A 72,089-nucleotide genomic window follows, 5' to 3' on the forward strand; every position below is an offset into this window, starting at 1 on the left:
TATATTTGTTAATAGTTAATGAACTTATACTAGTTGAGACTGAGTCTAACAGCTGTTGTTCATGTTCAATTTTGCTAAAAAGAGGGGCTGGCGAGAAGGGTTTCAGTTTTCTAAGCCTATTTCACGAGATCAAATGCATTTCTTATGAGTCATGCCACGAGTCGCACCTGCATGATTTTGATACTACGATTTATGATATATTCTATAGAGCATACTCATTTAGGGTGCATTTTGTTATTGTTTGACTCGAAATTTAAAGCCTTTTGCAAGTAACCCTCTCGCCTTGTTTTTTTGAGAAATAGATGTTGGATGAAAAGTTTATTTATTATATATGTTTAGTCTCACATTAAACATTTTTGAGAAATAGATTGGGTTTAAAATGTGTAGAGTTCGCTTATAGGTTTGGGCCCTTGGGTCAACTACCAAAATGGTTTAAAAATGTAAAGTTTGAAATTTGGATTTGGCTTTGGATCTTGATCTTGGTTTGACTTTGATAAATCCTTTTATCACTTTTTAGATAATTTTATACTTCATAAAATCTCTTAAAGGCTTTTCTTTTTACTTAACTGTTTTGGAGGTTGGGTGGTTGGCCAATTTTGTAAAACATCATTTTTGACTTTTTTGAGGAGTGGCACTTAGCCTTAATAGCTAACCTCAACGTCTTTGACATATTGGAATAGGGAAGCAGATCAGGTCATGCTGAAAATGAGCGTTTTTTCTCATGTTGACATCGTGGCCATCCTATTTGCATTTTAAAAAGCTCAAAAGTCAACAAAACCACGTGGCATTCATCCAAAATGCAAACAGACGGCCACGATGTCCGCATGAGCAAAAACGCTCATTTTCAGCATGACCTGATCTGCTACGTTGGGATAGAGTTAGCGCATGCAGCCCATTGTGGGTGGTTGTTTGAGTCTTAAATAGGTGCTAGATACTTGTTTGGACTTTAAATGGGTGCATGCCGCCTATTTGGTCTTTATGGGCTCATGTGAATAGTCCTCTAAATTGTATTCACACCAACTGCCTCAAGTCAATCCATCAACAAACTTAGCCCTTCTCCTCTATCTTCTTTGTGCACTCTCGCTCCCACTCTTTCTGTTTTACCATCATTTTCTTGAAGTTGTTCAGGGTGACTATGTCATGACGGTCTACACAGTGGTAGGAGTAACTGGTATTGCACATTGAGTGAGGTGTAGGCTTGGTTGTATCTTAAAAGTGAGGTGGTATCCTAATGCAAATGGGACCAACAACCACTCTCCTTGAATGTAAGGGGGGCTCCAACGTGCAAAACAGGGGCTGCTTTTTGCAACGAAAGTTTATCCCATGTTTGCATTTGCGTGGTGGGGCCATCGAAAATGGCATTATTGCTCATGCATTTATGTGGAAGCTGCCCATTATTCACTTAGTGCAAATGTTCCCTTGGGAAAAAAAATACTGCATATGTACCATTTAGGTTGGTCTTTAAGATCACGGCTAGGGGTATCCACGGGTCGAGTTTACCTAGACCCAACCCAAACCAAACCCTTTAGGGTTTGGGTATGGTTACAAATAAGAAGACCGGATTAAGATCCGGAAGGTCCGATTAATACATGGAACTGGGTATATTTTGTGAGATTTTATGCCAGACCTGAACCCGACCTGAGTTTCGATTAAGGCCTGCAATTTTTCAATGTAAAAATGATAAAAAAAAATATTACTTTACCGGGTCTGGTTTATGTATTTCTTATCTGGGCCAGGTATGGTTTCTCTTATAGTAGACCCGATACCCAAAAATCTAGTTGAAGTATGGTTTCACCTGAGTCCAAACCAAACCCTAATCACTACCCTTGACGAAAAAGAACTAATCCCAGATTGAAGGAGAGAGTGGTGGGGTTAAATTATTGCTCCCTCAAATTATTAAAATAATCGCCATTCTTGGTCGTTTCTTACAGCTTTGGTTCTAATTATTTTTGTTGCACGAGACACTAATGAGTGATTTTTGAAAAGGAAAGACTAAGGAAAGTTGTGGAAGATGACCATACAACACGGTGCCAAACCTGAAGGTCTTCCAAGGAAGCTTCTCACTTCCTTTTTTTTTTTTTTGTAGAATGAATTCCATGACGGCATTAGTCAGCGGCCCTGTTTGGAGGGCGTAGCTTTGACTGAGACGTATTGCTCCTCATTGCTTTCTGACTATTCCAACCCAATCTTTTAGATTTTTGGAAGGGAACCCACTCATCCCTAAATCATCCTTATGGTCGGTCATAACCCTTGAGATCATTTTTTTTTTTTTGGCAAGCTGAGGTTAGGCCGACCCCCACCAGTTATACAACCATACCATTGGGATTTGAGCTTGCGACGTCCCAACACAAGGTGGTGTGCACTCACTGCTCATACCAGACAAGTGGAGACCCCGTTGGTATAACCCTTGAGATCATTGTTGCAAGTTGTTTTGAACAGATCTAAATGAAAGATGTGATTTTTAGTAAACCAGTGTTTGGCTCATTGGAATCTTAATTGTTTGCAGAATTTTTTGTTATTTAAAAATAATAGCCTTAATTAATCAGGAACTAGCCATGTTTCTATATTTGCTTTTATCTCGGCCAAAACAAGGAATGGTGCCAAAAGTGAATGTCATCTATGTCTTTGTCCGTTTAAAAAAAAATGAAAATAAACCAATATTATACTGAAAAATATAATAATTGCAAAACATAGCGTATTTTGAAAATACTGTGTTTTTTTCTTTTTGTTTTTGAAAGGTAAGCTGAGGTTAGGCGGACTCCTACCAGAACAACAGCCGCCCCAGAGGGATTCGATCCTGGGCCTTCAGCTTGACACAGGACCCTGCTTACCCTATGGGATACCACCTTAGTGGTAAAGTATCGTGTTTTTTACTTGATATTAAAGCAATAAAACAATTTTGCCATGTTTTTTTATATTATTTATGTATTTATATACCAGTATTTTTGTGAATTTTTTGAGAAAAGCTAGGCTTTTCGAAATACTTCAAGTGTTTTTTTCGTCAAAAAAGATATTTCAACGAGAAACGGAATTGGGTTTTGAACCTTAAACGTCCCAACACAAGGTGACGTGCACTGCCTGCTACTACCAGACAAGAGCAGCCCCAGAATTGTATGGTTTTTGGATGACCACCAAAACTGAAAATTTTCCTTTATTTTGAAATTTCTAGTGCCATAGGAGCTCCAAAGTGATTAACGGACGTCCATTTTAAGAACCACATAAGATGTTCAGCAGTGGGAAATTTAAGAAATCCAGGGAATTCTTGATCCTTGATTTTTGGGAAAATTTGAGTCTATGATGATAGAGATGATGAAACCTGAAAATGAATCTGGGCCCAAATAGATTACATTTTATCAGCCATAGTTTAAAAGCTCTTAGTGATTGGGTTGACTCAGCTCGGATCGCCTAGTCACTGGGTCAAAAAACTAGTTGAACTGGGTCTTTTCAAAACTTGGTGAGTCATATATATATATATATATATATATATATATATATATTATGTGTATTATATATAAAAATATGGTTATGTATGTATTAATAAAAATATATTATAAAAATATCATATAATGCATATTATATATAATATATTAGTAAAATACTATAGAATATAGATAGTATCTACAGATATTTATATATTTTATATTAAAACATAAAGTGAACCAGGACGAGCCAACCATGTTAGCAACACAGCTGCAGGCCGAGTTACTCCCACTTTTGACCAAATCAACCACCCACTTGCCCAACCAGAGATACACTGTCCACATCACATCTCAGCCGTCCATTCCACAAGTCAATAGTCCATCTCCAACCTGTGAGGTCAAAAAAACGGTTGACTTTTTGGCTTTGACCAAATGTGTATGTGTATTTTGGGTAATTCGAGCTGTGATGTTTTCAAAAGAGAAGATGTGTGAAACGGTTCAATGAATGAATGAAGGATGGTTGTCTACTAAAACTCCTCAAGTAGGAAATGGGAACACGGTTTCCACGTTGTTGTGATGTGGACTTCACAGTGTCCCCTTATCTCCATGTGGTGGTGGCCCACTCACCCTGTTGAGTGATCGGTCAAAGTTGAGCTAAGTGATCGTCCAGCCGTTTTGCTTCTAGCTGAGCCGGCTACTAATGAATTGGGTTGGAGGCAGCTGCATCAAATATTCAACCCAGCATGAATGTGAAATTTCTGGATATTATGCCCACCTGATTAATACTAAACCAATAATTTGAATGATATTTGGGTTTGGTTTGAGCTATTATTTTTATGAAATATTTGGGTCCATGCATTATTTTACATGTAAAGTTGAAGTAAAAAATGCATATCTTGAACGCGTTTTAAATGTCCCACGGCTGAGCTGAAGCCAATCACCGCGGCTCGAACGCGCAGCGCGCTCCCACCTCGTTCCACTTCCACCAGCCAGCAGCCCTCCTTCCTTCCTAACCTGCTGCCGCTTCCAAAGACGCAGTCTCTCTCTCTCTCCCCCCATTTCCACGAAGACTCTCTCTCTCTCTCTCTCTCTCTCTCTGTGTACCCACTCCCTATAAAAAGTACCAAGCAAACAAAACAGCCAAGAAAGAAGAAGGCAAGAACGACTCCCCAACCCAACAAAGGCAGGCAAACAACAGCAGCAGAAATGGCGATGCCGGCCATAGACGAGCCACCAACGAAGGCCATCAAGGTGCGCGAGGTGTGGGCGCACAACCTCGAGTACGAGTTCGAGCTTATCCGCGAGGTGGTGGACCGCTTCCCCTTCGTGGCCATGGACACCGAGTTCCCCGGCGTCGTCCTCCGCCCCTCCGGCAACACCACCTACCGCCACCGGTCCGACCACCTCTACTCGACTCTGAAAGCCAACGTGGACGCCCTCAACCTGATCCAGGTGGGGCTCACGCTGTCAGACGAGCGCGGCCTCCTCCCCGACCTGGGCGACCCCTCCGCCTCTTTCATCTGGCAGTTCAACTTCCGAGACTTCGATCCCTCACGCGACATCTACGCCCCGGACTCCCTCGCCGTCCTCGAGAGCAGCGGCATCGACTTCGCCCGCAACCGCTCCGACGGCGTCGACTCCGGCCGCTTCGCCGAGCTCCTCATGTCCTCCGGCCTCGTCTGCAACGAGTCCGTCTTCTGGGTCACATTCCACAGCGCATATGACTTCGGCTACCTACTGAAGCTACTCACCTCCCAGGCACTCCCGCCCACCCGCCCCGACTTCCTCCGCCTCATGCGCGTCTACTTCTGCAACGTCTACGACCTCAAGCACCTCATGCGCTACACCTCCACCCTCCACGGCGGCCTCAACCGGCTCGCCGAGTCGCTCCGGATCGAGCGGCGCGTCGGCAAGTGCCACCAGGCCGGCTCCGACAGCCTGCTCACCTGGGAGGCCTTCCTCCGGATGAAGGACGACATCTTCCGCGGGGCCACGGAGAAGTATGCCGGCGTGCTCTATGGACTAGAGGGCGTCTGCTATTGATAAATTAAGGGGACAAAACAAAGGGAAAAATCTACCCTTCCTTTTATGTATTCTTCTTCTTCTTGTGTACCTCTCTTTGTTGTGATTTTCTTGTTGTTCGCTTGATCGAACTATTGAGTGAACAAATTGTATAGAGAAATTCTTTTTAGATAGATTGTGTTTCATTTTTTCAATTTGAATCCTTTTATAATGGATCGAATTTTGGTACCTTCATCCTTCTACTGCGTGAATTGTGCTTCTGGTTGGTGTTATTGGGGAACTTGGTTGCCGAAGAAGAAGGGGGGAAATGGATTTTTGCATATCATACCATGATAATTTCTCAGTGTCTCATGGATCAGAAATTGTTGAATTATTTGAGTACATCTGCACCACATTGCATTAGCCCAATCTATTGTCGAATTTCATTATTGCAATTGAGAATTCCAGGGAATTCTTCGACTTCTAAGCGTTTGATTTGTTGTTCAAGTAAAGTTAGAGATCAATGTTGAAGGATTCCTAAACACTATAGACATGAAAATTGCTTGTAGATCTCAGACTCATCGGAAGCTGCTGGGGATTCCTCAATGTCAAAGTCCTAGCATAAAGAAGGACCATTACCATTTTCTCTGTACTGATAGCATTCTTCTGTAAAATTCGGATGCTTGTTGGGTTTTCATGAGTACCCGTCAATTGCTTAAGCATATGGTAAAATTGGACGCTATAATCCTGTCTAATGGTAAAGATAAAATGAGAGACTGGACAGCTTTTTTCAAAGTACTCGAGTCACTGCATGTGAGGTTTAACTTCGTTGTCATGATGCTGTTAGTGGATGAAGGACACAAAATCCCCTTTTATTTGATTGATTTTCCTGTACAGGTTAACATGCAACAATGCAAGTGATTGTGAGATTGGATTTTGCGTTTTTGCCAAAAACTCGTAAAGAAAAAAAATGGATGGCTCCTGGTAAGTTCTGTGTAGCCATTGTGTGAAATTCTGTACAGGTTAACAATGCGACAATGCAAGTGATTGTGAGATTGGATTTTGCGTTTTTGCCAAAAACTAGTAAAGAAAATGGATGGCTCCTGGTAAGTTCTGTGTAGCCATTGTATGAAATTCTGTTTTTCTTTTTTTCTCATTTCTATTAAAGAATATGGTGTTTCTAGCAGCATGAAAAATAGCCATTAACCAGGCACATTTACATCTTCTACATACTTGAGCTATATGTTATCCTCGATACCATAGATCCTCCCTTTTGACACAGTTTGAGTGTCTAAGCCAGTTTCAGGACAAGGCTTAAGGGTGATTGTCATGGTAGTTGTCAATACAGCAATATTTTTCTCTTGGTTGTAAAAATGATTTCTAGTGTTTCAATATATCTCTGAAGTTGTAGCTCACCGTTACAATACTCCTGGTAGTGTTGACGTAATCTCTATTAAGTCTGGCTAAGTTATTGAGATCCATTTTTTTAGCAACAGTAACATGGTACCCAGGATTCATTGAGTTTTTCAGATGCTGTCCGGTGCCTTGATACTTCAGACAAGCTAATTAAGAATTTCAATAATTGCAGGGTCTTCAAGGATATGCCAGATGTGATCGTGATTAGTGCTAGCAGAAATATCATGCTGTTGTGCCGGAACCATTGCATATACAGGATTACATTTTCAGTAAGTAGCATTTAAGGCTTGCCTAAGCAGTGATTTTTAATGATCTCTCAAGTTGCCCTTCGTAGTCGGTGCACATGAAGCATCAATTTTGACAGTTAAGAGGCTATCTTTCAAGATATGGTGAGAGCATTAGAGTGATCTGTTCATCATCAATTGAAGGATTATGCTTGTATATTTTGAGCAATGGTTGTTCATGTTAGCAGGTTCATGATTGTGTACTTGCACCTTGGTTTCCCATAGATCACACAAGTAACCAAATTCTACCCTCAACCTTTCAACCTGCCAATATAATGTAGCTAGGAATCAATATTGCCCAAGCATGTTGTGAATAATGACAACTAGCTAAAGTGTCAGCCATAATAAGTTGGTGTTCGGCAAAACTGTAATGATGGAAGATGCCCAGTGGGCACGCAAAATCAGGCCATTGTGCCGGATTCTCCTGACATTTCTGGCGTAGAAAATCCACCTAATAGCACGATGAAGTTATTTAATGTTCCTTTAACTTTGCTTTTGTCTCCGGAAAACCTTCCTGCCTGCATATCTGCATTTCTTTAAGCAAGAGTCAATACATTGGGAACCTTTTCCAAGTGCCACGCAAGGAGATGAATCACTTCCTCACACAGAAAGATGCTCTTATTTTTTTTTTCATTAGGTCCCATTAAGACCCTTTAAAAATCATACTTTTCAAAATTTTTTTTCGATCCGAACCATTGGATATGTTTATCATTATTTTTATTAAAAAATAAGTTTTTTCAAATTAATTTGATGTAAAAATATAAATATTTTATCATCAAATTTTAGTATAATATCAACCATTGAATTTTTTTCTCTCTTTAAAATACACATTTGAGTATAAAAAATCTTAATTAAATACATGCTCCCTAATAAGTAAACAATGATAAATACATTTAACAGTATAGATCAAGCAAAAATACTTGATAGTATGATTTTTATGAAGGTCCTAACAGGACCTAAGCAAAAAAGAGGTAGAACCATTCATCTCTCTCACACATATGGGAAAAGAATATATGGTAATTCTGAACCATGATACCTTATGGTGGTAGACACTCTTCTTTGCATAGATATAGTCATCAAATGGTGGATCTAACCATACAAATGTGTTTAGAATGATTTATTAGAACGTTTTATCATATCTAATATACCATAAGATCCTATTTTTGAGACAGTGAAAATCAAGGCCCCATAAGTCACAGAAATAAGAGTGGTCTAAAAATGGTATAAAACATCATAATTCAATCAATAACACATGAAAATAGTGAATACAACATGTTAAGCATGATCCAAATGTTAGATTTTGCATTTGGAACGTAGATCTATTTAAATCAAGGTTGTCAAACTAGAAAGCAGAAGCAAAAAATGATATGAGAAGCGAGTCATTTTAAAATTTATAGGAAGAGGCAAGCGAAGTATCAATTTAAAAGTGAAATATGAATAAAAAATAAAGCAATATGGTAACTGAATAGGAATCGAATAAGAAACAAATAAAAACTAAAATAAAATTGATCATTCTTATATTTCATGATTTTTCAGTAAAAGAGTTAAATTTTTGTTAAAATCTAACAATAATAGTTACCAATTTAAAAAAAGTACATGAAAAGTAAGTGAAAGTGAGAGAAAATACATGAAAAATGTGAGATAAGCATATAGGAAGCATAAATCATGCATGTAGAAAGCATAGAAGAAGTGTGGGGGGAATTGAGATTCTTATAAAATTTTGAAAGCGAGGAGTATCGCGCTTCTAAAGCTAGTTTATGGGAAGTGAGCTTCCCACCTACCTAAAAGGCTTCCTGTAACTCTGATTTAAATCAAGTGTGTACCAGGTAGTACCACGCCGTTCTTCTTCTTCCTTGAAAAAAGGTGTCCAACCTAGACATCCATTTATGAGGTAAGAAGTGATTTGTATATATATATATATATTGATGTTCTTTTTATTAGCACCCGTAATATTAAATCTAATGGAAAAAGAATAAAAATAAAGTCTTATAAATGTATTAGCCATTGTTTGCACTTTGTGTTTGTGCAGTGCTTTAGTACTTTTGTATTGTCCCTTGTAGGACTTATACCTGTGCTTAATCTACTTTGTGGTTTGATTTCATTACCCTCGTATCTATACCATAATAACATTAGAAATGAAGATTCTTAGAGACTAGAAAATGTTTTTCAAAGAAAATGTACGGAAAATTATGGCATTTTTAAATAAATAAAACCTCAAAAAGAGTGAAAATCAATCTGAAAGTTGTGAGGGAAGTCTCCAACTTTTATTTGCGTTGAACTTTCAGTAGATGCGGCCATCTGGCCTGTTGCAACAAAGTTTGAAGATGATATAACTCTTTTATGGGTCAGGTATGCAAATAATTGTGGTTCTTGATGCATTGTTTATGCAGTGCGTTCTTGATGCTCTATTTCCTTTATTACTTGGTGATATTATTACTAGTGCTTCACCTGGTGTATTTGGATGTGGAAAGAAAGTTATTTGCTTTGTTCTTTTGAAGCTAAATTCATATTTTAGCATGTTGAATCTTTTATGGCATAAAGACATTAAAAATATTGGCAGTTTAGCTTTGCTGTGGCAGAATTTAAATTCAGACATTGTCGTCCATGTCGGTTGTGGAGAGAGGAAACAAAATGGCTGAGTTTCAACATTTTTGCATTTTGTTTCCTGATTTATTTGTTGTGAAAGAAAATTGAATGTGGTAGTATTCATTGATAATGACATTGTTTGTGTCTACTTTCATGCCATGTGTGAAAAGGTATTTATTTTCTTATGGATCTTTTAATGATCTCAATTGTTTATGGTTTTTGAAAAAAAAAATTCTAATTTTTCTTTAATTTGTGTTTTATTTGGTGTGAGTGCGCATGTTTTGGCTTGTTTGGTATATAGCTATTATATTGATTTTTTTTTTCAAATGTTTCCTTTTATTGGACTTGGTACGCGTTAATGTTGATTTAATTCTTGGGTTTGGTAGTCATCCAAAAGTTTTCGGGTTCCCAAACTCCACTACAATGAGACCTCAGCCACGGGGCTAGGTTCACTAGTTCCCCTTTGCCCTAAAGCGTCCTGCACTTCACCTGGTGGAGTATGCTTTGTGGTTCTCCAGTCGTCGTCTCCCGTTTCGACCCAAGAGTTATACAACAGGGGATGGTGTACGCTAGGTCTCTACACGCAACCACGACCTTGCAGCAAGAGACATCAATCACCATGAGTTTTTGAACCATGGTCATCCCATGTCACTGGACAAACCCCGATTGCCTGTAGCCAAGAAGACTAAGCCCATGTGAGCGCATATGTACTAGGTTTGATTGATAAAAAGAACTAAAAACTATGGAAAATCTTGGTCTCTCTGCTAAGTGGGTGGTGCGCCTAGGGCAGGGTTACCAGAAATGCTATAAGAGAGTGGGAAACGCGTTTCCCGAAAACCATTTTGAGAACGGGAAACACTATGCTTTCTAAACGTTTGGGAAACACCAAAAAAAAATCATGAAAAATGTTTTTCTCTCGTAAGATACATATTTTTATTTTTTGTTGTATTAATTTATTATATTAGTTTTTGTTAAACGTTTTCCAGTTATTTCCCGTTTCATTTCCCAAATTGTTTTTTGTTTCTCGCTTCACATACGTCATTTCCGGTTTTCGTTTCCCAAAACGTTTCTCGTTTCCGTTTCCGTTTCCGTTTCCGTTTCCGTTTCCGTTTCCCTTTCTAGCAACATTGGCCTAGAGTACCCTATTATATCCTGCTTGGGTGATTGCTTCCATCATGCATTTCTATGACTTGATATGTAATTATTTGAGTTGATCCCTGGTGATACAAAGACTACTTGCAGGCAGTCTTATTTTCAAAATAAATCCCTCTTTTTAGGGCATGTTTGTATGCCAAGGAAAGTTGAGGGTTTCCACGGAAAAGGTGGTGTGTTTCTGCAGGCCCCCACAAACTCCCATTGAAACACGGGATTCTCTTTCTGATATGAAAGAGACCTGTTTTCAACCGGAGCACCCCCCACCTCCCTTCAGTGGGAACAAAGAGAGAGAAGGGCGGGGGGTTGGGGGGCAGAGACTCAAAAACCATGTAAACTACATAAGCAATCTACATGAATGTAAGGTAGAAGAGATGCATCATCTCAAACGAGGCCATCGTTCAAATTCCACTAACGTTTAGGCCCCGTTGGACATCACTCAGAGAGAGAGAGAGAGTTCTGATTGAATTTCTATTAAATCATTTATTTACCGTTAGTATGATTGCAAAATAAGTCCTTGAGAGCTGGTTCAGCTGGCTTTGCCACACAACATAATCAAACTTTCCAGTCAGAATCACAAGTTTTAAGTTAATCACTGACCTAAGTTTGTACACCTGGCAACATGAAACAATGAAGACTTGACTCTCGGGTTCCATTTGGATCTCCGTGTTATTGCATTTTATTACAGTTAAATCTTTTTTACCTTTTTCTTTAAAAACAAAAACTGTCCCCCGTGCCTGTCAGGAATACACATCCATGGTATCAAATTCATGAGATCCATTCAATTTGGTGATGCCCACAAGTTGGCCCTATGAGATAAGTGATCTTTGTATGCATTTTATTACAGTTCAACCTTTCTGTTTTCAATGAATGAAAACCATTTTTTTTTTCTCTCGTTCCTATTTGCGAATGTCTCCATATTAATGCTTGCAAGCCTCGAGCATCTGCTTTTTGTGAATATCCATAGCATGGTCTACAACTCATTGTTTTTAACATCACTCTTGTGGGGTCGAATGAAATAGCTGGATGATCAGGTCACACTATCATAACCAAGTGGTTCATGGCTATTTCAATCAAAGAACCTTTTAGGATAACACAAAATACTACAAGCTTCCACAGGCAACCATTGATTGCTTAATAGCGTCAAAACTTGAGCAAAAAGTTTTACCCTTTAAATGCCAGAAAAGACAGCCAGTAATCACAATTATTTACACTGATAGGACAAACAGAGAAATTCAAGTTTGAGTTTTGTTCTTTCTAGATGTTCCAAACCATGACACACGCAGTTCTTCAACAAGAAGCATAGCCCCTTGCAATGAAGTTCAATGAGAAACACAAGGAGTAGACAACCAAGAGCTTGTCAGTGTTCTTAGACATGGACGCTCATGCAGATGACAATGACAGTACATTTGGATAGTAGCTTGTTTCTAAAAGAAGGTTCCTTCGGGAGGCTGAACCAACTTACGGTTATGAGGAGCTGCCATCTCTTTCTTCAGTTGTACCAGTATGTCCTCCATCATGTACTCCCGCTGCCAATTTGCCAGTATTCCAAATTTCTTTGGATCCACCTGCATCCCCAAAAACTTGCTATCAAATGAACTTGAAAACATCGTATGGCATGAGATGCTTAGCAGGCAAGCCTGAGCAAATATAAACATTGACCACATAACCTTATAAATGTTCCAATCACTAAATCATGCAGAATAAGCTTCAGTCCTATCAACCGAAAGGCCTCAACATTAAAATACAATATTGCATGCAAAGATATGGATGTCATCTTGAAACTGCAACACTCAGGGAAGCCACACACTTGCAAATATCTATCGCAACTTGAAGAACATGCATGGATATGCATCAAAATGGTAGGTCACGAAGATTCAAAAAGTTCACTAAAAAATTCAAAATGGAAAACTGAAAGCATCTGAAAATTTTTACACTAACAGGCCGCCTGGCAATTGTATTTTCAAGAGACGGAGCAAGAGGTATGCATACCTTTATTACATAGCTATTACATAGTTATTACATAGGCCAGGCATCCAAACAGTGGCCTGCAAAGGGCCAGATTCTGCCCAATGTTCAAGCCCAAGCCCAAAAAAACTCTCAACATTCAGAATATCTCTTGAAAAACATTGTTACTGGCCAACTCCTTAGCATGCCAAACGGCATTGAACCTAGCATCATCCTTACATTGGCTCAAACAGTGATCAGGATCTCTGATCGACCATAATCAAGATATACAAGAGCTTGTGGTGATTGTTCTGGGCCAAAAATTAAAAAAAAAAAAAAGTGGCAACAGCACAGAAAACATGTGAACACTTTTAGGTTATAGCTACCAAACTCTCTACTTCAAGGCCCCTTCTGCAATCGAACAAAACCTAGCATGAGTGGCTCCAAATAGTTCAAATGATACTACCATAATATATAGTCAAAACATCTACAACTTCCCACTTGGGAACCACTAGCTAAGCTAACACAAGCACAGTAACCTACTAAGTAGGACCGCCTTTTCCACAAGCAAGATGATAGAAGAATCCTTTTCCCCACAAGCAAGAACATAATAGAAGTAAGAGTTCCATCAGAAAAAGAAATATTATATGCATACAGTTAGCAGGAAGGAAGCTTTTGAACTTAAAGGTCACCTAGCAAATGATTTACTATTCCTAGATCTTACACGTTACAATGTGTCAACCACCTATAACCCAGAGTTACCGGAAACGCCTATGTATAAGGGGAAGCGCGCTTCCCCGAGACGCGTTTCGGAAGCGCGAAACGCGGCGCTTCCGAAATGCACAGGGAAGCGCACGTAAAAAAGAAGAAGCGCGTCCCCCTTTAAAGGGACGCGTTTCCCTTTAAAGGAAAATGCGTCCCCTTTAAAGGGAATCGCGTCCCCCTTTAAAGGGAATCGCGTCCCCCTTTAAAAGGGGACGCGTTTGCGAAATACCAATTTTACCCTTTTTCAAAACGAAAATGACATGTGAAAAACAAGAAACTAAAAAAAAATTCTGAAAAAGGGCAAAACAGACATTTTAAAAAAATCGTGAAAACTTAAGAACGAAGTTTTGCTTTTTCACCCGACTCCTCTCTCTCTCTCTCTCTCTCTCTCTCTCTCTCTCTCTCTCTCTCTCACTTTCGGCCACCGGCGACCTCCAACGACCGGCGACCTCCGACGATCTGCGACCTCCGACGATCTTCTACCTCCGCCGATCGGCTACCTCCGACGATCGGCGACCTCTGACGATCGGCGACCTCCTCCTTTGTTGACATCCGAAGACCTCGATCAACGTTGGCAATGTCTCTGTTCAAGTATGTTCCTCTCTCTTCCACTGAGGTTCAGCTCGAGGTCATCCAAAATTTGTTGTGAGAGGAACTGAGGCGTACGCCTCAAGTACTGAGGCGTACGCCTCTCACAACAAATGCGATGAGGCGAAGCGAGGCGTTGAGCCTGCGCTTCGCCTCTGAGGCGTACGCCTCAGGTACTGCACAACACTGGTTCGGGGGCAGCGTCCCCGATTTTTTTTTTTTTGACATAAAATAAAAAATGGCTACAATTATTAATAAAAAAACTATTTCATATGGACAAATCGAACTATTTGTTGCAGTCAGGGCTGGGTAGGACTGGGCTGGGCTACAAAAATAGATAAAAATCTATTTCATATGGAATCAGGGCTGGGCTAGCCGGCTAGGACTGGGCTTTTAAAAAAAACTAACTGTTACGGTAGCCTCCCGAAACAGTTATTTATTTTTTATTTTTTAAAAGCCCAATCCTAGCCCAACCCTGATTCCATATGAAATAGATTTTTATCCATTTTTTGTAGCCCAGCCCAGTACCCAGCGTCGTTTTTTTTTTTTGAGATAAAATAAAAATGGCTACAATTATTAATAAAAATCTATTTCATATGGACAAATCAAACTATTTGCTGTAGTCAGGGTTGGGCTACAAAAATGGATAAAAATCTATTTCATATGGAATCGAAGTTGGGCTAGGAATGAGCTTTTAAATTTTTTTTTTAACTGGACTGGGAGGCCCATATTTTGCTTTGATGAAGGGTTTTCGAGTGATATAGGGCTGGTGTCTGACTTGTGTGGTGTGAGGTTCAGCTCGTGAGTAGAGGTTTGATTCCTTCATTCTCTCTGGAAAGTACATTTAGGGAACAGGGGATTGTTAGAGACTATTTGTTTCATTTTCCCGTTGCAATAACATGATGGTCTTTTTCTTTTGTGTTATCAATATGATGATCATTTATATTCTTATTTGAGTCCCATGAATGAACAGTATATTAGTTGAGAAACATTTCACATTTTGTGGTTTAACTGAGTTTATTTGGTTGTCTTTTTTAGAAATAAGGGTTAATGCAATATTTTTTTATCATTCTTGTAGGTTTTAACTTTTAAGTCATTTTGACGATTGCTTGAATCTTGATTCCTGATCAGATTGACTGGATCACTTTTATTATTCTTTTACTGTTGGATATATATGGATTATTGATTTATTGTTTTCAATTTCAAAGTCAATGAAAAACATGTTCTGCCTCCACAAGTTGTCTTATGGTTTCATTATGGTGTTTGATCTTGCAGACTTCTAGAATCTATTCTCTCCTTGATCTCTTGAAGTGATTTTGCTTTATGTGAATTCTGAACTTACATGTTGATCAAGTGAACCAAGCATGATAAAAGAAACAAAACAAAAGAGATACTTATAAGTATCCTATAATATATAAAAAATATATTATAGGAAAATTCTTGAATTCATATTATAAAAACATATTATACAAAATGTATACCAAGCATGATTGAGCTTATCATCCCTATTAAGTATGAATTCTTTGATATACCGAGCGTGGGCACACCCAGGCTCGGCACATTTACTCTATCAGAAGAGTGGGGCAACTAGTATGTTGCAGCTAGTTGTTTAAAATTTTAAATAAATATCATTATTGTTAGTAACAGTCGGCCAATATGAATTTTGTTTTTCTTCGTTGTTATGTTATCTTATTTTGGCATTTTTTCATAAATGCAAACTTTTGAAAGAACTTTTTTTTTTGTTTGCTTTATCATAGTATATTATAGAATCATAGATCTTTCACCTCCTTAAATGATGTTTATTTATTTGTTTTAGTAATTGGTAAATTATGAGTAATGATTTGTGTTCTTCACTCTCCATCATTTACTATTAATAATAGCTTTTTTAAAGTGTTTTAGGTTGATTCTGATACTTTTATGATGCAGATATATTTGCATGTTCTTTGCTTCATTGATGACCATCTCAAGCTATGATCACGATAATTCTGATGACGATGACGATTCTTTGTACAATTTGGAGCATGAATCATCTAGTGGTGTTGGGAAGGGCAAGAAGAGGTCTTCTACTTGTCCATATCAGTTTAAGGACCGAAACGAAAATTGTTTTGATGAGGAAGATGAAGAAGAATATGACTTGGATCACTACTATTCTTAAGATGACCAAGATGATGAACCACCTAGCATGCATAAAACAACAGTGCTATGGCGCCATGTATTGAAACAAAAGAAGAGTGGCCAAGGAAAGCAAGGTGGAACCCAAGTTTTTATGTGCAGGCACTGCAAAAATATTTATCATGGGTCATATACTCGAGTTTTTGCACATCTCATGGGATCTCCAAAGGGACAAAGTGTTGGGATTGCCTTTTGCCCTGTAGTTGCAAAAAATGCAGAATTGGCAAAAAAAAATTAAGAGGCAAGTTCGTCGAGTGGAGGTTTCATCAAGTGCATTTGAGTTGAGGAGATCAAGAATTGATACTCCAAAGAAGCCTATAAGTATGACTACATCATCTAGTGGAAGCCGAAAAACAGTTGATATTCGTGATACCTTTAAAAAGGTAGAAAGAGATGATGTAGATCACAAAATTATCAGATTTTTGTGTGCAAATGGCATACCTTTCAATGTGCTTCAATCACCATATTGGGAAGAGATGATATCTGCAGTTAGTAAAGTGCCCGGATATAAACCCCCATCATATGAAAAAGCGCGAACAATGTTGCTTGACAGTGAAAAAGAGTGTGTTCACAGGGAGTTAAATGAATTTCGAGAAAAGTTTGAGGAGTTTGGAGTTTCCATTGTCTCAGACGATTGGACAAATATCAAGAACAAACACTTGATAAATATACTTGCCTCAAACTGTTTTGGCTCGATGTTCTTATATGCAAGCGATTTTTCTAATGTGCAACAGTCAGCTGCAAACATTGCCGAGTTTTTGAAGACGGGATTTAAACTTGTGGGGCCTTCTAATGTAGTGCAAGTGATTACAGACAATGCAGCAAATTGCAAGTTAGCAAGTGAAGAATTAAAACAAACGTACAAGTATATTTTTTGGTCACCTTGTGTTGTGCACACACTTAATTTGATCTTCAAGGATTTGGCACATGAGTTTCATTGGTTGGGAGTAACATATTTGCAGAGTAAAAAAATTGTGAAGTATATCACAAATCATTCAAAAGCACTAGCAATCTTTAGAAGCAATGAAAAATTAGAATTAATAAAGATTGCAAAAACAAGGTTTGCTTCACATTATACTACTTTAAAACGCTTGCTTGATATGAGGGAGAGCTTAAAGCTCATAGTAATTTCAGATAGATGGAGCGATTGGAAGCAATCATGCACGGATGAAATTATGAAAAAAAAGGCTCTTACAACATAAACAACTGTTCTTGATGAAGAATATTGGAATTCTGTACGTTTAGCATTATTGATTACAAAACCCATCTATAAGATGATTAAATTTTGTGATCAGGAAGGCCCTATAATTGGTGAAGTGTATGAAGGCATGGACAACATGTTAGGGGAAATCAAAGACAATCTAAAAGGACAACCAGATTTATATGAAAAGATTCATAAGATTGTCTCAAATAGATGTGATAGAATGAATGTGCCTCTCCATAGTCTAGCCCACATGCTTACTCCAAAATATTACGAGTCGGAGTATCTCAAAATCCCAGTAGCAGGAGGGGTCAAACGAGTTTCTCCTGGTAAAAATTTAATTCTATCTATTTAATAGAGTTTAAAGTTAAATGATTTAATTATTTTATTATTTCATTTGCATTTTCTTGTTATAGTTACTAAGCATTTTTTTTTGTAGAAAAGGATAATGATATCTTAGACGGTGCAATACTCGCGCTTGAAGTCATATCTTCTGAAAATGAAGAGTTATCTACACTTTATAGGTCACAACTTGTGGCTTTTGCATCAAGAAGTAGAAGATTTAGCTGAAATGCAGCACGAATAGATGCACTGAATCCTACAATGTCAGTTCTTAATTGGTGGCGTTTTTATGGTGGTGATACACCGGAGTTGAGAGCATTAGCCATTAAGGTTTTATCTCAACCTATTAGCACATCTTCTGCAGAAAGAGTGTGGAGCACCTATAGTTACATTCACAATGTTAAAAGAAATAGGGTCAATGAAGATCGTGCTGATACCTTAGTGTATATTCATTCCAATCTTCGATTGATTGACAGGTATAATTAAACTGTGTTGTACTTTTGTTTTGGTATTTTTTTTCTCTTTTTTTATCATTGATTGTTTATTAGCATTCATATTTTATATTCTTGTTATAAAAGGTGCAACAATCGCTATAAAGAAAGGCCTAGTCGAAAATGAGATATCAATCCAGAACTTCCTATTGTAGAAGAAAATACGTTGAGATTAGAGGATATGCGATGGAGAGATTTGGATGATAGTGCACAACAATCAAGCACTATTTCCAAATTCAAACATAAAGATGCACAACCAAGAGCTCCATTACCTCCAATAATTATACGTACAAATGAAGTTGAAGAGGATACAAATCAATCCATCAGAGCTAGTAGAACTGCAGATATACAAGAGCGACCATCAGTTCCTCAAGGTCGGATTGATCGTTTCTTTAGCCGGAGACCTAGGCAAGGTATGTTGATATTGTGTTTTTTATATTTTAAATTATAGTTTTTGAACATTTTAATTTTTTAACGTATTTATTATAGGAAATGAAGGAAGGAGCAGAAGACATGGTCGTGGAGGACAAGATGCACGTGATGATGCAGAAAGTTCGCGATCTATTGCTGACTTGAAGGGGAAGAGAAAGATGACAGATTAATGAACTCTTGAATTATTATTTTTTTTTTTATGATGTAGTTGGAGTAGTCCAACTTAAAAACTTTTATATACAACAAGAATGTGAATTATGATCTTCTTTAGATGTATAATTTTTTAAATGCTTGACAGTTGCAATATGATGCATTTGTTAGATAATTACAACTTATATTATTTATTGTCTATATACATGTTTTATTTTGTCAATGATGACATAAATCTTAGTTTTTGATAAAATAAAAATATATAATTACATTTTCGCTTCCCTTTCGATTCTTATTCGCTTCCCTTTCGATTCTTATTCGCTTCCCTTTCGCTTCTCACTCGAATCCTATGTCGCTTCCTTCTTCACTTCTTAGGTCGCTTCCGGTTCGCTCCCTAGGTCGCTTCCGAGAGGCTTCCTAGGTCGCTTCCGAGACGCTTCCTCATTCGCTCCTAAGTCGTCTCGCGCTTCCCGCTTCCTAAAATTTTAGAAGTGTCTCGCTTCCCTCTTTCGCTTCCCGTATCGCTTCCCGCTTCCGCTTCACGTATCGCTTCCCGCTTCCTCGACTGGCAACTCTGCTATAACCTTCCAAAACTCATGCTCCACTCAACCAAGTCAATCAAACTCTCCATTAAACTGACACATCCACTCCTGTACATTGAGAAAGGAATTAGCTCTTGTTCTTTGAGAAAGGAATTATCATCTATTTAGATCACTCATAAATCCCTCCCCTTGAAGCTTCATATACCCGAAAAACATTGTTAAATCCAGTAATCCAAGGGATTGAAGCTAACTCACAGGGATTCGGACAACTGGGTGTTGCACCCACGTCGACGCGACGCAGGTGCATGTGCGGGTGCGGCACCCAGTGCGGTCAACCAGACCCTGGGTGCGATCAACGCACCCAAGGTCATTTATATCCAATTTTTGGACCAAAAAAAAATACCCGATGAAAAGGGCTGAGGGGAGGAGGATTAGGGCAAATTCTTTTTGCCCTAATCCTCCCGAGTTTGCTTCCTGTAGCCGACGCCCCGCCTTCGCCAATGCCGATGCCAACTCCTTCCGACCGCTCCTCAGTTATCAGGTACGTCTCTCTATCTCACTCTCACTCGCTCTCTCTCTCTCACAAGCTCTTCCTCACTCTCACAGACTCTCTTCTCTCACTCTCAGTCGCTCTCTCTCTCTCACTGTCTCTCTTCTCTCTGTCAGTCGCTCTCTGTCTCAGTCGCTCGCTCTCTCTCACTGTCTCTCTTCTCTCTGTCAGACGCTCTCTGTCTCAGTCACTCTCTTTCTCACAACCCGCCACCAACCTCCCTGTGCCTCTGTGTCTTGTACGCATTGTCGAAGGCCACCCTATGCCCAGGGTACCCCCGGTTCGACTGGGACTGAGCTCGACTCAGTCGAGCCCTCCTACCACAGACCCCCCCCCCCTCTCTCTTTGCACATTTTTTCGAAAACGGGGCAGGTTGGAGGCTCGCCTCCCCCGTCTTCTCCTTCACCCGCACCCATGTGACATAGGATTGAAGATATTTAAATCAACCATAAGAGTGATATAGAGTCCAATCTCACTATTACATGTAATGAAATAAGCGGAAGAAGCCAAGAATGCTAAAGCATTCACTATGTCCCACACGGACAAGTGCAACAAGCACAAGAGAGGAAATCCACTAAGGGATATACAAAGGGCCTTATAAAAAGGCTACACACATGAAAAATAATATCACTATTATTGAAGAGGAGCTCTCAAAAGCAATACCACATACATGGGGGGTTCCCCCTATTTATAAGAAAAGGAGACCAAAGGGGCTCCCAATAGAGTCGTTGGGAGCCCCCAACGGTCACATATGTGACCGTTGGGGGGCCCAACGACTCTATTGTGGGGCCCCTTTTCGGTATCCAAAAAATACATATTAAAAAATAAAAAGAAAAATAAAAAATAGTAAAATAAGAGAAACAAAATAAGTACCCCTATGGGGTACTTTGTGAAATGACCATAATACCCCTATCGGGTATTATGGTATTATTACATATGTTTTAACACCCCCCCCCCTCAAACTTTACGGGGGAATGACCGAAAGTTTGCCAAGAAGGAACAAGAAGCGAGGAGCAGGCAGGGCTTTGGTAAAGAAATCTGCAAGTTGATATTCTGAAGTGACATATGGCAGTGTAACTGTCCCACGAAGATATTCATCACGTACATAATGACAGTCCATCTCAATATGTTTAGTCCTTTCATGAAAGGTGTGGTTGCTGGCAATATAGATGGCACTTTTGTTGTCGCAACAAAGCTTCGAAGCACCGGTAATTTCGACTCCCATATCTTGAAGAAGACTTCGAAGCCACACAAGCTCCATTGTAGTGGTTGTCATAGCCCTGTATTCTGCTTCAGTAGAAGACAACGAGACTTTTTGTTGTTTCTTGCACCTCCAAGCAATTAGCGAATCTCCTAGAAAAACACAAAAGCCAGTAGTTGAGATTCGATCATTTGGGTTTCCTCCCTAGTCAGCATCAGTATAAGCCAGTAAGTCTAAGGAAGAGATTGAGGATAGGAATAGCCCTTTAGTCAAAGTATTTTTGATGTATCGAATGATTCGGAGCACAGCACTCATATGCACAGATGTAGGAGCATGCTGAAATTGACTTGCAGAGTGCACAGCATGAGCAATATCCGGCCTGGTGATAGTCAGATAGGTGAGGGAGCCTATGAGTTGCCTGTAGGGCGTAGGATCATCCAGCAGAACTCCATCCTCCAGTCGTAGTTTAGCATTGATAACCTCGGGAGTCTCCACCTTTTTGTCATCTGAAATCCCAGATTTGGAGCATATGTCTGCAGCAAGCTTCATCTGTGATAGTATATACCCTCGAGGAGAGTATGCTACTTCTATACCAAGAAAGTACCTGAGAAAACCCAGATCAGACATATCAAAATTATGTTTTAACATATTTTTAACATTAAGAATACCACTTTCATCATTGCCAGTGATGATCATATCATCAACATAAAGCAGAAGGATGATGATACTATTACCTGCACGTTTAACAAAGAGAGCAGTGTCAATATAACATGAACGAAATCCCAATTTTAACATGATAGCACTAAATCTATCGTACCAAGCCTTAGGGGCTTGTTTAAGACCATATAAAGCTTTTAATAACCGAAGAGTTTGACCTTGGTTAACATTAATTCCCGGCGGAGGGTCCATATATACTTCTTCATTCAACTGACCATTAAGAAAGGCATTTTTAACATCTAATTGAAATATAGGTCATTTCTTAGATGATGCTACTGCTATTAGAGTTCTAACACTTGTCATGCGAGCCACGGGGGCAAAAGTCTCCTCATAATCGATGTCATATTCTTGTGAATATCCCTTAGCAACTAATCTAGCTTTATAACGTTCTAGGGAACCATCACTTTTTGTTTTGACTTTGTAGACCCATCGACATCCTATAGCTTTTTTATTTGGAGGAAGATGAACTATTTCCCAAGTTTTAGCCTTATTTAAAGCATCTAGTTCAACTTTCATTGCTTCAACCCAATGAGGAATATTTTTTGCTTGATTATAGTGGGAAGGTTCATAGTAAGAATGCAAGGCAAATAGACAAGCTCTATATTTAGGTGAGAGAGTTTCATATGAGACAAACCTATTTGGTGGAATGGATTCTCTAGAAGAACGCCTAAGAGAGGTTTCTTCTAGGGGTTCATTAAGCTGCAAGAATTTTTCTAAAGCACTAATAGGTTGTGCTTCCTCACGTCGAGTGTATACTTGGAGATTGTCACCATTAGTTGGTGATACATCATTATCACGAGTGTATGACTCAAAAGATCATCATTTGAGTCTTCTAAAAGATCATTGATAAACATATAATCAATTTCATTTGGTTTTTCCAAAATTTCAAATCCATTTAAATCTTCTAAAAACGTCACATCTTTGGAAACAAATAATTTATTGTTCTTATAGTCAAAGCATCTATAGCCCTTTTGATTTTCACCATATCCTAAAAATACGCATTTTATTGCTTTAGGTGACAATTTATCTCTTTTATGCAAAAGAACAAAGCATTTACACCCGAAAATACGAAGACGATTGTAGTCGGGTGTCATATTGAAAAGTTTTTCATAAGGAGAGATATTATTCAATTTTGAAGATGGCATCCTATTGATTAAATAGGTGGAGGTCAACACGGCTTCGGCCCAAAAATTTTTAGGAATATTTTTCGAAATGAGTAAGGATCTAGTGGTTTCTAAAATATGTCTATGTTTTCTCTCCGCTAGACCGTTTTGTTGAGGAGTCCTTGGGCAAGATTTTTTATGACAAATGCCATGTTGTTTTAGATATGATTGAAAATCATTTGATAAGTACTCTCCACCCGAATCGGATCTAAGAATGGATATTTGACTTTGAAATTGATTTTGAACTTTTGCATGATATTCTTTGAAGAAGTTAAAAACTTCCGATTTAGCATTAAGAAAATAAATCCATACGTATCTAGTATAATCATCAATAAACGTAACATAATACGAATAACCACCTTTGGATAAAACCGGAGATGACCCCCATACATCGGAATGCACCAATTCAAAAGGTCTTGTTGTCACAAAAGTTCTAATAGGAAAAGGAGTAGACTTCATTTTTCCAAAAATGCAATCTTTGCAATTGATATCTTTTTCTTTACAAAACTTGTTTCCAAAAGGAAAAAGATACATTTTTGAGTAACTTGGATGTCCAAGTCTTTTATGCCAAGTTTCAATATTTTTGTCTTGGACATAAGTACAAAATGAGGTATTTGGAAGTGTTAAGTTATCCATAAAATAAAGGTCTCCCTTCCTATGGCCTTGCCCAATCCGCTTCCCGGACCGGAGATCCTGCACAAAGCACCCTTGGGATGAGAAAGATATTTCACATCCATGGTCGGCTATTTGAGAAACGGAAAAGAGGTTAAGATTTAATTTAGGAACTATTCTAACTTTTGGAACAAGAAAATTTTGAATATTTTTAGAATCAAGAGTTCCAATACCATTTATTTTGAGAAAAGTTCCATCGGCCGTAGAGACACAAGATAATTTTGAATTGGCGTGCACATTGGTTAATGCATTTTCATGAGGAATCATGTGAAAAGAGGCTCCGGAATCTAAAATCCAAGAGTACGTACCGGGAGGTGATGATGAGGCAATGGCGGCACCGGAGGTGGAAGAAATGAACTTTAGAATTTGTTGAAGAGCCAAGGAGATTTGTCCAAGAGTATCTTTGAGATCCCCGTTCTTGCCGTCATCTTCTTTGGTGGTGGATTCTTCAACGGAAGCCACCTTTGGCTTGAATGCCCCATTTAGCTTTGGGCAAACGGGTTTAATATGTCCCGGCTCATAACAATGGTGACATATAATCATTTTTCTTCCACCACTCCCTTGCTTACCAAAATGAGGTGGTTTGTATGTTTTAACATGATTGTCGGGTTTAGATACGGCAAGAACTTCCTCTATGCTTTTACTCATGCTATGCCTAGTCTCTTCTTGAGTAATCTCGGCAATAGCTTCTTCTAAGGGAGGAAACGTGGATCTATGGAGAAGTGAGGATCTCACTTGTTCAAATTCGGGACGAAGCCCAAATAAAAATTGAAACAATCTATCTTGTTCCATTTGTTTTTGTCTTAGAACCACATCCTCCATAGATACCCATTTAGGCTCTAAAAGAGTCAATTCATCCCACAAAGGATTTAGAGCACTATAGTAATCTTGTATGCTCATGTCACCTTGTTTTGTGGTTCTTACTTTTTCTTGCAAGAAATAAGCTCTTGCAAGATCCTTTTGGGTAAACATACCCTTCATAAAAAACCAAGCTTCATTTGCTCAGCGGAATTTTGCAATATTTGCATATACCTTGAGTTCGACATTATTCATAAACCATGCTAGGATTTTTGCATGGTTGCTCTCCCAATCTTCCATTTGATGATTATAATCTTCAATGGCCTTGAGACGAGCATCGCCTTCAAGTGCTTTCTCTTGATCTCCTTCCATCTTTGTGAGCTTAAGTTGGGGTTCCGGAACGGTTCCCATTACATAACCCCAAAGCTTCTTGCCTTTGAGATTATTCCCCATTGCGGATGCCCACATCATGTAATTTTTTCCATTGAGTTTGAATGATAGATCGATCTTGACTTCCATTGCTACACAATGAAGATGTGAGAAACAAAGGAAGTAGAGAGAGACAAGATTTTACCTTTAGAAGATCGTATGACTCTGATACCATGTAATGAAATAAGCGGAAGAAGCCAAGAATGCTAAAGCATTCACTATGTCCCACACGGACAAGTGCAACAAGCACAAGAGAGGAAATCCACTAAGGGATATACAAAGGGCCTTATAAAAAGGCTACACACATGAAAAATAATATCACTATTATTGAAGAGGAGCTCTCAAGAGCAATACCACATACATGGGGGGTTCCCCCTATTTATAAGAAAAGGAGACCAAAGGGGCTCCCAATAGAGTCGTTGGGAGCCCCCAACGGTCACATATGTGACCGTTGGGGGCCCCAACGACTCCATTGTGGGGCCTCTTTTCGGTATCCAAAAAATACATATTAAAAAATAAAAAGAAAAATAAAAAACAGTAAAATAAGAGAAACAAAATAAGTACCCCTATGGGGTACTTTGTGAAATGACCATAATACCCCTATCGGGTATTATGGTATTATTACATATGTTTTAACATTACATTATCTTGAAACTCAATCAACCTACATGTTTACCATCATTATTCCTCAAACATCCTTTCCCTACATGTATTCTTGAACTCAACTAAAAGGACTCTTAAAATTACTTTCAGTAGAAGCAGACATCAAACGATTGCATCCACCACCTTGCTTCATGGCCCTACAGTCTGAAATCTTTCCACCTCCCAACCACAGCCTATCTCAACCTTCCATCCCCTTGTTTTCCTGTTCATGGATAGTGAGTGCACCTTAGCTGCAAAAGCTATAGCCATAATACAAGAGAATCTATGTAAATTTTTCTCCCAAATAAGCATACTATATTCCTAACCCATACTATCTTTTCAATCAATAACTTTGCACTTATGTAATTTCTCATACATGAACAAGCATGTGGATGGATGAACCCTGGGAAATAGATTGATTTTCCCCACGGAGTAAGATGGCAACAAGGTTAGAAGAAACCTACCATTTTTTTGAGGAGATCACAAGATGGTTCAAGGAAACGCAGGAACCTACATAATGTGCTAGTAGAGACACCAAATTGAAAGCAAGACACAACAATTAAAAGCGGTATAAGTTGTTCCCCATATTAAAATGCCCAAAAAAGAATAAAAAAATATGATATTGATATTTTAATTGATTTGGCCAGTATATGTATCAAGACAAAGAAGAGAAACAGAAGACAGAATCCTTACCGCTCCAGTCTCATGATTCACACATGTCATGTTAACCCGTGAATGGAACCAGACACTTGGAGGTTTGTCTGGATAATCTTTGTCACAGAATAGCTTCAATTGATAGATGCGACCCTCATGCACAGACTGCACACAGAAAAAGCCTAGTGAAGAATCTTCCAAAGCACAAGACAAATGATTACAGAAAACAACATTTACACAGACCAGAAGCTCTTCTAATTTCAACAATTTGTATCCAAGGACTGCTCCAGAAGAAAACATCATTACATGTTCAAGAAAGATGGAGAAACAATGTAAAAACAAATACATGGAATAATTCAATGATTCCAACCAACTCAGCTAAGGAAATTTTCTGCTTGAACAGTATCCAGATACTGTTTTGTGCATGGATGGTAAACTGCAGCTGTAAGGAAAAGTTGTTCCAGAAAACTGGTTGCTGGGCTACTGAAAGGACATATAGCAGTTTTGTATGAAATTTTTTTAACAGCATAACTAAGAACTTGTAACCAATAAAAACATGAATTTGGTAGCACCATCAGATACTGCCACCAATTTCACCCATTTCAAAATGAAAGGGAGAAATCCACCCGGTCAATATGGCTCCTGCTATGTAACACAGACACTTCTAACAGGGCAATGCACCCGTGTCACACCATGTGAGTGTGACACTTGAAACATGGCTTCCTTTGTGTCAAGTGAAGTCAACCACACTGAGGTCCATTTATGTCCGAAAGTGGATTCGGCTAATCCCAACAAAGTCCAGTTTTATCTATACTATATACATAAATGCACACACACACACACACACACACACACACACACACACACACACACACACACACACACACACACACACGTGTGTGTATATCCGCACCCCCACACCAAAGTTTTTTGAAATTTTCATGCATCATCCGCACCTGCACCCTGTGACATAGGGCTCCTGCAATCACAAACCATTTACCAAATGCCTGATAACTGACAATCCACTTATGTCCTCGATTTTTTTGTTTCTCATAAAACTTCCTTAACCGAAGAACAAAGTATATCAATATCAGATGCACCAAGGGAATGGGAATAAAACTGAAAGAGATCATCATATATGAATCAACATTATCACCATTAACAAATACCTAAAAAGTGAAAGCTAGCATGGCACATGCATGAAAGGAAGACAACTTAGAATGAGGCACATAGGCATTATCATACAAGAAATGCACACATGCAGAGAGCAAAAAGTCTGATGAAAATTTCACTTACATTGTGAGGACCAATTATGGTACCCATCCAAGACCGCATGTAAATGTCATCCCCATCATCCATTCCATAGCTAACTGTCCCATCTCCAATACCCTTTTCTCCACGTTCTAGTTCTTCCAGCAATCTGAAATTTCGAGGTACTGCATAGTAAATGCAGGAGAAAAAGTTAGGAACTAGTAGTTACACATTATTTTCTTAAGGAATGAATAACTTGATCATGATAACACCATTTGAAAGAATGGTCACCAATATGGGTCAGCTATTTCTTGGGAAGGATTTTCTTGGGAGATATTAAAAGAAATTATTTTTCTCAGGGAATACCTCAAAAAATATCTGCACTAAGAAATGAAAAAAAAAATCAAAATTAAAAAAGAATAGGTTTTAGTATAATTTCTTACAAAAAATATGAATAAAAAGTTAAAATTTTTATTTAAAGCATAGAAACAAAAAATAGCAAAGATGTACACTTAAAATATAAAAAGAAAAATCATGATGCTTTCAATATAGAAATACCTTAGAAAATATCATCTAAAAAAAAAATACCATGATGTTTCAAGTCTGTCCATTTTCTTTGATAAAACCTATTAAAAGGTGATACTTTTCAAAATATTGTTGATATTGGTGACTATGTTTCAAGGAAAATAAAGAATTTTTCCTCAACAGATAACAATAAAAAGGATTAAGCATATCTAAAGACTGGCAAAATTGCACTGAATTGGAAGTTGTAATAGCTATAGTCAGTATTCCAGGGAGGATAAATTGACCAGCAGAAATAGATACATTTTCATAGTGCCACTCATAAGGCAACGGGAAAAGATCATGTTGCTGGTCGCGGGCACTCAAAGTTTGGCTAAGATGGTATTTATAGCAAGGAAGAAAGACATTTTTATTAATAATACCAGCATATCTAACCTTTCTCTTTATTTCTATTGGAAGTCGGATAAAATCATGTTTAAAAGAGGGTCTGGCTTTGAATTATCCTATTCAAAGAAAATGTCAAACAATTTCAAAGACATTACCCAGGTACCAACAACCTTTGAAACCACCTACTTTGGGATCATACTTTGTTCAAAGAGCTAAAAATTTTATCATGGGAGGATTGGGAAGATGTCCATGTCACAAGCTCATGTTTTAGAGCCTTAATCTTAGCTCCATGAGCAAGACCCAGAGGGAACAAGTGCTCCGTCATTTGGAAGTGATGCATATCACTAGCTTGGCGGCATACTTGAAAGGAATGTCTATGAAGAAATAGCCTGCATGCCCATGATTACATGGGCTATCCATAGCTCACTATCCTTATAGGTGAGGGAAATGCAGGCATGTAGGACGTGAAATGCATGTAGCAAGCACCTGCCTTGGATTGGGAGATGTAGATTGGGCCAACATGACAAAAATGTATAGTGATGTTTTGTTGGGATGACACCTTGTTATCTGCACTTGTAAAAATAGTTTTTGGTCCTGACTGATCCAAGTCAAAACTGGCAATTCTACCTTTATTTGAACTTCTTAGTCACACAAACACATTACATAGAACAAACTTCAACCAAGAAGCAACCTGATCAGCAAGAAGGTGTTTTGGCCACCGTAATGGAAATCTAGAAGCAACCTAAGCAAGAGACACAACATAAGCCACAAAGTCCAAATAACCAAAAAAGTTTAGATAAAAGGACATCAATTATCACCCATGTTTTGATATTACTATTGTACGCACGCTCTTAATATACCAAACCAAGAATAGTGGATGATAATGTGATTCCAATATGACACAGATTCCGGTTCCACTTCTCACTCGATGCAGATGGCTCGCATCTCATTCATTGTGCCCTTCTTTTTATTCCGCTTATCTACATGTAATGTCCCTTTCGAGAACTCGTCTATGGCATTCGTATGACCACCACATCCTTAGATTACTTGAGCATTAGTTTCACAGATGTTGGAGTGTGTCGCTCATATTCGATGAGTATGCAGTGGCAAATGGTGGAACGAGCGACGGCACCTGCAATGGTTCATCCTAGTTGGGACACCAGTAGTTGGGGATTTGCAGGAGAACAGAGTACCCGCTGGTCTGGTACAAGAAGTTTTTTATTTTTGTAAAACTTTTGTGGTTTCTTTATTCTTGGTACACCTTGGGTTAGTATAAGTATGTATGTTGTAACACCACGTATTGATGAGAGAAGAGGAATAATAACAATCGCTCGTTCTCGTGGATGTAGGCACATTGTCGAACCACGTAAAATCTCTGTGTTATTTTTCTTGTTGATTATTTTTCGCAGATTCATCGCAATAGCTGCACTCATTCTCAACAACTGGTATCAGAGCTCAGATGACGATATCCGGGGTTTCATCTGCGAGATTTGATCTGGTTAAGTTCGATGGAACCAGTAATTTCGGATTATGGCAGAGAAGAGTGAAGGACCTTTTGGTGTAGCAGGGCATGGTGAAGGCATTATGCGAAAAGAAACCGGAAGGCATGGAGAAGTTAGATTGGAAAGATCTAGAAGCGAAGATTGTGGCAACTATCAGGCTTTGTCTAGCAGATGACGTGATGTATCATGTCATGAATGAAGAATCACCGGCGACAGTTTGACTGAAACTGGAAAGCCGATATATATCCAAGTCTTTGACAAACAAGCTTTATCTTAAGCAGAAGTTGTTTGGTCTTAAGATGTCAGAGGGCTCAGATCTGAGCCAACACATCAACGTGTTCAATCAAATCTTCAGTGATTTGAAATGAGTTGATGTGAAGTTCGAAGACGAAGACAAAGCATTGATGTTGTTGAATTCTTTATCGGCATCACCTGCATACGATAATTTGGTTACGACTCTGATGTGGGGAAAGGAAAGTCTTGAGTTGGAAGACGTCACAGGTGCTCTATTAGGCTTTCATCAATGGAAAAAAGCTAGTGATGAGACGTCACAAGGTGAAGGGCTTATGGTGAGAGGTAACCAGGAACGTGGAAGAAGCAAGTCTCGTAATGATTCGAGAAATAATAAAGCCTGGTCTAAATCAAGGAAGAAGAAGGACTTCACTTGCTACAAGTGCGGAAAAAAGGGGCACATTAAACGAGATTGCCCAGAGAAAAAGAAAGGCAATGCAAAGAACAAAGAGAGTCCATCAAAGTCGGCAAACGTAGTGGAAGAAGAAGACTAAAGAGAGCGGTGACAGTGATATGCTTTCTGTTTCATCCGTTTCAGAAGATCTGACAGATTCGTGGATCATGGATTCAGCATGCTCCTATCACATGACTCCAAATAAAGATTGGTTTGACACCTACAAGTTAGTAAATTTTGGTTCTGTTCTGATGGGCAACGATGCATTGCAAAGTGGCTGGAATAGGGAATATCAGAATTAAGATGTTTGATGGTGTGGTTAGAACGTCGTGTGATGTTAGACATGTGTCGGATTTAAGGAAGAATCTGATTTCATTGGGCACTTTAGATTGTAACGATTGTAGTTACAAATCTGAAAGTGGAGTAACGAAAATAAGTAAAGGTGTGTTGACTAAAGGGACAGAAACTAGTAGGAAATATCTATAGACTACTAAGTACCACGGTTGTAGGTGGAGTTGCTGCTGCAGAGTCTGAGTCAGATAGTACTGTTCTATGGCATATGCGGCTAGGACATATGGGTGAGAGTGGGATGATGGAGCTTCATAAGAGAAATCTTTTAAAGGGTGTCAAGACATGCAAGCTCGAGTTCTGTAAGTATTATGTTCTTGAAAAACATAATAGGGTAAAGTTTGGGACAGCCACACACAAGACAAAGGGGATTCTCGATTATGTTCACATAGATCTTTGGAGTCCGGTCAGCATAGCGTCACGAGGAGGACATATATACTTCGTGAGTTTCATTGACGATTACTCGCAAAAGGTTTGGGTGTACTTCATGCAACACAAGTCAGAAACGTTTGCCAAGTGTAAGTTGTGGAAAGCTGAAGTAGAGACTCAAAAAGAGAAGAAGATTAAATGTCTCAGGTCAGATAATAGCATTGAGTATACAGATTCGAAATTCCAGGAGTTGTGTGAGCAGCAAGGGATTAAGAGACATTTCTCAGTTCGCAAGACAGCACAACAAAATGGTGTAATGGAAAGGATGAACAGAGCGATAGCTGAGAGAGCTCGGTGTCTCAAGTTGAAAGAAGGGCTTGAAAAGAGCTTCTGGGTAGAGGCCGTGAATATGGCATGTTTCTTGATTAACAGGTCACCGAGGGCAGCAGTAGATGAAAAAGTAGCAGAAGAGGTGTGGACGGGCAGTGCGGTAGACTACTCCGAATTGAGAATATTCGAATGTCCAGCCTATGTACATGTTTCTAGTGAAGATAGATCGAAGCTTGATGCAAAGTCTAGACAATGTATTTTTCTAGGTTATCAGAAAGGAGTGAAAGGCTTCAAGCTATGGGATCCAAAGGCAAACAAGGTGGTGATCAGTAGAGATGTGGTTTGTGATGAAAAAACCATGTTACAACATACTCAGGAGGAAGAGAAACAGATGTCAGAAAATTATAGCAATAATGAGCATGTAGTACAGGTAGAGTTAGGAACACGTGCTTCAAAGGACTCTAGCTCAAAGAGTAAGCGGCAGCACACTACAGCCACCGACAGGCCTAGGCACACCATCAGGCCTCCCACCAGGTATGGTTTTAAGGATTTGGTTTCTTATGTACTTATTACTAGCAACAGAGATCCTACTACTTTTCAGGAGGCAATTCTTAGCCAAGATAAAAGTAGATGGATGGGTGCTATGGTGGAGGAGATGGAGTCTCTGCATAAGAACTAGACATGGGATTTGGTGGAGCTTCCAGAAGGGAAGAGAGCAATAAGATGCAAATGAGTGTATAAGAGGAAAGAGATAGCGTCAGAAAAGGAGGGAGAAAAGTTCAAGGCTCGCCTAGTAGCAAAAGGTTACTCATTGAGGGAAGGAGTCGACTATGATGAGAATTTCTCTCAGGTGGTCAGACACACTTTCATCAGGGTAGTGTTGGCTTTAGTAGCACATTCAGACATGCAGTTGGAGCAGATGGATATAAAAACAACTTTTCTTTATGGTGATTTGGAGGAACATATTTACATGGTACAGCCAGAGGGGTTCGTCCATCCTGGTCAAGAACACTTAGTTTGTAAATTGAAGAAATCACTTTATGGACTAATGCAGTCCCCAAGGTAGTGGTACAAAAGATTTGACTCATACATGATCCGGATTGGCTACAAGCGTTGTGAGTATGATTGTTGCATGTATGTGAGAAATCTTGAAGATGGTTCTTTCATTTTTTTGTTACTCTATGTGGATGATATGTTGATTGTTGCAAAGAGTATGAGCAAAGTCAACAAGTTAAAGACCTTGTTGAGCAGAGAATTTGAAATGAAAGATCTAGGTACGGCCAAGAAGATTATTGGGATGAAGATTCGCAGGGGCAAAGTTTCTAGAAGACTATGGTTATCTCAGCTTAGCTATATTGAGAAGATATTGGATAGGTTCAACATGAGTAATGCAAAAACTGTGAGCACACCATTGGCGCATCATTTTAGATTATCTACCGCATAGTGCCCGAAGTCAGATGATGAGGTTCAAGACATGTCGAAGGTTCCATATGCAAGCGCAGTGGGATGTCTAATGTATGTCATGGTTTGTACAAGACCAGATTTGGCACACGTTGTCAGTGTAGTGAGCAAGTATCTATCAAATCCGGGTCGACAGCAATGGGACACTGTCAAGTGGATCTTTAGATATTTGAAAGGTACTACACAACATGGCATCATGTTTAGCAGTCAGAAAAATGATTGTTCGGTGACTTGGATGATAGGAGGTCTACAACAGGATATGTATTCAAGCTTGTAGGAGGGCCTATTTCCTGGAGATCCCTTGTGCAGCCTCTAGTTGCATTATCCACTACTGAGACTGAGTATATGGCTATTAACAAGGCTGCCAAAGAAGCTTTGTGGCTTACAGGGTTGGTCAAAGAGTTGGGCGTACAGTAAGGAGTTCAGCTACATTGTGATAGCCAGAGCGCCATCTGTTTGGCAAAGAACCAGTTGTATCATGTGAGGAATATAGATGTGAGGTTTCACAAAATCAGGGAGCTGGTGTCTTCTGGTGAAATATTGCTTAAGAAAGTTCACACTTACAAGAATGCAGCAGACATGCTGACAAAGCCTGTTACTACAGATAAGTTCAAGCATTGCTTGGACTTGATTAATGTCTCCAGTTGCTAGATGGGAGGCGCCCCAACTTAGTGTTCCAGGTGGAGTTCCCGGTTATACCTTCTTGTCTCCAAAGTGGTGGATATTGGCCAAGGTGGAGATTGTTGGAGTGTGTGGCTCATGTCTGATGAGTATACAATGGCAAATAGTGGAAAGAGCGATGGCACCTGTTGTGGTTCATCCTAGTTGGGACCATGGTTGCCAGTTGAGGAAGCGGGAAGCGAGGCACTTTCAAAATTTTAGAAAGCGGGAAGCGTGGGACCACTTAGGAGCGAATTGGGAATCGTCTCGGAAGCGACCTAGGAAGCGAGGGGAAAGCGAGGGGGGGGGGGAAGCGAAAAAAAAATATAAAATATAAAAAAATTGAAAAAAATGGGGGAAGCGAGGGGGAAGCGAAAAAAAAAATATAAAATATAAAAAAATTGAAAAAAATGGGGGAAGCGAGGGGGAAGCGTGATGGGAAGCGCACTTTCCATTAAAGGGAAGCGCATTTCCCATTAAAAGGAAAGCGCACCTCCCATTTAAAAGTGGCGCTTCCCCATGCATTTCGGAAGCGCGACGTTTCGCGCTTTCGAAGCACGCTTCCCTACTTACCTAGGCGCTTCCGGTAACTCTGGTTGGGACACCAGTAGTTGGGGATTTGCGGGAGAGCAGAGTACCCGCTGGTCTGGTACAAGAAGTTTTTTATTTTTGTAAAACTCTTGTGGTTTCTTTATTCTCGGTACACCTTGGGTTAGTATAAGTATGTATGTTGGAACCCCACTTATTGATGAGAGAAGAGGAATAATAACAGTCGCTCATTCTCGTGGACGCAAGCACATTGCCGAACCACCTAAAATCTCTGTGTTATTTTTCTTGTTGATTATTTTTCGCAGATTCATAGCAATAGCTGCACTCATTCTCAACAACAGAAGACATCGTAAAAAACAAAGCAAAAATATGAAATAGGTAGCAAAAGATAAAAGGCACACAATGGTTAGATAAACTTGTCTTCCTGAAAGAAAGCCCAGGAACTCTACAGTTTATAATAAGCCGACGACACCCAATCATCTTATAGGAGCACAAGAATTATTTGGGGAATTCCAAGTTTTCGGCAGATTTCTTCTCTCTACTTAATGGAATTAAATAGGATGAAGAGGACCAACCAGACAACAGAAAGAAGTTCACATATTCATCTAACCATGAAATCAAATACAACAAATAACTAACAAGACAATCTGCTGTTAATCTCACGGTAACATAGAGAACCCAAAAAGGAAGCAATAAAAAACGAGGACAGGATTAAATATTCAATCATCTCTAGAAAAAATTGCAAATTTTATCAGCATATGGCTAATTCCAAACAGCTCATCGATTTAACCAAAAACCGCAAACCCATTCATGGGGGAGAACAAAAAAGGAGACCCATCTCGCAAAATACACACTTTCCCCACAGAATCATGATTTGAACACATACCCACAACGCCAGATCCTCCGGAGCCGAGAGTCATGGATGGTTTTATTTTCTTTCCTTCCTTTCTTTCCGGCTATATGATGGAACTACAAGGGGGTGTACGAGATGATGAGACAATTAGAATCTGATTAAAGAAAGGTCACCCGCCATGTGTGGCGACCGCTCTCGCGAAAAGGAGAGAGAGAGAGAGAGAGAGAGAGTTCAATGGATCAGTGGTTGAGCTTTAGCAGGAATAAAGTGGTTTCCCAGCGTGAACATTATTTTGCCTTTTTTTTTGGAAATAAACGAAGGATTTCTTTTTTTAAGATGTTTTTATTTTAAATAAAATTTGTCCCATAAAACTCGTCCTCGTCCTCGTCCTCTTCGCCAAATCGTGATTAATCGAGAGAGAAATCTGTCAACATCAGCATTTGAAGTCCTTGGTAAATCACGATTAATTGGTAAGATCGTGATTTTTCGCTACATGTTAATAACTATATGCAGCTATTATTGCAAAACTAAAAACAATCCAAATAATTTCAATTATCCAAAAAAAAACTATATGCAGTTAAATTTAAAACATAGAAATAAGTAAAAGCATATCTGGCTGAGCTTATTTTAATAAACAATAAAATTATAAATATTTTTAAATTCACATTACTGAATTTGTTAAATCACATGTCTAGTATAATTCGGATCACTATTTGGGTCTGCAAAGGGAACAAACCGACACATGCAATTTCAAAAGGTCGTAACTTGTCATTCGATATTCGAATTAGATGATTCTTGAGTCGGAAAGCTTATTTCGACGGCAACATTTGAAAAAACTATTAGAAATCGTTTTAATCTTTTCGGGTTCATCAAGAGTTCAAGAGTAATTCAGAAAGTAAAGTCAAAGTTCTACGTATCATGTAATTTTAATATGTAACTTACCTAATTGGATAAGACTTTTTTTTTGTAATTAGTAACAGGATCCCACCTTAATTAGGAAAAACAAGTATAACCTAATTAGGAGACGGGGTACTCACTAGCATAAATAAGGGGTTCTATGTATCAAAGAGAACATAGTGAGACCTTTTGGAGAACTAATAAAAGCAAATAGGTTCTCAAAGTCCTACTTTCAATTTTCTCAATTTTTTTTGTAAATCTTTTTTTATTTTTCTAACTTTTGTGATCCGGTTTGAGATGATTAGAAGAAGAGATTTTTCTTCTCCTAGTTACGAATCAAGTTGCACTACAAGAAAATTGTTAATTAGCGACGAAAATTTGTGACGGATTTTTTTCGTCGCTAATTAGCGACAGATTAGCTAGCGAAACCTTTCTTCATGAATCTGTCGTTAATTCGCGACGGATTAACGAGGAAACAACTTTTATCACTAATCTGCCGCTAATTAGCGACGGATTAGCGACATCAATTTTTTGTCGCTAATTCTTAATACAAGAAAACCATTTTAGCGACGAAATTAGAGAGGGAATTGTGTCGTCGTTAATCCGTCGCTAATTAGCGATGGATTAGCGACAGAATATATTCCGTTGCTATTTTGGTATTTTGATTTACGACGGCTTAGCGACAGAATTATTCTGTCGCTAAGTCATCGCTAAATGTCGCGTAAATCCCTAATCCCATCCCTCTTTCTCTTTTTCCTGTTTCGCTGTCTTGCTCCCGCCCGCCGCCCTCTCCCTCCCGCCGCCCGTCGGCCTCTATCCGGCCCCCACCGCTCGCCAGCCGCCGCTCCCCGTCAGCCTCCCGCCACCGCCCGGCGACGCGCAGGTAATCATTTCCGGCAGCAGGGGGACGACCCCCCTGCATTTCCGGCAGCAGGGGGTCGACCCCCCTGCGTTTCCGGCAGGGGGTCGACCCCCCTGCATTTCCGGCAGGAGGTCGACCCCCCTGCATTTCCGGCAGCAGGGGGTCGACCCCCCTGCGTTTCCGGTAGCAGGGGGTCGCCCCCCATGTGTTTTCGGCAGGGGGTCGACCCCCTGCATTTCCGGCAGGGGGTCGACCCCCTGTATTTCCGGCAGCAGGGGGTCGACCCCCCTGCGTTTCCGGCAGCAGGGGGTCGCCCCCCCTGCATTTTCGATAGGGGGTCGACCCATTGTATTTCCGGCAGGGGGTCGCTCCCCCTGCGTTTCTGGCAGGGGGTCGCTCCCCCTGCGTTTCCAGCAGGGGGTCAACCCCCCTGCGTTTCCGGCAGCAGGGGGTCGCATCGCCTCCCTGCGTTTCTGACAGGGGGTCGCCCCCCTGCGTTTCCGGCAGCACGTCGCAGGGGGTCGGCCCCCTTGCATTTTCGGTAGGCAGGGGGTTGCCCCCCCTGCATTTCCGGCAGGGGGTCGCCCCCCTGCATTTCCGGCAGGGGGTCGCCCCCCTGCGTTCTGTGAAACTGCATCTGCCTCTTGTTTTTTTTTTCGGGAGGTGGTGACTTTATTTTAACACAGTGTTTTTTGCAGATTTCTCAACGGAACTCGCTTGTGCCCCATCACCCGTGGTAAGTAAGTGACAAAAATAATGCAAATCGGGTAAATACCCGTGGTGAGTAAGTGATGCAAGCGCATCACATGTTATTTAATTTATTGAATGTAACACTTTATTGTTCACACACTCACTTAGTTATTGATATCTAGGACTGCTTTGTTGGAGTTCGGAGATCATGCTGAGCATGATTTTAATGTATGAATATGGAAGTGTTCTTATTTTTGGAGTACGAAGTCCATGCTAGGCATGGTAGTAGTTAGTGGGATATTGAAGTGTGTTTACTGTAGGTACATGTTTGACATTTGTTTGATATGAATTATTTCGATGTATTGCAATGTTTGATGTGATTGTATTCATGCTTGCATGTAGTTACTTTCAATTTGATTATGTCTTCCATATAAAATTGTATATTGAAAGCATGCTTCAAATGAATGTATCGTGTCATGAATAGTTTGCACATGAAAATATTAAGTTATCAATGCATGCATCATAATTCTTGTGATTATATGACATCATATATTGCATGATAAATTTGATATTTTCTTCATCATAGCATTCTGATGGTTCTCTTTTAACTGGTTAGGATACTATTCGTAACATCATACGACAAAATGACTGCAAAGTGTGAATGGATGTACCGTAGGATAGTGGACAATGAGTTATCGCATGAATATATGGATGGTGTTGACAGTTTTATTGAATTTGCAACGGCAAGTGTCAGTATGGTAGATCCCACAGGTCGGATTAGGTGTCCCTGTAAGATTTGTAAGAATAATCGATTTGTAGAACCTCATGGCGTTAGACATCACCTATACAGGAAGGGTTTTGTGAGTGATTATCAGAACTGGACGTTTCATGGAGAAGAATTTAGAAACGATTTTGATGCACGGGTGAATGTGGTGCACGATAATCCATATACGAATTTGATATTTGATGCCGTAGGAACAAAACTGGGTTCTGCTATGAGTTCTAGTGATGTAAGAACTGTCGTAGATGAAGAATCACCAAACGATGCAGCTAGTAGATTTTATGATTTACTTAGAGATGCTGATGAGCCACTTTGGAACGGTTGTGAGAGTCACACTATCTTGTCTGCAGTTCTTCAACTAATGAATTTGAAGTTCGAGTATAATTTGAGTCAATCATGTTTTGACCGTTTGTGCATGATTGTGAAGAGTATGTTGCCCAAAGATGAGAAATTGCCACAAAAATTCTATCGTGCGAAAGTTATGGTCAACGCTCTAGGTATGGGTTACAAAAAGATTGATGCTTGTCCAAATCACTGCATGTTGTATTTCAAGGAGCAGGAAAACAACATATCATGTCCGTCATGTGGGCATCTTCGGTTCAAGCCAAAGACAAGAGGCAATGGTAGCACGAGATCAAATGAAGTTTCATACAAGTTGCTCTGCTACTTTCCTATCACTCCTAGATTGTAGCGATTGTATATGTCTTCAAAGACAGCTAAACACATGAGATGGCATGCAAATAAAGTTTGACACGATGAAAACAAGATCACGCATCCTGTTGACGCTGAAGCTTGGAAGCACTTTGATCGTACTCATCAGAACTTCGCAATGGAAGTGTGAAATGTTAGACTCGGTCTATGTACAGATGGATTTAATCCATTTGGGGGTAGATCAACTCCATACTCATGCTGGCCAGTATTTGTAACTTCATACAACCTTCCACCAAGCTTGTGTATGAAACGTCCAAATCGTTTTTTGTCTCTGTTGATCCCTGGTCCAACCTCACCTGGCCAAAATCTTGATGTATATCTAAGGCCATTGATTGATGAACTAAAAGTACTGTGGGATGACGGTGTTACCACGTATGATGCCCACAAAAAACAAAATTTCAACATGAAGGTCGTTGTTCTATGGATAATCAGTGACTTCCCTACATATGGTATATTATCTGGTTGGAGCACACATGGGAGGTTGGCTTGTCTGTACTGCATGGAGGATTCCAAAGCTCTTAGATTGAGGCATGGAAGGAAGCCTTGCTGGTTTGAGTGCCATCGTCGATTTCTACCCAGCGATCATCCGTTCCGACGACAAAAGAATGCGTTTAAAGCAGACACAACTGAAACGGAAGGTCTATCCTCAAGATTGTCCGACATAGAGATTCTAAGAAGATTGCGATACTTTTCAGATGTATTAACAGATGCCCGCAGTCCTACACCCTTCCGTGGATTTGGGAAGGATCACAATTGGACGAAGAAATCTATTTTTGAGGAACTACCGTATTGGTCGACCCTATTGATACGACATAATTTGGATGTGATGCATGTAGAGAAAAATGTGTTTGATAATGTGTTCAATACAGTGATGAATATTAAAGGAAAAACGAAGGATAATCCGAAGGCCCGTGTGGATTTAAAATTAATATGTAAAAGGTCAGAATTGGAACTCAAAGAGTATAATGGTAAAGTACTGAAACCAAAGGCAAAGTACGTGCTCGGACCTGATCAAATACAACATGTATGTCAATGGTTGAGACAACTAAGATTTCCAGATGGATATATCTCTAACATTGCTCGGGCTGTGAAGATTGACGATGAACAGTTATATGGGTTGAAGAGCCATGATTGTCATATCTTTATACAATGATTGATACCCCTAGCATTCCATGATATGTTAGACAAACCTATATGCCTATATGGGGGGTATTGTCTGAGTTGAGCGGATTTTTCAGAACATTGTGCACATCGGAGGTCGTTGTATCAGATATAAAGAATCTCGAAGACTCTGTCATCACCATTGTTTGTCTGCTAGAAAAGATATTTCCACCAACATTTTTAAATGTTATGGAACATTTGATCATACATCTGCCATATGAACTAAGGGTTAGTGGCCCTGTGCAATATCGATGGATGTACCCATTTGAAAGGTATATGTTTTTTTATATTTGTCTCTTTAATGTCAGATATTTAAAATTTGAAATGTATATTCTTGTTAGATGCATGTTCGACCTAAAAAAAAAGGTTCGTAATAAAGCAAGAGTAGAAGGCTCTATTTGTGAGGCGTACACTTTAGAAGAGATTTCAAATTTCTCATCTATGTACTTCGAACCTCATATTCCAACACGTTACACATGCCCGCCCCATAACGATGATGGAGAACAAGTAACTGTAGCTGACAAGCTGTCGATATTTCAACCACTTGGGCATGCATTTGGTAGTTGTCGATCAAGGCTATTGACACATATGAGCATGTTATAATCACATATTCAGTTTTTGACTGCCTTAGCACACATACGAGCATGATAGAATCACATATAGAGTTTTTTTATTGCCTTAGAGCACATATGAGCATGCTATAATCACATATAAAGTTTTTTTGCCTGCCTTAGAGCACATATGTGCATGCTATAATAACATATAGAGTTTTTTTATTGCCTTAGAGCACATATGAGCATGCTATAATCACATATAAAATTTTTTGCCTGCCTTAGAGCACATATGAGCATGCTATAATCACATATTCAGTTTTTTGACTGCCTAAGAACATATATGAGCATGATAGAATCACATATAAAGTTTTTTTGACTGCTTTAGAACACATATGAGTATGCTATAATCACATATTCAGTTTTTTGACTGCCTAAGAACACATATGAGCATGCTATAATCACATATTCAGTTTTTTAACTGCCTAAGAACACATATGAGCATGTTATATTCACATATTCAGTTTTTTGACTGCCTTAGCACACATACGAGCATGATAAAATCACATATAGAGTTTTTTTATTGCCTTAGAGCACATATGAGCATGCTATAATCATATATAAAGTTTTTTTGTCTGCCTTAGAGCACATATGAGCATGCTATAATCACATATTCAGTTTTTTGACTGCCTAAGAACATATATGAGCATGTTATAATCACATATTCAGTTTTTTGACTACCTTAAAACACATATGAGCATGCACAAATCACATATAGAGTTTTTTTACTGCCTTAGAACATATATCATTTATGATAGAATCACATATAAGTTTTTTTGCTTTGCCTGCCTTAGAGCACATATGAGCATGCTATAATCACATATTCAATTTTTTGACTGCCTTAGCACACATACGAGCATGATCGAATCACATATATAGTTTTTTGCCTGCCTTAAAGCACATCTGAGCATGGTAGAATCACATATAGAGTTTTTCTGTCTGTCTTAGAACAAATACGAACATGCTATAATCACATATTGAATTTTTTGACTACCTTAGCACACATATGAGCATGACAAAATCACATATATAACTTTTTGTCTGCCTTAGATCACATATGAGCATGATAGAATCACATATAGAGTTTTTTTATTGCCTTAGATCACACATGAGCACATGATAGAATCACATATAGTGTGTAATTTATTTCATTATATTTTGTTTATCAATACTGATTGTTCTTTTCTTGTGTAGGCTGCTAGCGATAATCAACGTAGCAGAGCTGAAGGGACAGATAAAGACAATGAACAAGAAGACGCACAAAATCTTGGCGATGATTAGAGAACTGTGTTGAAGAAGTTCTAGTTTTTTATGTTTCCTAATTGTAATTGTAAATAATTAAACTTGTTAATTTTAAGGTAGAACGATTAATTGTTGTAGAATCTTATTATATGGAATTTTTTGTGTGGTTTGTTTTTTATTTACAGGAAATATAAATTGTACAGGAAATATAAATTATACCGTTCTCGGTATTTAATTTTCAAATAATTTTTTTTAAATTTTTTTCATTTTTGCGACGGAACCATCCGTCGCTAGTCATATAAATCTAGCAACGGCATAGCGACGGACGTACATCCGTCGCCAAGCCGTGGTCGCCGTTTAGTACCGGCGGATTGGCGACGAAATACAGTGTTCGTTAGTCCGTCGCAATTAGCGACAGACCTTGCGACGGAATACATCCGTCGCCAGTTAGCGTCGAAAAATTCGCGACGTAAGCATACTGTCGCCTCGTCGTCGCTAATCCATCGCTAACAGGCGTAGCGGCGAATTATCGACGGATTAGCAACGGAATGTGGTCGTCGCTAATACCCTGCTTTGTTGTGGTGTTGGTATCAGAGCTTCAAGTTATTCATGAAAATCTGGTGAAACTATTGATCTTGCAATCACATATGAAGAGTATGAAAAGGATGATGTCGAGTGAAGGACTAAATCTGAAAGGACGTCTCACTCACCCAACTAGTTTTGGTAGCCCTGAGAATTAAAACCAAAGATTCAAGCCCTAACACACCTCATATTCATCTAGTGAAGATGAACATGAGCTGGAAGAGGAAGATAAGGATGAAGAGGAGGACATCATACCCCATAAGCAGTCATTTAAGGTTGAAGCTTGTATTGGTATACATGTTTGATGTAGTAGATGTTGATAAGCTAGATAATTGGCTTGATCAACTAGAGACATATTTCACTTTATATGAATATACTACTTCTCATAAGATTTCTTTTGCTTGTTTAAAGCTCTTTAAACATGAATTAACATGGTGGAATTCATGTGCGTAATCATGATGTTTTTGATGTTACTTAAAGAAGTTTAAGAAATTGATTAAACAGTTCAACCCTATCGGCTACAAAAAAGATCATTGGATGAAGTGACAATATATTACGGCCCGAATTTCAGAAGATGGTATGGATCTGACCTCCAAGATCTACACGTCTTTCCCTACTAGTATTGAGGGTCGTCCAAGCCTAGGTGGGACTCATGTGGCAGTTTATGTATCATCCTCATATGTAAAAAAGTTAATGGACATGTGTTCATACCAGAAGAAAGGAGAGCCTAGCACATGTCTGTATCAGAATCAAGGAAGGCACCCGGCAAAGCCCATATAGGAGGCGTGAACTAGGAGACCAACTTGGGATGCCCTCCACTTTCAGAGGCTTCTTGATACTTTTTTAAATTAATTAGTTAGGATCTTAATTGTTTAAGAGTTTAAATTAATGTAGGAGTCATGATAGGGATTGACATCTAGGAGTCTCTCTCTTATTAAATTTCTTATTCTCGGTAGGATTATTTATAAAGTCACAGTTAGTTTAAGATTGAACTCCAAGCCTCTACTTTATAAATAAAGAGATGGGGTTTCCCTTTTATGAAGGGAATAATATAAAAGTTTTCTCAAAACCTCTCTCTCTCTCTCTAGACATCTCTCTCAATCTAGACTTCTCTATCTTTCTTTATTCATCTCTCACATTCCTCCCTTTCCTCAATGTGATTCACGTGAGATCAAGCCTTTTTAGGTTTGTCATTCATCCCTTCCAAGGGCCCAAGCCCTTCTTGTACTCATATATTTGTTGTGGAGTGATTCTTACCTTGAAAATCAATGTAGGATCAATGTAGGAACTCTGTCAGCCATAGTTTAGGTTATCAGTATTTCTTACAAATGTGTCTCAGGTATTTATACCATTCCCTAGACCTTTATCATATCTTAGGATCAGTCATTAACCTTTTTTAAAGTCACCTAAGCTATCTAGGACACAAAACACCAAAATCACACCATACTAATTCAGAAAAATGCATAGTTCTGCCCATTTCACCTCACCAACCTCTTCTATGACCCAACCTGATATCCTTAAGCCCTATAACCTATATCAGACCCTAACATACATCCTTAGATAACCCAAGAACCCCTAGACGAAGTCTTTTTATATCTAGATTGTAATCCTTACCAGAACCTGCATGACCCATTCTTGCCTAGAGTTGAAAACTGATAAACCTTGAAATTAGTCTAACTTTCAAAAATTACCCAACCCAAACTGTGAATCCCTAGGTCTAAAATTTAGACTCAAGCTTCCTTAAGATATCTAGTTTAAACCTTTCAAAAATCATAATTTTAACATATATTAGTTTTGAGATATTGATTTTACAAACATGGTGTGTCTATCCCTAAACCAGTCTAATTTTGTCTTGTCTGTTCATCTCATTCTAAAAGCCGTACCAACTTGTTCCTATGTTACTTGACCCTAAAAATTGGTTCATATCTTCCCTAAGGTGTCTAGAACATTCCCTTCAAATTTAAAAATTTTCCTCCACATCGTTTGGGTGTACCAATTTTTTTACTAAAACTTGTCAGAACCATCCTATCCTGCTTACTTGATTTTGATTTTGACTTTAACTAAACATAGACCTAATCGAGCTCACCTAAGCCTCAAACCTAACCTAGGCCTACCTAGAACGCAACACAATACTTATAATAATGATATGAATAGTCAGTTTAAGAATACACCACCCAATTTTACAAACAAGCAATTTCTCTAGGCATATCTATGGAGGGGCACTCAGTCTTGATGAAGTATATTGGTGGATTGCATGAAACTATTCATAGAAAGCTAAAGTTTTTTCAAATTGATTGCATCAGTGAATCTAGTATAAAATTGATAGAAGGGAAGAACAAGTCAAGGGATGGATCTAAAAAAAAGATAGAAATTCTAAGATCAAAACAAGTGCAAGGAATTACCAGAAAAGAAGGGCAAGCAAAAAAAAAAAGCAGGTAATACAGCTTAGAAAAAACACTATGATCATTGTGAAATCAATGGTCACATAAAAGACAAGTGTTGGGTCCTGCATCAGAAGTTGTATCCAAAAGCAAAGAAAAATAAAGAAGAAAATAAAGGCAAGGGCAAGGCCGCACTTCATGTAGGTGAAGTAGAGGAACTGCAAGAGATCCAAGCTCCAAATCCAAAGCTTACACTCATGACCATGTAAATCTAGAAGAACATTTAAAATTTTGTGAAGAGCTCTTTCACTTGAAGATCCAAGTAAAACAAAGCATCATTGAGGCAATCATAGATCATGGCAGTCAAAAGAATTTGATCTAAAAAAACTGCTGCTAAATCTAGGAGTAGAAACTTTCCCACATCCTCAACCTTACCCTCTAAGGTGGATCCAGAAGGACATTGAGCTGAAAATCACTAAACAATGTACCTTCAAGTTTGTTATTGCAGAAAGATACATCAATGAGGTGACATGTAAGGTGTTTCCCAAGTAATCCTTGATAGTCTGTATCTTTAGGATCATGATGCTATTTATTATAGGCTATTGAAAAAATACAATTTCGTGAAAGATGATTTTTTTTTTTATGATTAATACAACCAAAAATCATGAATCTCTTTCGTTGATCATAATCTCACAAGTAAAACGGCTAGTAAACATGGGTGAAAAGTTTATGCTATTGTTAGTGAGACTTGAAGAGCAAGACCCATAAGCAGTAATCGATTCCTTGTTGCCACCAGGTTAAAGGGTTGAGTTAACATATCTTTTTAAGTAGTTTGGAGATTTGTTTCAGGATATCCAAGGTCTACCTCACAGATGACCTATAGAGTACAAGATTCAGCTGATTGTTGATTCATCACTTCCTAATCTCAGCTTATATCGAAATTTAGTGTTAGAAAATGAAGAGATCAAAAAGCATATTATAGAGCTTATAGAAAAAGACGTGATTAAGCCTAGTTATCCACCATATGGATCTCCAGTGATCTTGGTGCCCAAGAAAGTTGGAGGCTAGAGGATGTTTATTGACTATCGTACTCTCAATAAGATCACAATAAAAAAACATGTATGCCTTACCTTGAATTGATGATTTATTGGATCAATTGAAGTATGCACAATGTTTCATGAAATTTGATCTAAAATATGGCAACCATCAAGTCTGAATTTGAGAGGAAGACACTAGAAAGATAGCCTTTAATACAATACAAGGCTTGTTTGAATGGATGATGATGCCTTTTGGACTTTGCAATGCCCCTGTTACTTTCATGCACCTTTGTGATAGTTTATTTGAATGATATTATGGTGTACAATAGGTATTGGGAGGATAATATTAGCCACATCACCAAAGTTCGAGGAACTACAAACTCAACAATTAAAATTAAATGGCAAAAAAGTGAGTCTAAAAAACGATCTTTGGTGTACCTCATGTTCGTAGTAGGTGAAAGAGAATTGAAAATTGAGCCTACCAAGGTAAAAGCCATCACAGACTGGCCTAGACCTAAAACTTTGACAGGTGTGAAGCTTTATGGGAGCATGTCAATATGTTCAAAAATTTATTTGACATTTTTCTCAACTTGATGCAACATTGCATGCTCTAACCAAAGGAAAGTTTGAGTGGTCAAAGAGGCATAGGGATATGTTTTAGATGTTGAAAATAAAAATCTATGAAGCACTCGTCATAGCCCTGCCTAATCTACAAAGACCCTTCGAGATTGAAGTTGATGCCACTGGTTATGCTTTTTGGATAGTTTTGTTGTAGGATGAAAATGCAGTAGCATACTTGTAAACACTTCAATTTGAACCCGGTTATTATAAAGTTTTGTTAGTTTAAACTTTTGGACTCTAAAATTGTATCTTCTAAATTTTTGTTTAAAATATCAATTAAACTAGATGATCTTATCTTTCTAATAAGCTAAAAAATAGGTAAATACAATATCAAAATAGGGGGTTAATGAAAACAATGTAAGTTGTTCAATGAAAATCATGTTTTCAGGTAGGGCCTACTTTGAGTGTATTTTTGACTACCAAAATAATTGAATTTAGTTTGCATTCAAAAGATAAATGGTGTTAGCTTTCCTACGCATCAATCAGTGCCTCAATCTATTATCTGGATAGAAAGTTATGGCCAAAACAAGTTATCCTGTCATAACGGATCTAAAGTATGACTCGATTTAAGCGTGAAGATCTGAAATTCTATTATCCAATCCATAAAAAATCTCTAGAAACTCCATCCACACATGCTATTTGGATAAAAACCACAAAAAGTCTATCCTTGTCGCCCTAGAGCACAAAAAAATAAAATCTTGTCTTACCCAAAGTCTTATCCCAAGCAAAACTCTTCTTGGATGAGTTTTATCCTTTATAAACACAATTCCATTTGGGTTGGATTCAGACCTAAAAGTTTCTAGATTCATATCCCATGCAGAATTCTATAAATAGGGGCTCACCCCTATAGTCTGGTCATCTGAAAATCCCATAGCTAAGTGTTGGCCCTAGAGAAAAAAGCCTACTCAAGTCCTGTCTGTACTTTTTCTTGATGCCATTGAAGAACACTCATACCTACGTGTAGGTGCTAACAGACAAAAAAGAGCTTGAACGATAAAACAGACTCTCGAGTCTAAAAAAAGGTATTTTTTAGATCCCAAATATGCTTATTTTAATTTCATATAATCTTTTGATTAGGTGCTTATAAATGTTTTGTATTTGTTTGCATACCTAAATTCACGGTGGTGTGATTCAAGCTACGAAGATCGAAAAACCTGTTTTGACTTTATCTTTTCTTCGGGCAAAGGACGGTCAGAGCTTGCAACCAGCGTTCCCACATTTAATTTTTTTTTTTTTGCATAATCCGGATAAGTCAAATCTTTCTCAAACTTCCAATTTTTTATCGACAATACCACTCAAAGTTGTTCAATAGTGCAAAACTCAATTATCCAACCTACGATAAAGAATTATATGCTCTACATCAAGTTGTAAAACATTGGTGCCACTACTCATTAGGGAAAGAGGTAATTGTGCACACAGACCATAAGCCTCTATGGTTTCTTCAAATTCAAACCAAGTTGCAACAAACCTGACACATGAAGTGAATGTCCACCTACAACAATTTAACTTGGCAATTAAGTACAAGGGCATCACCAATAAGATAGCATATATGTTGTTTAGACCCCAGGTACCGTTTCTACCCTATTAGAGTCAGCTTGCCCAAATTTGTTTTGAATGATGGCCTACTGTATCGAGAAGCATAATTATGTGTACCATGAGTTGCTGATAGGGTGCAGTGGATTTGAGAGGCCCATACTTCCAAGATAGCAGGACACATTGGAGTTGAAAAGACAGTTCTTAATTTGAAGAGGTATGCATATTGGCCTAACATACAATAAGAATAAGATGTTGCACATTTTATTAGGGGATGTGTGTTATGTAGCACCTTAAAACTGTCTAACAGAAAGCTAGACCTATATGCACCTTTATATGCGTTTAATAGGCCTCGAGAGAACATTTCCATGGACTTTTTAGCGGATTTCCCCAAGTCTAAGTTTGGCCATCACTACTTGTTCGTAGTAGTTGATTGGTTCAGCAAAATGGCCTGTTTGATTCCTTACAAAAAGCCGATTATAGGTGAAGAAGCAGCCAAGTTGTTCTTTTAGCATATGTGGAAGAATTTTGGTTTACCTACTTCTATCATATTTGATCAAGACATCAGATTCTCTAATTATTTCTGAAAGTCATTTTTGGAGGTTGATGGACACCAGGCTAAAATGAAGCATTTCTTTTCGTCAACAAATGATTGGACATACGGAAGTTGTTAACATGACTATAATGCACCTACTTAGAGGCAATAATTCCAAGCATTTAAAAACTTGGTATGATAGCCTACCATATCTTAAATTTGCATTTCACAAGGAAATTCATAGTTCTACTCAAAAATTGCCTTATGAGGTATGTTTAGGTTACATTCCATAAGGCCCCTTGGATTTGGAGTTCTCTGTTGGTACCAAGTCCTCAACAAGAAAAAAAGAAGACCTAGCGCATGCCCACAAATTTCTGAAAAAGTTAAGATACGTCAAGACGTTGAAGTGCAGTTGAGCAGTTCAAAACAAAAATACAAGGACCAACATGATATGCATCGAGTTAAGTGTGATTTCTAAGAAGGAGAACTTGTATGGCTTCATCTAAGCAAAGAAAGGCTGAAAGAAGAAGGTAAAAAGCTTAAACCAATCTGGTATGGCCCTTTCATAATTTAAAAAAAATTTGGTGAGAATGCCTTTCAACTAGACTTGCTACCATTCATGGAGATGTATTGTGTAGTTAATGCAAAAAATCTCAAATTATTCCAATCTTCCATGCTTGATGAAGATCAAGGTGATGAACCAATGTTGCCATCAATGGAGGATCTCCAAGTTGAACATGAAAAGCCTTTAGTTTCATACTGGAATGAAAAGTGACATGAACTCAATGAGGAGATATAGAGTCATTTTGAGTTGGCAGGACATGGCAACTACCAAGTCAAGCAATGTGGTATAGTTGGGAGAAGGGAGAGGAGTTTCCCCATCTTCAGTTTTGATTTAGCAAGAGCTAAATCCCCTAAACAGGGAGAGCCATAATCCAGGTAGATTTAGGAGTAATCTGAATCGATGGGATCATCATTTGGGTCCATAAAAAGAGCAAATGACACATGCAACTTCAAAAGGTTATAACTTTGTCAGATGATCCTTGAGCTGTTTGGAAGCTTATTTCAAGGGATACAACTAACAAATTATCAAAGATAGTTTGCCACTATTTTTGAGCCATTTTGAGCTGTTTTAGTGGATCAAACATGCATGTCAAAGTTTTATGTGGACTTGACTCCTTACCCAAGAAGAGTTAAGGGTGATTCAAAAATTTAGCATGTAGATCACATTGGTACGGTTAAATTCAAGAAAAAAAAACAAAAAATTCATGAAAACCTGGTTCACACCTTAGTTCTCATATTCTAGTGACTTTCTCTCTCTATATGACAAATATTGGCTACCCTTATGGGTTCCAAACTTCCTAATAGAAAATCATTGGATGAAGTAGTTTTAACCAATTTGGCCTCATGTATGTGTTCAACATGGTAAAAATAGTTGGAATCGACCCTTGGATCATGTTTTTTTTAACATAAAAATGTTATATTTCGATGGTATATTGTAGGCCATTGATTTTTCAACCCTTAGAAAATTCAACATGTTAGAAAAAACATGATCCAAGGACCTAGTTTACTAAACAAAAAATATAAATAACATCTGAAGGGTCAAATTAATTTTTTTCATTAAGAGGTTTGAAACCCACAAACACTTTATATATATATACATGTATAGAGAGAGATGTTTTTTTTAGTAAAGAGAAATTCATTAATCATAAAAGACGATGTGAAATCGCCTTAAACAAAGAAATTTACATAATTCATTAGTCATAAAAGACGATGCGAAATCGCCTTAAACAGAGAAAATTACATATACAACATAGACATCAATAGGAATCTAAGAGAAAGGGCCCAAAATATTTAAGTCCATTCAAGAGATATCTTCATTTTCCCAAACCACACCGCAGCATGAAAGACGTCAGATCTAATGGCATATAATACTTGCCCAGGAGTGGATTTGATTCCCTCGAATACCCTACCATTACGCTCCTTCCAGATTCGTCACCAAACATATAGCAGCCAACACTTCCATACCCACCACCACTTCTTGAAAATTTTAACAAAAGGAGAACCCATAATCAACTCTCTAATACATGTAAACAGGATCAGCTGTGGTAGGATCTGCTGTCATGCCTCTTGTATCTAACACCAAAAAAATGGGCAGAAACAAAACATGTGCTTGGTGGTCTCAAAATCCGCTTCACACATCGCACAACGGTTAATAATATGCAAGAGCCATTTTTTCATACGATCAAACTTGTTGACATGACCAGCCAACAATGTCCAAGCAAGAAATTGTGCTCTAGGAGAAGGTGCAGCACCCCAAACAGCACCCTTGGGTAGCCAATCCATACCAATGTCTGAGCAAACTGAGTAGAATGAGGCAACAAAAAATTCACCATCAAGTGAGATTGACCATTTAAAAGAATCATCCGTGTCGAAAGAGGATAGAAAATAGATAAAAATGTTGGACTTCACTATAGCCTTCCAAGCTGGGAATGCCTTCTTCCAAGAACAGTGTGGTTGCCAAAGAGTGGGGGAATCTGACAATCCATATTTACACTTCAAAAAAGTTGCCCAAGGACTATCAGCTTTAGCTAAACGCCACCACCAATGACATAGCAAAGCTATATTAAACTGAGACACCCTTTTAAAACCCAAACCACCACCATTTATGGGCCTTGAAGCATCATTCCAATTAACTAGAACCTTGGTAGGACCACTACCATAGGAAACTCGAGATCTTGTTGATTCTTGACTAGTATTTTTTTGGCATAGGAAAAAATAAAATATGGTGCACCATTATGTTAGGTGTAAGAAGGAAGAGAGAGAGAATTCAAAGGAGAAACTGGGTTGTTTTGGAGAAGGTGGTCTTGATGAGGTGGAATAGTCTCATATTGCTTGTGCTTGAGTTTTCTGTGGGCTTTATAAGCCACTTGTGAACTCATACACTTGTTCTTGAGAACAAGAGAGTGGGATGACCACCACACACACACCCGCGCGCGCGTCCGCCCGCTGTGCCGTGTCGTGTCGAGCCGGGCCGGGCTCGAGCTCGAGCTCACGTCTCCTCAGGATCCGTAACGGGTCCTTCCACGTTTCATAACTGTTCGTGGGTTATAAAAGCATGGTAAGGGTTGGGGTTACGCACAGGCTGAGACAGACGCATTTCTGAAGCTCTGCGATTTCCCATCTCCCCTGTTGCTCTCTCTCTCTCTTTCCTGAGTTATCCCGAAAGGGTGTTCTGTAGCATTTGGTTCGTGGAGGTTGTTTTCGAAGGACGATTCGCCGAAGTGCACCGTTCGGTTCGTCGTGGCTATTTTATCCTAGGGAAAGATGTCGGACCCTGATTTGCACTGTATGTGGGGGCGAATCTTCTCTAAGGGGAGTACTTTCGTACGCCTTAGCCTTTTACATAATCTAAACATGTTCTTGTTGTTTCTATTATGTTCTTTGCATCTGTTTGTTCATTTGCACATGTCTGGATTTTGGTCTGATGCGGAAAATGCCATGCTTGCTCCCTGTTCTTGTTTTGATCTACTGTTAATCATGATTTATATGTTGTTTTATATCATGATGTTGATTATGAAACTGTGTGATCCGAAATATGATCCAACAGTCTTAGAGAAGATCCTAAGCATGTCGTATTCTTCTGCGTTTGTACCAAAAGTAGACATGTCCGGTATGCCAGAAAAGTTTGCCGGTCAGCACTTCAAGCGTTGGCAGCAACACATGAAGATCTGGTTTACTACGATAGGGCTGTTGTCGGTTCTGAAAATCGACTGCCCTTCGGTTTCTGATACCGACCCTGACCCTGCTGCAGTCACTGCGGCAGTCCAGTGGAAAGAAAAGGACAACATATGTCGTGGCTGCATACTGTTGGCTCTGTCCAACACATTGTTCGATGTGTACTGTTCTTCGTCTACCACTGCTAAGGGTCTATGGGATCAACTTGACAAGAAGTACAATATCGAAGACCAAGGTCTTGAAAAGTACTCTGTTGCCAAGTTTCTGAAATATTAGATGGTAGAAGGCAAGTCGATCACTAAGCAGGCACACGAGTTTTTGCTATTGCTCTATAGTTTGGCTGAGGCTTAAATGAAACTTCCTGAGAAGTTTCAGGTTATGACCATCGTGGAGAAATTTTCTAAGTCTTGGGTAGACTTTGGTATGTCTCTCAAGCACCGTAGAGGGAAGATTTCCTTAGATGATCTTATGGTAGCCATTGCTATTGAAGAGAAGCATAGGAGCCAGAAACAGATCGTAATGCCAACTGAACTGCCTAAGGTGAACATGATGACCAAAGCTTTTAAGGGCAAGGGACATAAACCCAAATCTGCAATGAAAAACCAGTTTAAACCTAAGGCCAAAATCCAGAAAAAGGCAAAGAACAAACTGTGCTGGAACTATGGGCAGGTTGGGCATTGGGCTAAGGAATGTCCTTCCAAGAAGGCCAAAGCTCATGGGACCACAGACGAAACGCATCAAGTCAACATGGTGACTGAAGTCGTTGGGACCAGTACTGGTATGTTTCTGTTAACCCACAAATCTATCACATTTATAAGCCAACTGAGTGGCTGGTTGACACTGAGGCTAATGTGCACGTTTGTGCTGATAAGTTTGTCTTTGTCTCATACCAGGCTGCTGACGGTAGATCCGTGACTATGGGCAATTCAACGACTGCAAAGGTATTATGGATTGAACGCGTGGATCTGAAGACGAGTTCTATCTTTACACAGAGTGCACCATGTGCATGTAGTTAAAAGGAACATTCTAAGTGGTTCATGTCTTGTTAGAGAGAGTTATGAATTTAACTTTAAATGTAATAAAGTTGTTATTTTACATTCTGGAACTTTTATTGTCAAAGGGTATTTAGATGATGGTTTGTTTAAACTTCGTGTTGAACATGTTTGCAGTGATAAATTAGAAAATGATGTTTCTTTTGATTCATTGTCTAATGTTGCATATAACATAGAATCATATGATTTGTGGCATAATAGATTAGGTCATGTGAATTTCAATTATGTGAAACGCATGATGAACTTGAAAATGATTCCTGAGCATTCCATTGATAAAACTAAAAAATATGAAATTTGTGTGCAAGCAAAATAATGTAGGAAACCATTCCATACGATTGTTAGAGATTCTGAAATATTGGATCTGGTGTATACAGATATTTGTGAGTTTAATGGAGTATTAACCAGAAATCATAAAAAGTATTTTATCATTTTTATAGATGATGACACTAAATACTGTTATGCGTATCTGCTAAAATCAAAAGATGAAGCTTTTGATAAGTTTCTTATTTTTAAGAATGAAGCAAAAACACAATCTGGTAGAAAACTTAAAAGATTGAGGTCTGATAGAGGGGGAGAATATACCTCTAATAAACTCGATGAATATTGCAAGTCTGTTGGAATAGTTCATGAGTTTACTGCTCCATATTCTCCTTAATCTAATAGGATTGCAGAAAGAAAGAATAAAACCCTAACTGACATGATAAATACTCTACTTGGGAGTTCTAGATTACCTACCTATATGTGGGAGGTTGCTCTGAATACGGCTTGCCATATTCTGAATAGAGTTCCTCAGAAGCATAAGGATAGTAGCCCTTTTGAACTCTGGAGAAATAGGAAAGCTAGCTTGAAATACCTTAAAGTGTGGGGGTGCCTTGCTAAGGTACTTGTCCCAGAGCACAATAGGAAGAAGTTGGGTCCTAAAACAGTAGATGCTGTCTTTTTGAGTTATGTAGAGAACAATTATGCATACAAGTTCTTAGTAATTAAGTCTGAGATATCTGGCATAGATGTTAACTCTATTGTTGAGCTTCGATAAGCTACATTCTTTGAGGATGTATTTCCCATGAAAGTTGGTTTAGACCGCTTTCTTGCATGGCGATCTTAAAGAAGAGATCTATATGGATCGACCTGAGGGTTATGTGGCTCCTGGTAATAAAGATAAAGTTTGTAGACTTGTTAAGTCATTATATGGACTAAACAAGCCCCTAAACAATGGCATGAGAAGTTTGATAATATTATTTTATCATTTGGCTTTGTTGTCAATGAATCTGATAAGTGTGTTTATTGCAAAGTTAAAAGTGATGATTGTATTATTTTATGCCTGTATGTAGATGACATTCTATTGTTTGGTTTTAATATGAGAATTGTAAATGAGACAAAGTCGTTTCTTAGTAGTAAGTTTGATATGAAGGATATGGGTGTTGCAAATGTGATCTTAGGCTTAAAGCTGACTCGTTCAGCTGAGAGAATAGTCATTTCTTAGTCTCACTTTGTTGAGAAAGTACTTGTGAAATTTGACTATAACCAAGGGAGATCTGTAGCAACTCCATATGACCCTTCTATCCCTCTTCATAAGAATATGACTGGTGTTCCTGTGTCTCAATTGCGGTATTCCCAGATTATTAGAAGTTTGATGTATCTTGCAAATTGCACGAGACCGGATATTTCGTTCTCCGTGACAAAATTAAGTAGATACACAAGTTGTCCAAATTGCACTCATTGAAAGGCATTGGACAAGGTACTTAGATACCTGAAAGGAACCATTTCCTTGAGTTTGCATTACAAGAGATTCCCTGCAGTCCTTGAAGGATATAGTGATGCGAGCTGGATAGCCATGAACTCTGGAAGTTATGGCGTGACAGAGTATGTATTTACCTTGGGTGGCGGCGCAGTCACCTGGAGATCATCTGCAGTAGCAACCCAACCTATCTGAGTGGAGATCCCACAAAGTAGGTTCAATATGGTAATAACAAGCTGTAGGGTGAACTGAATAGCACCTTATTTATGAGATACTATGTATCTGTGTCTGTTCCCTGTTTACTCTGGAAAGGTGTTGTAGCTGCAAGTTAAGGAAGAGTTAAAACTCTGAATGGGTTCAAAGCCTTCTAGGCGAGATGTTAGCAGTGCATCTTTGGAGAAGCCCACCTATGTGAGTGTGACTGTGTGGCCGCAGTTTAAGGAATTGGGTTATTCCTGAAGTCACTCATGAAACAAGATTCGGGCGCATGACCTTTAACGCGCCGCCCCTAAAGATTACAACCAGAACCTTTATCGTGTTGTTGCTAATGGACACTTCTACACCTAAGGTTCAAGCTCAAGATTTCAGTTCACTTCGTTCCTGTGGGGGTAAAGTTAGTCAACTAAGGTAGTGGTTCAAACCGGAAGGTACCATTGCTGAAAGCATGATATGTCCTGTTGCAAATTGTCTCATCTTGCACCTTGGTTTCCTCTCGTTTCATTCTTTGAATTTGTGGGGGAATGTTAGGTGTAAGAAGGAAGGGAGAGAGAATTCAAAGGAGAAACTGGGCTGTTTTGGAGAAGGTGGTCTTGATGAGGTGGAATAGTCCCATATTGCTTGTGCTTGAGTTTTCTGTGGGCTTTATAAGCCACTTGTGAACTCATACACTTGTTCTTGAGAACAAGAGAGTGGGATGACCACCACACACACTCGCGCCCGCGCCCGCGCCCGCGCCCGCCGTGCCGTGTCGTGCCGAGCCGGGCCGGGCTCGAGCTCGGGTTTGGGTAATTGGCCCTTTAAGGCCATATCCAATCAAGACAAAGTACCTTTTTACCCAAAGTTTCTTTGGATATTTGGATTCTGTAACGGGTTATGGGAAATGATAACGGGTCATGACTCATCGTAGTTCGTGCCCGTTATGGCTCTTCGGATTTCGTAACGGATCTCGATCTTTCGAAGTCCGTTAACGGATCACGTCTCCTCAGAATCCGTAACGGGTCCTTCCACGTTTCATAACCGTTCATGGGTTATAAAAGCATGGTAAGGGCTGGGGTTACGCGCAGGCTGAGACAAACGCATTTCTGAAGCTCTGCGATTTCCCATCTTCCCTGTTGCTCTCTCTCTCTCTCTCTTTCTTGAGTTATCCCGAAAGGGTGTTCTATAACATTTGGTTCATGGAGGTTGTTTTCGAAGGACGATCCGCCGGAGTGCACCGTTCGGTTCATCGTGGCTATTGTATTCTAGGGAAGGACGCCGGACCCTGATTTGCATTGTATGTGGGGGATAATCTTCTCTAAGGGGAGTACTTTCGTACGCCTTCGCCTTTTACATAATCTAAACATGTTTTTGTTGTTTCTATTATGTTCTTTGCATATGTTTGTTCATTTGCATATGTCTGGATTTTGGTCTGATGCGGAAAATGCCATGCTTGCTTCATGTTCTTGTTTCGATCTACTGTTAATCATGATTTATATGTTGTTTTATATCATGATGTTGATTGTGAAACTGTGTGATCCAAAATATGATCCAACACATTAGTCCACTAAAAACATGCTGAATCAAGATTACCCAGACCGGTTTAGAGAAAAAATTGTTATGCCAAGATTGGATTTTGAAATGAATTTTTTCTTTGAGGGAAAGCCAAAGATCTTGATTTGGGTGCTTATGCAGAATTTTATGTTCCAAAAAATCAAGATGAAGCAACACTCGTCTATACCCAAATAGTATTTCTCCAAGGTTCACATGTGATTCATTCACATAGAAAAATATAATCCTGCATTTGTTCTCACCAATTTGTTGCCCCGAAACCACCTTAAATGCCCTCAATCAAAGCCAAAATTTTGCCATTTAGAGGGGGATTTGCATTTCCAAATAAAACTACATCATTCGCATACTGAAGCATATTGTTGATGTCGACCCTTGGGAGTTGGTCGAGAAATTGGGTATCTAGGGCTTTCTTGAAAATGATGTTGAGCGCTTCATCAACTATATTAAAAATAAGGGGGAGAAAGCTGGCAATCTTGATGCAAACCTTGCTTCATATTGAAGGTTTAGAATGCCTTAAAAATATGAAGCTTTAGAATGAAGAATGATTTACCTGATTGGATCATGGAGTGCACTTCATTGGCAATTAGAACACCATCATGAAGAAGACAACCCTTAAGAAAGGCCGACTGACTTGGAAAAACAAGCATAGAAAGCACAAGCTTTAATCTTCTCGCCAACACCTTTGCCAAAATCTTGTACGCGCTATTAAGAAGGGAGATTGGGTGAAACTGAGAAATGTCTTCGGCTTATGTCTCCTTAGGAATGTGAATAAATTCTAATCAATTGATATCTCTAACCATGATGATATTTGTGAAGAACTTTGAAACAAAGTGGTGTAGGTCTAACTTACAAGCCTCCCAAAAAATGTGTTTGGAAAACCATTTGGGTTCGGAGCTTTGCCCAAAGGAAGAGACCAAACTGCATCTTTAAGCTCATCCATGAAAATTTGCTGCACTAAGGATGGAAGGAGGTAGTTGGGAATGGTGGCGAAGGAAAAACCAACAAGCTGCCCAGAAGAGCAACTAGGCATGCCAATAATATTTTACAAATATTCAGTAATGCTGGCCAACAAGTTGGGACCCTCACAAACATTAAAGTTGATCCGGATGAATAAAATTCTATTTAAGCGATGGCGATGAGAGGCTTTCATGTGAAGAAAAACTTGGTATGTTGCCCACTACAATTTAGCCATCTAATATGGGATCTTTGGCACCACTTAACTTAGTCACCACTATAGATGAATTTATTTTTGAAGGTTTAAAACTTGATTTAACAAATCACCTCTAGAAGGATTTACATCTAATGAGTTGTCCAATTGTAATTGCATTTCAGCCAACTCTTGCTCCCACTTGTGTATCTCAACAAATTGGGAACCCCCCATTAACCCTAACTCAATCACAAATGAACATTTGTAGTCCCTGAAGCTTTTGACGCAATTGGGACAACTTGAACTGAAAGAACAACAATTGCCAATGAAAAAAAAAAACAAAATTCAACTTGATTAATGTTTGCTACCGATAAATAACTAAAAATTTGATATATGGTTTTGTTTATAAATGAAATTGCTATATTATAAATTCAGTATGACCATCTTCATCCTCGGTGGGAAGGGGGTTGTATACCATGGATACTAAAATTGGGCCACGGTCGCACCTCTTAGCTTCATGAGCCATGGAGGTGGTTTTGTTTTTTTGATATTTACATGGAGAAACCACCTCAGGATTAGAGAGCTTAATGGTGGTTTCTCTTTGATATTGAAAAAATATACAACTATTTTTACTTTTTTATTTTTTTCATGGATTAAAGCCGTTGGTGTCCGCAACGTTTATAGCCTGCATGTGTCACATGGATACGCCATTTCAGTCTTCCGTTATATAACTTTATATTAATAGAAAGATCAAAGACTCCCTTTTTATCGTGTCCCTTTACATGGTGAAATATATCTTAGTTTTTTTTTTTCCGCTTATTGGACACGCAAACTTAAAATAACATTTCTGGTATTCAAACCAGAGAACCCCACGGTTATGATGGTGCGACCTAACCATTCAGATGTTCCATTCCACACCCACTTTTCCCTGTTGAGAATACAAAAGGGAGGTACCGGTAAAAATGGATTAGGTTCAGTTTGATATGCAATCTGAATCCAACAACCTTTTTTATTACATAGAATATTGTTATTAGATAGAATATTAACATTTATAATTATGATATTAAATTCGGATCCAGGCACAACTCGCCCATGCCCATCTTAAATCGGAACCAGATCCGGTTTCAGATCTGCCGTCGACTAAATCTGGACCACATCCGACCCGTTTGCAGCTCAAGTCAGCGTGAACGGGACTCCAGTAATCTTCCTCTGTGCTTCGATTGCTCTCTCTCTCTCTCTCGTTCGCGAGTCGCGACGCGAGAGTGTTTGTGAACTCAGCGGGAAAATTTCCACCTCGATTCCATTTATGATAGGTAATACAAAACCTTGATCTCTCTCTCTCTCTCTCTAGTAGTGGTTTTGCTTTTACTTCAAGAATTGGTAACACTTTTCTGCTGAATCGAGGCATCTGAAATCGGCGCTAGATTTGTGGTTTCGATGGCATGTTCACTGGGAGATTGGATTTCTTGAGAGCCCTACAATTATTGTCCATACGGATGCAGGAAGGGGGTTAATTGTTATCCCTTTGGGGAACTTGGGGATGATCGATTTCATATTTTTTTTAGGTGTTTTGCTTATTGAGAATGCTCTTATAGTTATTGAAAGTTTGCTTGTGGATGCCAAAGGAATGGGAGTGTAGTGTTCTTGTATCTAGTGACACTTTTGGACTTGATTTCTGGCGTGTCTATTTAGTGGGGTTGTGGGTATTGGATTGAAATGTGCGATTTTTTTTTCCGATGCATTGTCGAAAGAGGAGAAATTTGTTTGTTGTTTTAGTTGGTGATTGTGGGAAGGGCTGGGTTTGGTGGGGGCGAGGTGGTGGTAGGGCGGGCGATGCGGCAAATTGTGTAGTTTATGGTGTGTCGTTGTAGAGATTTCTGAATTTGAATGGGAGCCACCGTGGTAGGACGTCTCCGGCTGTCGAGCCAGTTGTTGAAGTTGATAGGTTTGCATGCAGGTATGCTGCCCGCGCTTTCTGGACGTAGGGCTAACTACATTGGGATGTTGTTATGTTTTATCTATTATTTTCTTTCTTTTCTTCACAGAATTATGGATGGAATCAGTGAGAAAGGAATGAGATTGAATTCATAAGTTGATGGTATTTCTATTCCCTGGCATTGAGAAGTGGGTTATCTTCAGGTTGGAAATTGATATCCTAGGATTAGTCTCTGTCCTTGCCAAAAGAAGACCAGATGAGTAGTTTTATATTGTCTTTGTGCCCTTATCTCCTTGCATGCCTTCTTCATTACTCTGTATGTTGCGCAAGTCTGGTAGCTTATTTTTTAGGTGAAACCACGTTATTGTGTGGGGAATTGGTGGATTTTGTTTAAGTTTTGTGCTCTTGTTCTTGTGAGTTCTTTAATGGTTGAGTTGATTAGGATAGATTCTAGAGCACTTTGAAATTGCTATAGCAGGTAACTATAATTGCGTTGAATTGAATACATTATCCCACCCACTTAAGTATGTGGGTACTCCGATTGAGATTGATGGAAATTAGCCAAGTTGGAGAAGCAATTATTCCACTTTTCATGCAAAACATTTTTTTCATTCCCCCTTACATTATTATCTTATATGTCTATTATAAAGGTGAGTTCATTGCTTCATGCTGCCTAAGCAGGGAGACCTTGATTGTGACATCTTTGCCAGGTTGATTAACTTGTTAGGATCCATCATTGAGTTTTACATCTGAGTTAGTTCCTTATCTGGAGACTAATTTTTGTTTCAATCCAGGTGATAATGGGCTCAATATATATATATATATATATATATATATATATATATATATATATATATTTAGAAGAATAAAGCTGTGATATTATAGAGTACAAAGGAAACACTATAACCTTTTCATGCGCCACTTTATATATTTTTTTGAGAAGAATAAAACTGTCATAGTATAGAGTACAAAGGAAACACTATAACCTTTTCATGCGCTGCTTTAAAGGGAGGTGAGTGTTTTGATAGCCACGTAGTCGTCCCTCCTTGCATACAGGGTGATAATTGACTCAATATGTGGATTGTGCTTGAAATTTTTAAAAAAGAAGGCCTGAATTCTGTGTTAAGGTTCTAAGCAGAACAAGTTAGGGATCAAAATTCTATACTTTGTATAATAACTCATAATCCATCTTCAAATTAGTCCTGAGACAACATATCTGAAGATCCTGTAACAAGGGTTTGAAAACAACACATATTTGCAAAATCTAGTTTAGGATCATAATATAGAGCCTCTCTCTCTCTCTCTCACACACACACACACATGAAACACTGGATCATGGATCTATTTTTGTATTATGAGATCTGAGATGTTAGGCTCTTAGATCACCTCAGATCTTAGACTTAGACCCAAGGTAATCAAATGCATTGAATGTACGGGCACCTGATTTTTTGTTACAGTCAATCTGACCTCCATTCCTTGATTTGTGATTCCTGTGTTAATCAAGAAATAAATAAGTTTGCACTAGCTCATCTAGTCTTAAAATTTTCTTCATTGTGGGTTTTCACAGATGAATTTATATTTTTCTAATTGATTCACCTTTCCTTCATGCAGCCATAAAATGAATTCAGTGAGAAGATTTGGCCAAGAGACGACATGAACCTTAAAGTAAGTACAGATTCTGTAATTTTAATGTTGTTTTGCATTGATGCTTAATAAAATTACATAATTTAACTGAGTCTTTATATGTAGTAGCAAATTTATTCAAAGTTGGAGCTCCACTTGATTTCTCTGTGAGAGGCTTAAGGTAGAGATTTCTCAAAAATATCAAATATTTTTTATTATAAGATTTATATATCTCATGTTAATATTCTGATATTTGATAATACTTTCATTTCAGCATATGTAGCTCTGAGATTTAAAGAATCAGTTAGAACAGTTTTTCTTTGTACATAATTTTCTTGTTATTTCTGTTAGTTTTTGCCGAGATTTTTCTGGGAAAACCCAATATGTAGATATACTGAGAGGAGTTCCCTTTCTGAGGAATTTTAAGAATGAGATTGGTTGCATAGTTATAATCGAGAAGCCATAGGAATGCTTCCTTTTTCTGCTAATGTGATATGCTATCAGTGATTGCATTTCTCTTGGCTATGGTCCCACCTACTTCTGTTATCCTCAATAAAAGTTGCCTATGATTCATCATTGTCCACAGTTAGTGAACTGAAATTTTGATGCTGCTGAACTCTTTGTAGGGCTGCACAGTTGAGCATGCCTGAGCCTAGACTGTTTGAGCTTATACACAAGGTACCAGGCTCGATTAAACTTGGCTTCATCAAGATCAAACAAGATCAATCTCTGCTTAGTAAAAGTCAGCTAAGCTTGAGCCACCAAATACAATATATATGTGAGCACGTACATATATATGTGTGAAAAAATTGACTCTTTATGATAGTACCATATTCTCTTTGAGAAAATCATGGGTGCAAGTGCAAGGTTTATCTGATCATTCTGTCCTTGCAAATGTGTTCAAAATGGTTTACTTTTTGGGGATCACACTTTGGATTCAATTCTAATATTTTTGTGAATTGCAGACTGTTGATTTTTGAAGTTCTTAGGAAACCCGCTTACACCTCATAATTGAATGATCTAAAACTATCCTTTTACAAAATAAAGCATGTTCATTATATATGTAGGGATTAATCCACTAAACTTCAAGAAAATATAAAAAACTGGTGGTTTCTATTAGAGAGTATGCCAATAAAACTCGGCCAAATGAGCTTATCGAGCTCTTATTTGGTGGCTTCCGCCCATGATTGGCTCATATATTAAATACATGAGCTCAAGTCAACCCTGAGCTTGTAGACAAGCTTGAGCTTTTTGACCCTACTGTTTGGTGGCAGTTTCAGGCAATCATATGTGACTGATTGTGGTATCAACTATCAAATCTTTTCATCTGATTCAGATCAGTATACCTGGAACAATTTTTTCTTGATATTTCTACTATGAAATGCTTGAGATTACTAGGGTATCCTTGAAATAGGTAAATGTTTTATAGATAGTCAATCACATTTATAACAGTTTATGAACTGAAATTTGATTCTACTCAACTCGTTCGTGTCAGTTTCAAGCAATGGTAGGGGATTGTTCATAGTGCCAAATCATGTCAGCTTATTCATTTATGGATTAGTTGAACTCATTGTGATTTATCTTCTGTTACTACTATGAATATCATTGAGACAAATTAGGGTACCCTTCAAATGATTACACAATTTCTACAGTCTCATTTATAATAAGAATATTCGTGATAACACAATTCCCATGTGTTACACTACTTTACACTGGCATATTTTAGTGATATGGATGCCCTTTGTATAGCATTCCTTTAGCCACTCTTCTACTTAGAGAGGCCTAGCGAAGTATATTGGTTACCTGATTTCTCTGTTCATTGGACACATGGTAAAAATTATGGACAAACGTGCTTTCTACTTCTTGTTTGTGATTCCCATTGATGAAATTATGTCCAACTTAGATTTGCTTCATCCTGTTATTGAAGAAATGAATTATCATTACCTAAACTACATTGTTTTTCATAGTATCGGTTGTCTTCCTATGGTTTTTCAGAGATAAAAATATATTTTCTAATTAAAGCACCGTTCCAACATACAATCATAACATGGACTCAGTGAGAGCATTTGGCCATGGAATGACATGAATCCTAAACTGAGTGCGGAATCTGTTGTCTTAAATGATGTTCTCTGTTGTAATTGTATTACTTAATTCCACCAAGCCCTTTATATTTAATAACAAATATCTTCAAGATTTTGATCTTCTCTTGATTTTCCTATGAGAGATTCAAGGTAGAGATTTTATCAAGAAGTTTTTAACATTTTTTAATTTTGATGTAAGATATATCTCATGTTAATATTCAGATTTTTGGCAATGCTTTCATTTCAACTGATGTCTACCTGAATTTTAAAGAAACACTGAGAACAGTTTCTGTTTTCCCATCTTCTTTGAGATTTTTCTGGGAAAACGTAATTGGTTGATATCTTCAGAAGAGTTCCCCTTTCTAAGGAAATTTGAATAACAGATTGATCGTAGGTCATAACCTAGAAGCCACAAGACTGTTCTTTGTTTTGTTTATGTAATTTGATATTAATGTGATTGCATTTCTAGGTATGTATTTCCAGGGTATTATTTTTGTGGAGGAAATTGATTTGATCTGTGTTGAGATGATTATGCTCATTGTATGCATTTGATGGTGTCAGTTTTTATATGTTCAACTTGAAGATGTCTTAGGCTCTACTATCCTTTAGTTAGAAAATAATTGGGTATTGAATGTTGATCATATGCTCTGATTCTTGCAGTGCGTACAATATGATCTCTGATTACATAAACTTAGCATCTTGCTTTCAGGGAACTTTTGATTTTTTTTATTTCTTTTTGTACTCTTTAATTTATGTATGCTTGTGGGGTGGAATACCTTTCCATGTCTCTTATAGGCATTGTAAAAATTCTCTTTCAGGTGTAAACAAAAGAGTTAATGATGTCAAGACCCATGGTATTGGTTTTCATGCTAATATTGTTGGTAATTACCTCACAACTTGAATGGAAACAACCACTCATTAATGAGCTAGAAATGAGTCCAAGTATTGCCCACAAAGAACAGCTCCTTCTAAGGAGGGAAGTTATTAAAGAAAAGGTGAGCTGATTGCACATATTGTTTTCTAAATATTTTCATATACATGAAGTTCTTTCTTCTTGTTATTCACATTTCTTCTCATGTTTCCAAAATTAATTTTTTAGATTATTATTTTCCTTGACAATGTCCAAACTTGACCAAGTGTTTGCTTATTCTGTTGTAGAGATAGATGGTAACAGGATTTCGTATGACCATGTTGTTTTGTCGCGTGGATGTTTCCCTTACAGGTCTTGCTCATCTCAGTGATTATCTGCTACTTAGTCACAAAATCAAAAGAAGACTTTAGTGCAGTTTTTACTCTTCTCCATTAAGAAATCTTGGTTTTATTCATAGTTTTCCATGAGATGAAGCCTAATGATCATTTCATTGGGTTCGGCTTAAGAAGTGCTAAATTGTTAGGATACAGGATATAAAGAATGTTATGAATCCAACTTATTTCATTACCAATAAGGAAACTCCTATTTAGAGACAAGCATTGGATTTGGTCTGTTTTCTATTGTACAAATGATTTTGCTTAGTTAGGCTCAGTTATGGAATATATTATTATTCTATTAAGACTTTTGGTAATTGATGTTTAACAGTGGCGCCAAAGCAGAGAACATGCTTCCATGAACTTGGAGCGGGGAGCATTGGAATATTCATATTTTCTTTCTGATTGTTGCCATCTTATCTGGTTTATCGGCTTATTGACCCAACCATTTTGAAATCATGAAATTACTTTAAAGCTTAGAAGGTGGTAGAAACATTTGGGGATCATTCATTGTGGAAGTTGTAGGTGTTAGTCTTCACCTCAATCTGTTTCAAGTTTTTTTGCAAACCTAAAACCATAAGGGCTATCATGACCTTGCCATCAATGGATTGGAAAATCCTCATTTGACTCAGTTAAGAAAGTATAACTTGCCTACTTGAATCTTTTAAGTGTATTATTAAAGCCCACTAAACCTCATGAAAGCTACCAAGCCACCGACCATGCATTGTTTTCAACACCCTCTAATTGTCTAAATGTGGCAATCCATATCCATAGGTAATCCAGTGACAAATTGTCATCTTTATAATAGAATAAACCGATATCAGTCACAATATTTTTGAGTTTTGAAAAGCAAACATGAAAAGTATATTACTTGAAATACATTTATTTGTATATAATCAGAATATTTCCTAAGAATTTCATTTTGAGGGAACATTCTATTTTTCCATTTTTATTAAAAAATGCACAGGTTTTCCATATAACAACCCTTTTCAGTTATTCTAAGGTACCGCCCACCCACCAGGTGCGGCATGGGTCAGGTCTGGACCCGGCCCAGCCCACCATAAAAACCTTTTTTTCCTCCGATCTCCAAACCATCGACTGCCAGCGGCAGTGGAAGAGGAAAAAAGAGGGAAGAGGAGGAGAAAGAGTAAAAAAGAGAAGAGAAGAGGAGGAGGAGGAGAAAAAAGGGAGAGAGAAAACCCTTTCATAATATCATTGTCATAATATCATTCATCATGCATGCAATATATCAACTTAAATATCAATCAAATAAGTAAAACAATTACATAAATCAACCTAAATATCAATCAAATAAGTAAAGCAGAAAAGAACTAAATTACATACCAAAGTATATCCTGATAAAGCAATGGATCATAATAATTTTCTTCTTCATCATCAAATGCATCATTAGAAGGAATATTGGGCTCAGCTAAATCCATGTTTGTTATGTTGAAATCATGCTCTCCCTCGAAGTCACACTCTTCTGGGTTTACATCCCAAAATTTGGATGTTCCTTATTTGCGTTACAAACCCAATTTGAAAATGTTAAATACAATACAAGTATACAACAACAACAACAACAACTACGCCTTCATCCCAAAACAATTGGGGTCAGCGATATGAACCAAAAAAGAAATTCATTTTGGGTCTTCCACATGAATCCTTTTCCTCCAATCATTTCTATCCAACGCCATGTCCTCGGTGAGGTTCAAAGCATTCATATCCTTTCCTATCATCTCCATCCAAGTCTTCCTAGGCCTACCCCGACCTCTTTTAACTAATATATTTTCCCATTTCTCCAACCTTCTAACTGGAGCATCATTAGGCCTTCGCCGAATATGTCCAAACCACCGTAAACGATTCTCTCGCATCTTATTTTCAATGGGTGCAACACCTACCTTCTTACGTATCTCTTCGTTCCGAATCTTATCTTTTATTGTATTTCCACACATCCATCTAAGCATCCGCATCTCAGCTACACTCATTTTTTGAATATGATGTCTCTTGGCAGCCCAACATTCCGTACCATATAGTAAAGCGGGTCTAATAGTCGTCCTATAAAACTTTCCCTTCAACCGCAATGGCATTCTACGATCGCACAGCACTCCAGTAGCACTTTTCCATTTCATCCACCCAACCTTTATCCTATGATTTACATCTCCATCAATTTCTCCATACTTTTGAATGATGGATCCCAAATATTTGAAATAATCATTCACCGGTATATCTTGCTCACCAAGCTTCACTACACTCCCATCACTACTTCGTTGCTTACTAAACCGACATTCCATATATTCAGTCTTACTCTTACTCAACTTAAAACCTCTAGCTTCCAATGTCTGTCTCCATAATTCTAACTTAGCATTAACCCCAGCTCTAGACTCATCAATCAAAACAATATCATCAGCAAACAACATACACCACGGTACATTTTCTTGAATTGATCTCGTAAGCTCATCCATCACTATCGCAAATAGGAAAGGGCTTAAAGCAGATCCTTGATGTAACCCAACCGTTATCGGGAAATTGGTTGTCACCCCTCCACAAGTGCGGACATTGGTTACTACTCCTTCATACATATCTTTAATTATACTAATGTACTTGAGAGAAACACCTTTCTTCATCATTGTCCACCAGAGAACGTCCCTAGGTACTCTATCGTATGCCTTCTCTAAATCAATAAAAACCATATGCAAATCTTTGTTCCTCTCTCTATATCTTTCAATAAGTTGTCTAAGAAGATGTATAGCTTCCATAGTTGATCTTCCAGGCATAAAACCAAATTGATTCTCCGATATCATGACAACCTTCCTCAACCTAGACTCAATCACCCTCTCCCAAAGTTTCATAGTATGACTCATGAGTTTTATACCACGATAGTTTGTGCAATCTTGTATATCACCCTTATTCTTATATAAAGGCACCAAAGTACTCTTCCTCCACTCATTAGGCATCTTATTTGTTCGCCAAATCAAGTTAAAAAGATTTGTCAACCATTCTAAACCTTTCTCTCCCAAGCATTTCCAAGCCTCGATAGGTATACCATCTGGGCCAACTGCCCTTCTTGATTTCATTTTCTTCAAAGCCTCTGCAATTTCTTTCTTTTGAATCTTGCGCATGAAGTCACGATTTATCTCATGAAAAGGAATGGAGAAGTCTCCAAGATCTTGAGCATGACTATCATTAAATAGCTTATCAAAATAATCTTTCCATCTCTCCTTAATCTCCTCATCTTTGACTAAAACCCTTTGCGTTTCATCTTTGATACATCTAACCATACCCAAATCCTTCGATTTCCTATCTCTCATCTTTGCAAGCCTATAAATATCCTTCTCGCCTTCTTTGGTATCCAACTTGTCATAAACCTCCTTATATACCTTAGCCCTCGCGTTTCGAACAACTTTTTTAGCTTCCTTCTTTGCTATCATATACTTCTCCAAATTCTCATTATCACGACTCTTACTTAGATTTCTATAACACTCTCTTTTAACATTAAATACAATACAAGTATATTTAAATAAAAAACTAAGAAATAATTAAATAACTAAGAGAGCAAATTAGTACATGTATTCATCATTGGTTCGCGAAAGTAATCGAAGATTTGAATGAACATATACTAAATTCTCTGCACGCTTGCTAGTGAGTTTGTTTCTCTTCATGTTGTGGATTTGAGAATATGTGCTCCAATTTCTTTCACAACAAGATGAACTACCAGGTTGCGATAGCAATCTTAATGCAAGACATTGGAGAAGAGGTGTTTCTGATCCAAATGTTGACCACCATGTGATAGGATCTATATTATTCTCTTCTCTCGCGAATAATGCCGGTCCATATAATCTCGAAGATGAAAATTTTCCAAACTCTTGTGTGACTTGACGTAGAAGATATTTTTCTGGAAAAAGTCTTGTCATACGCATATTTCTATGTCTTGATAGCTCTGGGTCTAAATTTGGAGGAACATGACCAATACCACCAGCCTGCCACTTATTTGCATAATATTTTGGATTAAGAGAATGTGCCATGCAATGCAAAGGAGTGTTGCTCTTATCCTATCTTCTAACTAAAATTGAATGAATATGATTAAAAAATTCTGAATCATCCAATGCAGGATTTTTTTCTTCATGCTTGAAAACTATAGCTTGTATTTTTTCAATCATGTTATCCCACGTTTCATAAACTCTGTAAAGCATGAGCTCATCCTTATCAACTTCTCTTAACATTTTCCAAATAGGTTGCGTAAATTGAAGGAAGTATACCACTCTGTCCCAAAACTCATCATCAAGAATGAATTTTTTAATTTCTTGAGCCTTGATATCATCATCAACACGATAGAATATCCAATTTTCATCATTAATCAAATCATTCTTCATCTTTTAATCTTCTTCACCATCACAATGATGGACGCAAAACGTGTTTCAACGACCTTCAACAATTTTATGTCAGAATGCCTATTAAATATAGCATTAGCACGATGTTGGTTAACAACAAAATTCCTAATGCTTTTGACATTTCTTTCTAAATCTTCAATTCATGAACATAAAGCATATGCTTGTAATTTTTCTTGTTCTTTGGGGTTACAAATGCTCTTTAGGGCCAGATTTAAGCTGTGTGCTACACAGAGAGTCCAAAAAATATGGGGGTACTCACTCTCCAAACTCAACGCTGCACTTTTACAAACTGGAGCGTTGTCTGTAATGATTTGTACCACTTTCTGATCACCCATTTTTTTTATGACTTCTATAAACAACCCCTTCAAATACTCTGCATTTTTATATTCCCCAGATGCATCAACTGCTTTCAAGAATATTGGGCCACTAAGTGAACAAGCAATGAAATTGATCAGTGGACGCCTTTGAATATTTGTCCATCCATATAGAAACTCCATTTTGCTCTCAAGAATATTTTTTAATCTCCAACAATCTCTCCACGTTTGCCCTCTTTTTTGCAAGAAATGTGGTTCGTATTTTTTCTGAATTTGGAGGCTTATAACCACTCAAATTACAATTTGCCAAGGATGTTACTAAATCCTTCCAATAAGGATTTTTAGCTGCATTAAATGAGAGTGAACTAGAATAAAAATATCTCTCAACTTTTCTATCTAATTCTTCTCTTCCATATGTATTGAATGTTGCTTGTATCGTTCTTCTACCTCCTACATTGACTTTTCTTTTTTTTCAGCATCTTCTTGGTGGCTTGCAAATGACAACTTAACTTCACAAGAATCGACCATTGTCTTTCTCTTCTCATATTTTTCTTGTATTTTCTTATATTGTCTTCGCATTGCCTCATCAGCTTTTCTGTATCCTGAAATGCCATGTCCTGGTATCTTCAACAAATAAACCTTCACTCTTGTATAAGACCCAATAAAATCTCTTTCGCAGAGCTTGCATCGAAATCTCTTGTTTCCACCACCTCCTTCTCCAGTTTTTGCAAGTTTATCTACATGTACCCATAGTGGCCCCACATCATCAATCCCATTACAACTATCAACAAAACTAGCAGCAGAACTCACATGTTGGGATGAGGATAACACAAGTCCTTTTCCTTTATCCGGCATTTTTATTCTGAAAACACAAAAAAAAAATACATTCAAAATTTCAAATCAATTATACAAACATTATCTTGATATAAAAAATATATATATATATATATATATATATATATATATATATAATAAAATCAGGACCAAGGAGGGGGGATCTGCCCCTCCCCTGCCAAAAACAGGGAGGGACTCAACCCCTCCCCTGAAATAAGAGGGAGCAGGGACGGGGGCTCGAGCCCCTCCCCTGCCAAAAACAAAGGGAGCAGGTGGGGCTCAGCCCCTCCCCTGCCGACCCAACCAGAGAGCGAGAGGGGGGGGGGGTCGACCACTCCCTTGCCGAAAGCAGTCTCCTCTGCCGAAAACAGAGGGAGCAGGGGGGGCTTAGCCCCTCCCCTGCCGACCCAACAAGAGAGCGAGAGGGGGGGCTCGGCCCCTCCCCTGCCAACACAAGAAGAGGGTACGTACCTGCGACGAGGGAGAGGAGGAGCCTAGGAGGTGGCATCGGGAGTAGAGAGCTCGAGCTGAGCTGCGCGGGAGAGGAGAGATTAGGGCAATTTTTTTTTGCCCTAATCCTCCTTTTCATCATTTTTTTAAGTCCGAAATGTGGACGAAAATGACCCTGGGTGTGTTGACAGCACCCAGGGTCGTGTTGACCGCACCCGGTGCCACACCCACACGCGCACCCGCGTCGCGTTGCGTTGACGTGGGTGCGACACCTGCTTTGCTGAGTCCCTGTGACTTGGTATATATATATATATATATATATATATATATATATATATATATATATATATATATATATATAATTGTACCCCTATGTCACCTGGGTGCAGGTGCGGGTACAGAGGGTACGACATGGTAATTCCAAAATATGTGGGTACGGGGACACGGCTAAATATATACTGAAAGATATATATTATATATCTAAAATATACTGAAAATATATATTATATATCTAAAATATATATTATATATTGAAAATATAATACATAATATAAATATAATACAGGACACGACAAATGCCGTGTCCAGGTACCAGTACCCATGTGTCGACACGGGTACGGCACCCAAGGTGCCATGTCGGGGTAACATAGCCGTACCCCGTACCCATGTGACATAGGTCTCAATGTGATAAGTTGCCTTTTTTTTTTCTGGTGTACAGACAATTAGCATTATAGACGAGTCCTTAATGATATAAGATAATTGTATATAGATCTTTGATACAACTTTGTTGGCAATTAACTCATTATTAGACTCACTCTCGAAATGCAGAATAGCCTCATCATTTCCCCATGAAAGAGTTTTGAGATTATAAAGAAATCATCAACTACCACTTTGCTAGCAC

The 72,089-nt window shown here is 38.4% G+C and overlaps 2 protein-coding genes and 1 pseudogene across 6 annotated transcripts in view; 2 read left to right on the top strand and 1 right to left on the bottom strand.

Moving 5' to 3' along the window:
* Positions 1-4,545: 4,545 nt before the first annotated feature.
* On the top strand, positions 4,546-5,666 carry LOC149847200 (putative CCR4-associated factor 1 homolog 11 pseudogene; annotated as a pseudogene). The gene has a single exon (XR_016430594.1). The product of XR_016430594.1 is annotated as a putative CCR4-associated factor 1 homolog 11 pseudogene (transcript).
* A 6,354-nt stretch (positions 5,667-12,020) lies between these two features.
* Positions 12,021-35,452, bottom strand: LOC149847201 (ubiquitin-conjugating enzyme E2 variant 1D-like). Its single transcript, XM_089996866.1, has 4 exons — positions 35,265-35,452; positions 27,611-27,750; positions 26,354-26,479; positions 12,021-12,426 (listed from the first exon to the last, which is right to left on the bottom strand). The coding sequence occupies exons 1-4, from the start codon at positions 35,296-35,298 to the stop codon at positions 12,286-12,288; spliced, it is 441 nt and encodes a 146-aa protein (XP_089852992.1). The 5' UTR covers positions 35,299-35,452; the 3' UTR covers positions 12,021-12,285.
* Positions 35,453-59,526: 24,074 nt separating this feature from the next.
* Positions 59,527-72,089, top strand: part of LOC149847202 (uncharacterized) — a 13,982-nt gene continuing 1,419 nt past the window's right edge. Inside the window, exons 1-4 of one of the 4 annotated variants that reach the window (XM_089998333.1) lie at positions 59,528-59,630; positions 61,865-61,918; positions 62,003-62,057; positions 64,776-64,952. In XM_089998333.1, coding sequence (XP_089854459.1) covers positions 64,794-64,952 — 159 coding nt within the window. In that variant the 5' untranslated portion in view covers positions 59,528-59,630; positions 61,865-61,918; positions 62,003-62,057; positions 64,776-64,793. Of the gene's footprint in view, positions 59,631-61,864; positions 61,919-62,002; positions 62,058-62,448; positions 62,555-64,775; positions 64,953-72,089 lie in introns of those variants that run through there. The other 3 variants (XM_089998334.1, XM_089998335.1, XM_089998336.1) reach the window with 3 other exon arrangements.

This window comes from Nuphar pumila, chromosome 2 (genome assembly GCF_984573655.1).
Source record: "Nuphar pumila chromosome 2, dmNupPumi1.hap1.1, whole genome shotgun sequence".
Taxonomy (NCBI): domain Eukaryota; kingdom Viridiplantae; phylum Streptophyta; class Magnoliopsida; order Nymphaeales; family Nymphaeaceae; genus Nuphar; species Nuphar pumila.

Excerpts from the sequence above, each read along its gene's own strand:
- LOC149847201 (XM_089996866.1), bottom strand. The coding sequence starts at position 35,298 with ATGACTCTCGGCTCCGGAGGATCTGGCGTTGTGG. Across the intron at positions 27,751-35,264 it reads CGGAGGATCTGGCGTTGTGG|TACCTCGAAATTTCAGATTG; the intron begins GTATGTGTTCAA and ends TTTACTATGCAG. Across the intron at positions 26,480-27,610 it reads CCATAATTGGTCCTCACAAT|TCTGTGCATGAGGGTCGCAT; the intron begins GTAAGTGAAATT and ends TTCTGTGTGCAG.